General features: G+C 37.1%; 3 protein-coding genes and 1 long non-coding RNA gene across 6 annotated transcripts; 1 reads left to right on the plus strand and 3 right to left on the minus strand.

Annotated features, from left to right (window-relative positions):
* Nucleotides 1-2094: 2094 nt before the first annotated feature.
* Nucleotides 2095-22851, minus strand: LOC121734827. Of its 2 annotated transcripts, none has more exons than XM_042125451.1 (7): nucleotides 22639-22851; nucleotides 10144-10225; nucleotides 8877-8999; nucleotides 6468-6536; nucleotides 3950-4017; nucleotides 3593-3766; nucleotides 2095-2387 (listed from the first exon to the last, which is right to left on the minus strand). In XM_042125451.1, the coding sequence occupies exons 1-7, from the start codon at nucleotides 22771-22773 to the stop codon at nucleotides 2181-2183; spliced, it is 858 nt and encodes a 285-aa protein (XP_041981385.1). In that variant the 5' UTR covers nucleotides 22774-22851; the 3' UTR covers nucleotides 2095-2180. The 2 variants fall into 2 exon arrangements, with proteins under 2 accessions (XP_041981385.1, XP_041981384.1); XM_042125450.1 differs by having other exon boundaries at nucleotides 6423-6536.
* Nucleotides 22852-27025: 4174 nt separating this feature from the next.
* Nucleotides 27026-33077, plus strand: LOC121734683 (tetraspanin-18-like). Its single transcript, XM_042125283.1, has 5 exons — nucleotides 27026-27186; nucleotides 29471-29665; nucleotides 30690-30842; nucleotides 31358-31543; nucleotides 32762-33077. Exons 1-5 carry the CDS (start codon nucleotides 27127-27129, stop codon nucleotides 32831-32833), a joined length of 666 nt encoding a protein of 221 aa, XP_041981217.1. The 5' UTR covers nucleotides 27026-27126; the 3' UTR covers nucleotides 32834-33077.
* A 2802-nt stretch (nucleotides 33078-35879) lies between these two features.
* LOC121734887 lies at nucleotides 35880-58440 on the minus strand. 2 transcript variants are annotated; one of them, XM_042125519.1, is made up of 5 exons: nucleotides 58368-58440; nucleotides 39109-39246; nucleotides 38205-38333; nucleotides 36531-36737; nucleotides 35880-36125 (listed from the first exon to the last, which is right to left on the minus strand). In XM_042125519.1, the coding sequence occupies exons 1-5, from the start codon at nucleotides 58413-58415 to the stop codon at nucleotides 36048-36050; spliced, it is 600 nt and encodes a 199-aa protein (XP_041981453.1). In that variant the 5' UTR covers nucleotides 58416-58440; the 3' UTR covers nucleotides 35880-36047. The 2 variants fall into 2 exon arrangements, with proteins under 2 accessions (XP_041981453.1, XP_041981452.1); XM_042125518.1 differs by lacking the exon at nucleotides 58368-58440 and adding an exon at nucleotides 40819-40948.
* On the minus strand, nucleotides 49618-50187 carry LOC121734888. The gene is made up of 3 exons (XR_006036797.1): nucleotides 50161-50187; nucleotides 49805-49963; nucleotides 49618-49707 (listed from the first exon to the last, which is right to left on the minus strand). It is a non-coding gene; the product is annotated as an uncharacterized LOC121734888 (long non-coding RNA).
* Nucleotides 58441-67157: the final 8717 nt, after the last annotated feature.

The following is a 67157-nucleotide window of genomic DNA, read 5'->3' on the forward strand; positions in this document are numbered from 1 at the left end:
GCTGCTTAATTTATTCATTTATTTATGAAGCACCTACCTACCAAGTAATTTCTTAGTTTTTTGGCATTGTCAGAGACCAGACATGCATTGTTTATTTGTTTCAGCTCCATAGGTCTCTTTCGAGGGACATCTAAGGAGAGGCTGACTACTGGTAGCTATTTGGCCGAGAACTGGGTTGTGACGGCTGAGTACTGGGGAAATGTGCTTTATTTTGAAAAATACTTTATTTTCAATACTTATTAAGAAAAATTATAACTTATATGTTAATTTCATAACAATGGTTAATAAATGATTAAGTGAATAAGTAAAAAAGGTTTTTGATTACTATTTTAAATAATTTTCTATCCACATTTAAACTTGCACTTTCCACTAAAAGGCTGACTACTGGTGCCCACTGCCCGTACCCTATATGAGATCAGTATATTTACAATTAGGAATAAAATTGAGCCCATACAATATTTAAAACTACGCCTTACAACTAGAGATTCAATGTAATATCAAGTGTTGTTGGTTATACCTTATAAGATTCGTATACTGTTTAAACTTTAGACTCAGGAGGTACCGCACTAGTGCGCCTTACTTCCATAGAACTGCTGATTTACGAACGACGCGTCTTTATTCACTAACGACGCGTCTTTATTCACTTTCATAGAACTGACGATTTACAAACGACGGGTCTTTACTTCACTTTCATAGAACTGACGATTTACAAACGACGCGTCTTTATTCACTTTCATAAAATTGACGATTTACAAAGTACGACGCGTCTTTATTCACTTTCATAGAACTGACGATTTACAAATGACGCGTCTTTACTTCACTTTCATAGAACTGACGAATTGCAAACGACGCGTCTTTACTTCACTTTCATAGAACTGACGTTTGGAATAATATTATGTAATGGAAGAGATGGTTATTAGTTATTACGCAATGGAGTCGCGCCGTGTCGTGTGTCGTGTCGCATTAGTGCGGACTGGCCTACGGTCTGGCCTTAAAGATAAATTTCGAGATAATTAAATTCGAAACAGTCATATTACTCATAATTTGTTCTTTAGGTAGAGCTTGTACAACTTAAAATGACTCGAGCCTCTCTCATATTTACAGTAGGTACACTATTTATATCAACTAGTGAATTGGTTGGCGTCATTTTAAGTCAGGAAAGCTCTATCTGACTTCTGAGAATCACAGTAACAAATCGCTCAGTTAAATTGTAGAGGCAAATCTGTTATTCACATTTCATGTACGACTGGCTTCATAGGGAGATTCTTAGATCATCAGATGACATAGTTTTTCTAAGCTAAACAACTCTAGCTTGTCTAAACCAAAGTTTGGTAAGCTACTTAGTATAAACATTTATTAAAAATAATATTACATAATTTCTTTGTTTGAGTGCTGTATTATAAAATGCATGATTATAATAATCATATATTTTATAATACAGCATTAAACACTCAAGACAACTAGCATTAAGTCAACATATCCATTATTTCAACACAAATACTACGCAAAAAGGTGCGCATACACTGCATCGGAATCGGGCCGCAAGGAACGTACAGTTTAGGTATACGTTTTATAAAATTGACATTGCGAAAACTACTTGGCATTTTGTGATACCAACAAGGCCCAATTCTGATATTCAGCGACGGCTAATGAGAAAGGTATCACAATAACAGCACATTCGATTTCATAAGGCAGTAAATAAGCAGTCCAAGCGCCTTATACACAAGAAAACTGCAACTATAAAATTGAGTGTCTTGAATCTTGATAATAGAAAATAGGAGTAAAAACCTTTTGTTTTTAGTATTACACAAATCAAATATATCAAATCGTTTACGTTAGGTACCTAACGACACATATACTACATTTTTTGTTTTTTCTAGAAAGTGTGTAATTTAGCCATAAAATGATTTAATTATGAAAAACAGCGTTATAACAGTCATCTTTGAGATTTTTTTCTATGGAGCAGAATTTTTCAAATTGTGTAGATATACCTTTGCGTACTTATAGGAAATTTTCTCAATTTTAAAACGGTACTTATTTTATACTTAAATAATGACATTTCCTTTACTAAAAACGTGTTTTAAAAAACCCGTTTTACGTAGTTGCAACAACCACAGCGCCTTAAATTGAAGTTTAATCATCGTTAAAATTCTCATAAGTGCGGCCGTTATATGAGGTTTTCACCCAGCCTGCTGTATATTAGACTGTACTACCGAGTTGATGGAGTTGGGTGTGGCGACGCTGAAACTGGTGATGAATACGTTGACGATGGTGATGAGGAAGATACCCAGCACCGTGAGGTTGTTGATCTTGTCCGCCTTGCAGATGTCCTTATCGTCCTTCACGTTGTACTGGCTGTTCATGATGAGCCCGACGCCTACCGCGATCTGCGAATGACAAAAGGTGATGAGAAAATGCACACGAACTGCATTACTGTTGCTAATGTGTGCTGTAAAATGCAAGATGTAATAAAACAAAGTGATAATGCCTTACGGTTTGTATGTGTCCTTTATATAGAGTTCACTGTGTAAGTAACAGCGCTGAAAAGCAATTTTTTATGTGATTTGTATGGGTAAGCGCCAATGCGTCATGATTTTTTACATACAAAGATGGAAAACAAAGTTACTCTTTAAGCGCTGCTACTTTCACAGCGAATTCTATCTCTAGGTATAGAGTTCGCTATAATATGGGACCCATACACACCCTAAAGAAGGGGTTCCCAATCCTTTTCAGCCTGCGGCGGCGCAGTTACACGTCACAATATTTTGTCACTATTTTTTGCTATAAGAAAAATATACATAAATAAACACCTTTAACTAATTATTATAGTTAGGTTAGACAGGTAAATAATAATAATAACAATTATTAATAATCTACCTGCTCTACATGATTATTATACTTACTTACTAATTTTATTTTATAATATTTGTGGTTTTGGATAATGATGGAGGATCGACTCACCGGAGGAGGGGCGCCGCCCTCTTGCCTTTCCACGGCGCACCAGGGCGCCGCGCCGCCGCGACGCATCAGTGGCGGATTTACCAATAGGCTAAGTAGGCTGGAGCCTAGGGCGGCAAATTTAGCTCCATTTTTTATCTTACAGAAATAAAAAATCCCACCAAAACATTTCTTGCAAAATATTGCCGAGACAACCACATAAGGTTTACGGTTTCATCATCATCATCATATCAGCCTATAGTCGTCCACTGCTGGACATACCCTGTGAAAAAGATATGAGATCTCATGTAGAGTCAAGCTTCTGAATATACACGGCCTGACTCTACTGACCCTAACTTAAATTCTACATACCAGTAAATATGTATGCCTTCGCCGTTTCGCTACCGCACAGAGTGAAACCTTGTCGTCTCAGTAAAAAGTTTCAAAAATATTTTTGGTGGGATTTGATTGTGAACTAAACTAACGTATTGAATTTCAAAGGTCAGTTATAGGGGCGGCAAAAATAAGAATAGCCTACAGGCGGCAAATTTGTAAATCCGCCACTGCGACGCACACTTTGGAAACCCCTGCCCTAAAGTATGATCATTTAGTTTTGTTACATCCTATAGCTTGTATACCTAGTCTGTAAACTAACCTGGAATATAATACTGAGCGCGATGAACGTCAAACTGGGGTAGTAGTAGGGGTGCGAGGTGGAAGACTCCAGCACGTAGCGCAGCTGGTTGGCGTTGGCGGAGAGCAGCGCCAGGTCCATCATGCCCTGCGCGAGGTTCTTCTTCTGTTGGTACGTGTTCACGTCAGGGATCGACTGGAATTACGAGAGAGGCCATTAATAACGTTATTTTTTTAAGATTATATATTCCATGACAATGCTGACTAGAACACCCGTGAGTGTAAATGAAATATTTCTAGACGAAATTGTCCTGGTTTTTGTAACATCAAACCTGTTTTTATTTTAGGTTGGCAGCCCTATCTTAGAGCAGATGCTTACCCCTGGAATCATGGGTGAGATGGGTCTGTCGCCCTCACCGAAACGTGGCTCGAATCCGTTGGTTCCATCTGCAATGAAATATGTAAAAACATTGTTATTGTTTGTACATAACTTTAGTTAAATTTCAAGTTCCACTCTGAAGGATTAATTATGTAGAAAAAGAAGTATAATAACTAAATATTATAAATAACCGGCGTGAAACAGCGCTTGCGCTGTGTTTCGCCGAGTGAGTGAGTTTACCGGAGGCCCAATCCCCTACCCTATTCCCTTCCCTACTATCCCCTATTCCCTTTCTTACCCTCCCCTATTACCCTATTCCCTCTTAAAAGGCCGGCAACGCACTTGTAGCTCTACTGATGCTGCGAGTGTCCATGGGCGACGGAAGTTGCTTTCCATCAGGTGACCCGTTTGCTCGTTTGCCCCCTTATTTCATCAAAAAAAATATATATCAGATCCAATAGACATAGGTACGTACGAGTAAGTATTTCTTTATGTCAAGAAACAGTTCTATACGTAATAAAACGAAACAATACTACATACATAATTAAGTACCATCGAGGAAATTGATTCCTAGCTGACAGCCCAACGTCACATGGTCGGATTATGTCGGCTGACGTAACTACGTAGGTCTCCATCTGCCTAGGAATCAACTTCTCTGATAGTACAATATTATAATATTAAATATAATATAAAAATTTTGGGACATAACTCTAAAATTAGTACCTAATCGTAGGTATTAAGTTTCCCTGCCATTATTTTGGTCGATCAAATTTGAAATTCTAATTGTTAATTTATGGATATATGTGGCCGACTGCATAATATAATGTCGGTCTGTGCATCACATATTATTCGCGTGCGTCATACTGTGCACTGTGCATGTTTTACTGACGAGGACGTTGTTGTTCATGACAAATTGATAGTCAATAGTCACAAACCACTATAATAATCGCACTCGCCTTGTATGCGCAAAATGAAAAACGTACCAACTCGTATGATGTCAAAAGGAGGGGGGGAGTGTGGATATACATTACGCCTCCGTGGTCTAGTGGTATAGAGCGCGGCTCTTGACTCGGAGGTAGTGGGTTCGATTCCCGCGTTGGAAACATGTTATTTCCAAGTTTGGTTAGGACAATGCAGGCTGATCACCTGGTTGTGTGACAAGTAAAGATGATCCATGCGTCGGATGGGCATGTAAAAAGCCGGTCCTGCGCCTGATCTCTCGCCGGTCGTGTCGGTCTTCCGTCCCACTGGGTTGTGACTTATGAGAGTAAAGGAATAGAGAGTGTTCTTGTGTAGTGCGCACACACTTGGGCACTATAAAATTATTCCTGCGTAGCTGGCCTGGTTTCAACCGGTGTGGGAGCTATTATTATTATTATACTTACATTTATTGTGATCTTATTAAACGAACTAACCTAAATTTTAAAATTGCGTACCTAAAGCTTTTTTGAAAGTTTCGCTTCAGCTCACTTTATATTGAGAGAGAAGTAAAATATGCAGGCTACCTATCTGATGTATATCGATAGATTGTAAAACTAGCGTATTAGATAATATCATTTATATATAAAGGTATTTCGTAAAGATGGTAGCGTCTTAGCGAAATAATATTGAAATCTTAAGAATATAAGATAATTAAATAAAACATGCAAGCGATTAAAGTAAACATATTCATGCAATTAATTTGATAACAATAAAAAAATAACTGGCGTAATACATATTCATGCAAAAATACATGCAGAGACTGAAATATAATGAATAAAAATATATAGGTATAGTGGGAAGTGAAATCTGAGCAAAAGTAAAAATAATGTTTTCAAAATTCCAAATGTTTCAGTGTCATACGCAAAGCGCAACCAGAGGGAGTTTTGTGTAGGGGAAAAAATATTTTTATTTGTTTCATAAAATATTTACATGAGTAGGTTCTTTTCATATCTACTCAAGTCGTGAGGGTGAAAGAGAGAAAGAGGGAGATGATTGAACGAGACATAAATTAAATCTCTGAAAACTATAGATATTCGCAATTGAATCTTATTTTTTACCATGTAGAAAATATTCTTTATGTAGAGCTCATATATACGTATGTTTATAATATTGTAAGAACTTTTGTAACCTACATTCAAGGCAAATAAATTATTATGAATTATGAGCAATGAATGCATAAGCTATAATATGTCTAGAGATTCCGGATTTCCCTGCAGGGTGGTAATTTGCTCTGCAAGATTATTTATCCGCACAACTTTGTAAGTAGGTACTAATTAACATGTATTCTGTGACACAACGAAAAGTAAACTGTAGCACCTCTGTCGTGGGTATCGCAGACACAATAAATGTTCAATTGTTATGCGGCAGCCGGCTGCCGCTTGGGGTTTGATGGGTTAGTGGAGAATGATATTGCCGAAAGGCAGGGAGTACAACATTTTTGGGGACAAAATCCCTCTGGGTGCGCTGCGCTATTTAACGTGCGGCCATTCACCGTATGCAAAGTCGGGCTCGTCGTATGGTGGCCAAGGCAATTTACCGTCGTCGGTGCCAACCCCCTCGTCCAGCATCGGGTGGGTTCCGTCCGACGAGCCGTCCGGCTTGTCGTCTGAAAACAAAAAATACTTTATGATAAATTTATTCATTTTCTCACAAAAGTACAGCACTGATGAAGTGACAATTCTGCATACAACACAGTATCTGTGCCTAGACTAGGCGTTGCCTGTATTTTTTTTAATGAAATAAAGGGGCAAACGAGCAACCGGGTCACCTGATGGAAAGCAACTTCCGTCTCCCATGGACACATGCAACATCAGAAGAGCTGCAGGTGCGTTGCCGGCCTTTTAAGACGTAATAGGATTACAGGGTAGGGGAGGTAAGGAAGGGAATAGGGGAGGGTAGGGAATTGGGCCTCCGGTAATTGGTAAACTCACTCACTCGGCGAAACACAGCGCAAGCGCTGTTTCACGCCGGTTTTCTGTGAGAACGTGGTATTTATCCGGTCGAGCCATAGGCCATGGCCTATAGTGCCTATGCTTATATCCGGAGCTGAGTAGTAATGTAATGGTCATATTGTCGCCAATGATCTGACGTGCGTGGAAAAGAGACAACAATATTTTTGTACGCATTTGAAAGAGACAATAGTATGATATACTGAATCTCTCCCTACCCCGCGACTAGATTTTAGCAGAATTTGATGAAATAACATCTACATTTGCTAACTAAGATCATGCTCATCATCTCTATTTGATACGCTAGTAGATACGTTGAACTTAATTGTTTGCACCATTATCTGCCACCAATGTACCGACCACTAGCCCCGACCTGGTTAGTGGTTGATATCTGTCGGAAACCGCGGTCAAAGTCGTTCTTATCATATTCCCACGTATCTGCGCATTCATTTCTTTTATTATTGTATGTTAAACATAACATAGCGATCAACGCCCTAAGGATCGTCCCAGATTCTCGCGTTAACAAGAAAAACATGATAAACTGCTGAAATATCAGCATTAAGGGACGAAATTAACCTCAATTTTCTGATGCGCTGTATACATTACGAAGATATAATATTTTAATGATAAATAAAATAACTTTCCTCTACCATAATATACTTGGTGAAAAATAAACAAAATATAGTGGCAAATGTAGCAGGTAACGTTGGAGAGCCATGCTTCGGCACGAATGGGCTGGCTCGACCGGAGAAATACCACGGGCTCACAGAAAACCGGCGTGAAACAGCGCTTGCGCTGTGTTTCGCCGAGTGAGTGAGTTTACCGGAGTCCCAATCCCCTACCCTTTTCCCCCTGCCCTCCTCCATTTCCTTCCCTACGCTCCCCTATTCCCTTCCTTACCCTCCCCTATTACCCTATTCCCTCTAAAAAGGCCGGCAACGCACCTGCAGCTCTTGTGATGCTGCGAGTGTCTATAGGCGACGGAAGTTGCTTTCCATCAGGTGACCCGCTTGCTCGTTTGCCCCCTTATTACATAAAATAAAAAAATAGCAGTTACCTACTCCAAAAATATATTATTACACTAAAGTACTAAACCTATGGTTTTAATAGACAATATTTTGTAAAAAATAAAATACACAGACTTACTCATAGTCACTACCACTTTATGAACCATTGTCACAAACCAGCAAACTAAAATCTACCAACAATATGAGACGCAACTAAAAACTGATTTCAATTAATGTATTTCTGAATCAAATTCAGAATTTATTGATGTATTTTCCAATTTTCACACATTTCACTGTTGAAAAGCGATTTGTTTGTTCAAAGACCTCTTAACTACTACGAGTATAACGCTAAGTGCTTAACCACTTAAGTAGCAAACTTTACCTTAATATGATTCAGGTTTGTTATTGTTAATTTTCTTGCAAGCATTATTGTTTATAATAATTAAGTTTGTGGTCAATACGGCAGTAATAATTAAGCATCGATCACCTTGGAGAAGACGTATTTCGAATGAATAGGCTCTATCAGAGGGGTACTTTGAGCTCATAGAAAACTAGGGTTTAGGTAATAACGATTGCTAGTACTTTTTAACAGAAGTTGAAGAATCAAAGAACTTTGTTAACTTTATTGTATTGTTTTCAGAATTTTAATTTGCAAATTTTATCCTTACTGAACACATAGCTGGGTCGTTACAAAATGGTATCTGAAGGCTCAACTTGGTGTAAGTTGAGTCTTTAGAGACCATTATTTGTCTGAGTTGCGGAATGGAATGGAAGTGACGTTTTGCAACGAAACTATATAGCACAATGAACTTTATGTCAACAGTATAACGCACAAATTATAAATACGAGCGAAAAAAATTGGACGCGCATCTCCTGCGGAATTCTCGAGAATTCTCCGGTGCCAATTCCCATCTCATGAGCCGAAATTAACGCGTCCATTCCGTCCATTTGAGCCTAAGATTTAAGTAATGAAATATAGTTACCACTTACCATCATCATGTCCAGGTTTGTCGTTGTTATTGTTGTTGGGCTCGAGCAGGCCATCGTCGATGCCGGGGTAGGGGTCTGGGGTGGTGGCTCGGGTGGAGTCGCCTAGGTCGTCTATCTCTGGACCTGGAGACACAGCAGTAAGCCAATAAATGATACAAAAAAAATTGTTTCAATTTGAAATTCGAATTAGGAATTTGCAGTGGATAAATATAGAATACTGGAAACCCTGTAATAAAATGATGAGTTCTTGTTGTGTCTTTACTTGTTAAAGACTAAAGAAGATAACGAGGAGGTCATTAACGTTATAGGTTAGGTACCCAGTGCTTAAATTTTGTTTGCAGGTATCAACAGAGAAATCAAGTTAATTGTGATCGAGTTATGTCAAACTCAGTGAGTAGATCACGATGAACATTTTACATACATAACCTAAAAAAATTACATCCCGCCATCTGATCAATTTCTCAGATTCTAATATTTATATACTTATGTAGCTTTCACCTTTTATATAATACAATAACCAATGTGATTTTGATGAATAAGTATAATTACTCAATTGTATTGGGAATTAAATCACCCAAAAAACCAGTCCAACCTTTAGCGGATCTGCAAAACGTCACTCATTTAAATATTTCAAAATTGAATGGCACAGGATTTCCTGTGGACAACAAGGAAAAAGTTTTGTAATTCTAATGTTATTATGTGAAAACAGATGCCAGTTCTATGTAACATGATTCATGTAGATTGTGGAGGGTAGACTTGTAGACTGTCGATTCCATGCATTAGTAGTTGCAACTTTAATGAATTTTTTAAATTAGTTTTTAAATGCCGTCATGATATCTACTCGTATCAGGAATCAGGATGGAAAGATAGATAGAAAGAAATAGACTCTGAATACCCGCTACATCAAAGGTGTTTCCGGCCTTGCTTCTATATTGTATGATTTGAGGTAGGTCGACACTGTGGAAAACTTCGGAGAACGCACGGCGCAGCACGTTAATGTAACTTGGTTTCGGTTGTGTTTGTGTTTAAGACTGGGTTGCACCAACTAACTTTAACTTTAACTACAGTGCAAAGTGTCAAATCTTTGGTTAAAGTTAAATATGGCGTCCTTACCTCCGCTCATACGTGAATTTCTCCGGTTAAAGTTAAGGTTATAGTTAAAGCTAAAGGACGCCATATTTAACTATAAAAATAACTTTAACTTTAACTTTAACCACGCCTCTGGTGCAACCCAACCTTAGTGTTGTTTAATAGTTGAGTGTCTTACCAGCAAGTGGTGGTGTGGGCTTGTCTTTCTCCGGCTCGAGTAGTGGCTGTGACGGTGTGTCGTCTCGACGGCTGTCTTTGGTCTGAAACAATACACCTTATGAGAGATAGAGTCGTGTTTTCTTCTAACTTATTTCAATGGTATTTTACTCAAAAGATTAAAATTCAATCTCTTTTCATTATCTTTTAATTCTTTATTATTAAGTACACATAATAATATACAATAGTTTAAACTACGCATCATGTATAATATTATCTATTAAGTATTTCTGAAGAGTCAACGAAAGACCAAAATACCAGTCACAGTCTTGACTCTACAATCTACATTTAAGTACCTCGGGGCCAATTTGGATAAAACCCATGGTTTTTATGGGAAATGCAGCTATATCCGAGTAGGTTTTAGGTTTTCCCTGTTATGAATGTAATAATATTATATTAACAACCTTTTTCTTAACCATCGCGTAGCCACTGCGCTGAAAGCTTTAGAAAGGTGGAACTTACGAGCTTTGTTTTGTTGTCCACACGTTTTGTTCCTTATATAGTTACCGTAAATACTTTAGTAATGATATAATAAAAAACATTGATATTATCATTCACTGGAATACCTAAATATAATGTTTTGTTTGTAGATAATGGCAACTGGTAAGGCTTCGACGAACGGTACTTGTCGACAGCACGAGTCGACGGCATTCGACAGCAGACGCTGGATTTATTTTTCATTGTTTGCTTTGACAGCAGTTGACGGCTGCCATCGACAAGTGCCGTTCCTCTAAGCGCTTGGCTCTCTTAAATATATTTCTATAAGCTGAACAATGCCGTCTCTAATATTGTTGTTGTATTGCGCACAGATAGACAGGATAATGTGTTATCCTTGATAATATTAATAACTTCATCACACATTTTCCTGTTATTAAATACCATTTAACCTGAACAGCGTACGTAGGTACATAATATTTTATCTAAAACACCATCACAAAATGGCACAGACGTAGGTTATCCAGAACCCACAAGGATAGGTGGTGCCACATAATCTTGCATCATGAATGTAAATGAATTTATTTTAAAATGGGAACATCAAGTTAAGTTAATCCTATCCACAACTTTTACCTACTAAAAAAAATAATTTACTTAGATATTTTTTAAATCACAAACTTACTGCCACACTCAGAAACGAAAAATTTAATTTAATTAAATGAAGAATTTTACTTAAGCTCATTGGCATAAGAATCTATACATAAGCTCCATACATTATCTGTCAAACTCTTCATTAAATTTAATAATCATTAAATGTCTCCGAGTGCGGCAGTTAACGATGTTTTCAGCAATTTATTTAATCAAAAATTTAATTTACTTATCAGCAATAAAGGAAATTAATCCAGTGAAAGTTTAGCACTAAAAACGTTAAGTCGTAGATTTAGAAGAGTACCTGTACTTAGCTTACATTACAGTTTCTGAGAAGCTCTTTGTTTCAAAGCTACATAAGTATTTAATTGGCACAAGCAGTGAAAACCCCCTCTGGGCTCTGACCACGCACTGCGCCTACGCACCGTATCTGTGCCCTATATTTCACAATTCTCATGAACTGTCTGTGTTCTGCGTAATGACTCATGACTGGGATTCCCTAGGGATTCCTTACTTGGTTGAATAAAAATTAAGTTCATTAATAAGGTCCTATAAAAGTTCTTGTTCAAGTGGTAAATGTTCTAAATTTAATGTATGTCTCTTCATAATAATCACTGAGGCTGTTTATACACGGCGCCGCAGCGGCAGCGGCACCGCTGCGGTGGCGGTGCCGCGGCCGCTGTGGCACGTGTGTAAACACCCTTAGAGCTTGAAGCTTGTTGCAACGCAAGCATGAAATCTGAAAATTTTTTGGTTGGGTGTTATAAGTTTGACATCTTTGTGTCTGTTTCTAGGTATATAGCATTGTGGCTCTCTAACAAAAAATACGATCAGGATTTTTCACACTGTCTAGTATTCTTAGCTATAATTCATCATCAACAGCTTAATGCCAACAGCACAATATCAGAAACTAACAGATTGTACAAGAAGGGCAAATTCATTAAATGATTTAATACTCTACTATTTTAGCAATTTATATCTCAATAAAGAACGCGATTATTATGTCCTATACCGTTGAACCAGTGATTCATAATTCACGTCAGCTCAGGGTCGACGTGAATCACGTTAATTACGGGACAGACAGAAGCTGGGTTTTACGTGTTTCACGTGAAAGTACGGGAACTCTACATAGCGTAAGGACTTTTCTGTCGTTGTTAATTGAACCGATATAAACTGGTTTCTTATAGGAGTTTCCCATATTTGGTTTCTCAGAATGCAGTCTTTACCAGTTCATTTGTACCATTTAGTGGAACAAACTTCTTAAAAATTGGAAAGAGTTACCTTCACTGTTTTGACGTCACATTCAAATGTTTGTGAGGTTGCGTTTTGAGCCAGGAGGCTTAGCCACCACGTTTTCTCAGATAATGTAGCTTGAAAAAGGAAAAAGACAAAATCACCAAATAATTCAGTCTTGAGGAGATTTCTCCGAGTTAGTTCATAAACCGGTGACAGATATTGTAGTAGATTAGAGCAAAAAAAATCTTGTACATACATTATCTATAGTCACTTTGCTATCATAGTCTTCTGTTGTTAGTTTTAACAATCCTTTATTATTTAGGTCCACGCTGTAATAATTACTCTGTCTAGTTATCACGGCAAACGAGTTCCGCTTGAATTGCTTGATATTTAAAACTTGAAAATCTTTTATGGCGTCCGTATTGGGGACTTTTCGTTTTCCGCCATTAAAACTGATTAACATTAGATAATCAGTTTTAAGTTTATTGACCTAAAAAAGGTCCTTTTTGTAATTTTGTTCCCATTAAGTACATGTCCGTGTAATTAAAAGTAGATTAAATAATTTAAAAGTCGCATTAGCAATCATTTTAAGTTGTAAAGTATCTGGCACTCTTTGGCCTGGCAGATTTTGTGAACCTTAACAAAAAAAAATCCATACATCTAAGTATACTATAATTTTGTTTTCGTTTTTATACATATAACATAAGTATCTCATGTAAGACTAAATGACAAAGATACAAGCGGTAATTTAGTTTAGCAACATGCAAGTGGTGACAATGAATAATTCCTGGACTTCTGCCAGCTGATTTTAAGAATGAATGCGATCTTATATTTAAAATTGTTTCGAAGAATTCAAACCTTATGGGGCTGGAATAAAAGTCATTTCACAGGTAAAACTATACTTGTATTCTTTTTTGGTACATTGCACGGCATCTCTTATGTTCGTTATTATGACAATTGATAAGCTAATTGACTAAGCTTAAGTGTACCAGTGAATCTATGTGTATGTGTTTAGCCCGGAGACTGAATATGCGAAATTCGGCCATTGGTTTTAATCACTATTCACTACTTGACCCTTGCACTCGCGCTGTATTTAGCTATCTTGTTTCAACGACAAAAGCAAAATTTACGCATATAGTAAGTGACAGAAACACGTATCAACAATCCTTTGGAAAAAATAGATGGTGTATGAAAAACCACAATTGCCGAATACCATTATAACGTTCAATCTACCTTACGATAATCTCATGACTACTTTGCTCATTTGAATAAAATAAATAAATGTAAGCGGAAAATATAATTAAATTTTCATGAATAAATTATACCGTTGAGGAAAATGGAAAATGCTTGATGAAAAACCCCAACGCAGACGTTGCCAAAATATGTAGCTACAAGAAAACGATTGGATTTTGCGCCAAAACTATAATAATTATGTTTATATATATATTTAAATTGACTTGAATTTGTGCTCCTTTTTCCTGGTATCATATTTTATTTTATTTTAGATATCTAATGCGCGTGTTACTTTAATATCTAATAGCGGAAAAACGATTAGTAATATAAATAAACAATCGTCCTACTAAAACAAGAACAGTAGATAACTAAGATAGCTGGTAATTAGTAAGTACATAACACAACATATAATTTTGTATTTTCATCAATAAAATTACCGAAGGTCCTATTTTGTCTCCGGGACTCCAACTTTGAATGTCTTCGGAGTTCGGCAGTTTGAGCGTGAAATTGAGACTAGGAATAGGATTTATATTTTATAATATTAAACTGGAGGGTGTTATACTGTGCACTGACTAAATTAATATAGTAAAGTAATATAATCGATTACAGATGGTTCAATGTCAGAATAAACGTGGGCGCCGTCCGATGACCCGAGCGTATCTCGCACCTTGTTCATGACTTCATAAGCCCCTACCTTCCGCGTTGTTTTTGTGTCATTGCCATCATCATGAGTTTGTTAACTGTCATCGCGATCAGCATTTACAATACTCTAGAACTGTCAGCAGTTCGGCAATCCGCATGAGTTGCGCATCTATTTAGCGTGTGGCAAGTGGCAACCGTCCATCCATGCTATAGGTCTACTAGGATCTGATGGCAAATTTTGATGGCGGATTTTCAAAAAATATCCTTGATCATTGGATAAATATTTATATTATTTTGCATGTTTCACACGCAGAATCAGCCGCTTTAAGAAAAAAAAGGATCAAATGTTTTATTCCAGTTACACCGGTATTGCTAGAGTCAATTTCTTTTCTCACTTTTTGCCATCAGATTCTGGTAGACCTATACATAATTACTTCAAATGTGTGTATATCTTTTTCATTACCTCTTCATACCAATTTAAAAAGATCGGATAAAACTTGAGGATGGATCTGGCAGTACCCATTCAATATACCAAATCCATACTAATATTATAAATGCGAAAGTGTGTCTGTCTGTCTTTTACCGCTGAACCTTTTTGGCCGCTGAAATTTGGCATGGAAATACTTTGAGTCCCGAGAAAGGACATAGATTAGTTAAAAATGTACGGTTCCCGCTCGATAAACGAATTTTGGCGCAACGGAGTTGCGGGTGTAATCTAGTTCATCATGATTCATTTACATATCCATCGAATTATCTTGTAATGTATTGTTAGTGTAATATGAACGCAACCCAATGTTTTGTTTATTGTAACATTTTAATGTACTCGATACTTATGTTGGCAACCCACATCTATAATTTGTACTCTGTGTAAAATGTCTCACTAAAATTATCTATGTTCTGTTCTCTGTGTGGTTCGATCTCTGTTTGTACAACTTACAAGTGCAGAATAAACTGTATGCAATTTTTCAAGTAGTTTCATATATATTTTCACCAAAAACACCAAAATATTAACATGGTAGCAGAGCGTGGTTACTGGAGAACAAATTGAAAATACCGAAACTTGAAAAACCGAGCGGATTTATCTGCTGCACTGAAGTAAGATCGCGCCGACCAAAGCCACAGGTAGCCATTTTTGTGTACCGACGTGCTCATAGAAGACAGAACACGATTACCGGCGTGGCGTGTGCTAACACAAGGAATAATACACAAAGAAGATGTCGATTACAGGTCATAATCCATTTCACATAGACAGACTTGTTGGACGAGACAATTACACAAGTTGGAAGTTCGCCATCCAAGCATATTTCGAACTGGAGAACTTGTGGGATTGCGTCGCCGGAACCAACACCGATAGCGTGAAGGAAACCAAGGCAAAATCTAAGCTTATACTACTGTTAGATCCGATCATCTATGTACACGTGCAGAACGCGACCACGTGTAAAGAAGTTTGGCAGTGCTTAGAAAAAGCTTTCGATGACAGCGGACTATATAGAAGAGTTGCCTTGCTACGAGACCTCATCACGACAACGTTAGAATCATCTCAGAGTGTAGATGCTTACATAAATAAAATCATGTCAACGGCCCACAAGCTTAGAAATATTAATTTTGATATCAATGAAGAATGGCTCGGGACCCTGATGTTGGCTGGCTTACCGGAGACATATAAACCTATGATAATGGGATTAGAGAGCTCGGGAATCAAAATAAATGCTGATTCAATAAAGACAAAGCTCCTACAGGAAGTACAATGCTCAGATAACACAGCATTTTATGTTAAGAAAAAGGGAATTTATGGAAATCCGAACAAAAATAAGTCTAATATGGGACCCAGATGTTTCAACTGTAATAAGCGAGGACATTTTGCCAAGAAATGTCGCACTCAAAAGAAAAAGAAGCCGCAAAATTCAGAAGATACTAAAATAACTAATAGTTTTATTGCAGCATTTTCAGCTTCTTCACAGAAAATGAATCCGGACCTGTGGTATGTGGACTCGGGCGCCTCCATGCATATGACCAACAGAAGCGATTGGATGTATGATGTGACAAGTCCTCCGATACCTGCCATAACTGTTGCCAGTAAGACACCACTTCCTGTGGAAAGTATGGGAAAGGTTAATTTATTAATGAATGGAGATGAAAATTGCAAAATTCAGAGAAGCAGTGGGATGTCTTATATACTTGGCTCATGTCACACGACCTGATATTGCATATGCAGTTAGTAAATTGAGTCAGTTCTGTAACAATTCAGGATATCAACATTGGCTTGGAGTAAAAAGGGTCATGCGATACCTGCAAGAAAGCTTCTATTTCATGGAACTCATGTAAACAGCAGACTGTGGCGCTGTCTACAGCTGAGGCAGAATACATGGCAATGGCTTCAGCCACGCAGGAGGCTCTGTGGATCCAGCAGCTGCAGACTGAACTTGGACGTCCTAGTGAGAGTGCTCTTGTTATTTATTCTGATAACCAAAGTGCTATAAGACTGGCATCGACTGACTGTTATAAACCAAAGACTAAACATATAGATATTCGATTACATTTTCTTAGAGATAATATCGCTGATTGTAAAGTTAAATTTTTATTTGTAAATGGTTGTTATATGGTGGCAGATAATTTAACTAAAGGTACTACATATGAAAAGCATTTGTTTTGTATAAATCGAATGGGTTTGCGTTCAGCAGGGAGTGTTAGTGTAATATGAACGCAACCCAATGTTTTGTTTATTGTAACATTTTAATGTACTCGATACTTATGTTGGCAACCCACATCTATAATTTGTACTCTGTGTAAAATGTCAATTGTCGTTGTCACTAAAATTATCTATGTTCTGTTCTCTGTGTGGTTCGATCTCTGTTTGTACAAGTGCAGAATAAACTGTATGCAATTTTTCAAGTAGTTTCATATATATTTTCACCAAAAACACCAAAATATTAACATGTATATTAAACTGTAACAACTATCGCAAACGACGCTTGTCACAGTGAACACTAGAGGAGCCACAGGAGCGTTGTGACTTGTTAGCTGTAGAATGTATGTATGTATGTTATCTCATAGTTAAAATCGCCTTGTACATCCATATTAGGGGATGCCCACTGTAAATATGATTAAAGTGACCTTGACAATGATTATTCAACTCACAAAAAACCTAGGTTACTAATTATGTGTCACAATAAACACGTACGTACAAACATTACAATTAAAATAGACGTAAAAGACTCCCGGTCAGATTCTGGGAGTCTATCAGATCTATTTAAATTGTTTTTCGTATTTCTATAGAGTTTTGTCGCTATTATTTACCTTGACTAGCTTTTGATTTGTTTTGATTTAATAGAGAAAACTCAGAAATTAGTATCTTTGGGCCAATTTTTATTGACGACTTAAATCGAGATGTGAGCACTGCGCACTGAGCACACAATATAATTCTTTAAAGCAATAGTTTTATAATTTATTTGTGTCGGATGTTAATTAACTTCGATAAAATAAAATTGGGTTAATAATTATATTGGTTTACTTATTGGTTACAGAGCAGGTCAAGGCAACGTGTACATTACACATACCTACTATACAATTTGTAGAGTAGGTACTAGCTCAGAACGAGTAAAAACTATTAACAGATAACTAGGTAGCAGGTAATACAGGTACTTACTAGTATTTTATGTAAAATATATTATGCAGTTAACACACACTAATAGTAACATAAACTATAGTAGCTTATTTTCTATATGAGTCGTGTCTGGCTGGTGGCTGCTTGGAATATTATGACGTAATGAAATCTTTATGTACATTTAATAATATTATTACTTATAACTTAATCAGTTTTTAACAGTTATACTCTCTTACTTTTTTTTTAACCCCCCGTTAAATATTAACAGGGGTGTTATAATTTTGACGTGTCTGTCTCTCTGTTTGTCTGTGTATGTACAAAATCTTGTATATTTGGGTCACTAGCTGCTGCTCCCTTCAAAAAGCAATGGGCTTGACTCTAAATTTTAATGTGCCTATTTAAAGTAAAAAATCCAAATTAATTGAAATAACTTTACAGGTAATAATGGTAGCCGGTAGGTAAGTGCAGTGGACGTTTTTTCCTTATTTTAATTGTTTCTACCGGTCACGGTGGACAAAACCCGTATAATTATGTAGTTAACACAATTATCTCGCACGTAACGACAATGAGACTAATTTGGGGACCCCATTTAAATGTCAGGAAAATGGTATTCTATGTTATATACTTATATATTATTATACTGTGTATTTTAACAAAGCAATATTAAACATACACAACAGCTGTAGTCTGTATTTTTTTTTTTAATAAGGGGGCAAACGAGCAAACGGGTCACCTGATGGATAGCAACTTCCGTCGCCCATGGACACTCGCAGCATCAGAATCATAGCGTTAGAGCTGCAGGTGCGTTGCCGGCATTTTAAGAGGTAATAGGGTAGGGGAGGGTAGGGAAGGGAAGGAAAGGGAATAAGAGAGGTTAGGGAAGGGAAGGGAATAGGAAAGGGTATGGAAGGGAATAGGGTAGGGGATTGGGCCTCCGGTAAACTCACTCACTCGGCGAAACACAGTGCAAGCGCTGTTTCACGCCGGTTTTCTATGAGCCCGCGGTATTTCTCCGGTGGAGCCGGCCCATTCGTGCCGAAGCATGGCTCTCCCACGTGAAATATACCCTTACTCTCGTTAGGGGTGTCTGGCAGTGGGAAGCCACTGTCAAAAGTGTCCGTCAGTGGAAGACGAGATTTATACAGCAGACAGCTATCTCAAAGAAAATAATAAAAACTTTCAGCATTTATGAAGACGATAGTCTGATTGTCGCTGGCTCTTGCTCTATAATATTAATATTAATATTAATTATAGGTCTACCAGAATCTGATGACAAAAAGTGAGAAAATAAATGGACTCTAGCAATACCGGGGTATTTGGAATAAAACATTTTGATCCTTTTTTTTTCTTATAGTGGCTTTGTGTGTTAAACATCAAATATAAAAAAATATCAAATGTTCAAGGATATTTTTTGAAAATCTGCTGTCAAAAATTGCCATCAGATTCTGGTGGACCTATAGTATTCAAAGTTCGATTCGATTAGTAATTACTATACTATACGTGAAATTTTGTGCCACGTATAGTATAGTAATTACTAATTAGTAACATCAGAAGTATTTTGCTAAACATTTAATTTTCTGGACGATATGAAAAAGATAATTATTTAACTCGGCAGACCAAAAAGGTTGCAGATCGCAGACGAGATCAGAAAGTTTTTGTGAACTCGATGCAGAACCAGTTTAACGAAATTGGTCTTATCGTAACCTTGCCGAAAAGCTGGATGTTGAAGTCTGAGAATGGTTGGATTCCTTTCAAGTCATAACTTTCAGCTTGCCGGGTTATTTCCCGAACCGGTGGTAGGCACCATGTAGACTTTTTGAAAACATTAATTTTGTTTCAAATTTATTCAGAAATAAAACAATTTTTACTTACTTTATTTCATCTCAAAAGATAAAATAAAATAAATTTAGTAATATTGCTGTCTACACTAGTGTAGAAAATCACTATTAACGACTTTCTTTAACTATGCAGTGACGAATTGGTAGACAAAAAAAAAATTAAGAATGACGAATAAATAATAATGTAGAAGATTTAGAATACAAGGCACAACATAGTTAGCACTATAGAGTGCAATGGACAGTGCAGTGTGACAAATGAAAAGTATTGTTAGAATTTAGCTAGAATAGACAAAAACCTGTCGAGCAACAAAAACGTAATTATTTACGTTGCCAAACGGCATCGTAACCTTGGCCGAACATAAATTACAATAGAGGTCATCGACACAAACAAATTCAGACAACTTCTATAAATAACACTGAACTCTCTTTTGCCGAAGTCGGATAACACGAAGAAATACGTAAATATATTTAACCTTAAAGGATGATGTTTTAATAAAACGATGACACAAATTTTAGTGTGTTGTTTCACGAAAGTCCAAAGGAGGGACGGAAGGAAAATGGTTTCGAAACTATAAACTACGAAAACCCTAAAAACTTCTACATCGTCCCCGTGCGCCAAGCATTTCAAATCATTTCAAGAAAGAGATAGAGTTTCATTCAAAATTAACTTTCCATTCCAGTGATTCAACTCTACAAAAATAAACTTTTACTTGTATAGACAACAACAAATTGACAATATAGAGTACGAGCTTTTGCCCGCGGCTTCGCTCGCGTTAAGAAGTATTATTATATACAAACTTTCATCCCCTATTTTACCTTCTTAGGAGTAGAATTTTTTAAAATCCTTTCTTAGCGGATGCCTGCGTCATAATATCTACCTGCATGCCAAATTTCAGCCCGATCCATCCAGTGGTTTAGGCTGTGCGTTGATAGATCACTATGTCAATCAGTCAGTCACCTTTGAGTTTTATATATATAGATAGACTCTATATTGTAAATTTGTTAAGAATGTCCGTTGTAATATGATCGCGGGGGTTTTTCCTCGGTACACTTTCATATTCGAATACTCATGAATGTTAATATGAAAATGGCTGCACGCCACGCCGAGAAAAAACTTCATTAAAACAACATTACTACTCCAAGCTAACCAGCTAAAAATGCAACGAAATATTTGGAATTAAATTGGTAATAATATGTAATGTTTTATGGACATAACTTACTGATAACTGACAAACTTAATATATTTGAACTTGCTGTATATATCTGCTGTGCCGAATTTTTTTACCGCGTCTTTATAATTCAGAACTAAAAGGATATACACTCATTAAATGGAGAGGGAATAGATAGACTAACTTTCACATTGATTAATTTTAATATTAACGTTAACATGGGTATTACAGATATCGCGAAATATTTGTACCGATAATTAGTATTTCCAGACACGAAAAAAAATTGAAACTACAATCCGCAAATCGCAAGATACATTATAAATTTAAGATTTGGATACTCAACTTCAGAAATTGAATAGATTCATCAGGACAAAACCAACGACAAAACATATAATTTAAGTGTAAATTTCTGACAAAAATGTAAATGTATACGGTCGAATTGAGAAACCTCCTCCTTTTTAATCTCGGTTAAAACGTAAGCATCGATTACAAAGTATTGTATCAGTGATAAAGACATCACTGAGCATATAGCTGAGACGTGAGTATTGAGATGCTAATTGTGTTAAACACATATTTGGACGGTTTTCGTAACAAACCCTAGTTTTGCGCAACTATAGGCCATTGAACTCAACAAGTCATGCGAGCAACAATAAGGTAGCCTTGTGGACGATTTACTACGGAAGTACTTTGCTACATACCTTAATATTACCAATACTACGGAAACAAGTTCCTATCTGTTGGAGTATTTTATTGAACACTGCGCTAAAAGAATACTTGTATAATGCTAAAATATTACAACACGCAAAATATTGCATGTTGCTACCATAGAGATTCTTAAAAACGAGATGCCTATTCAACTTCGTGTCATAAAAACGTTTTTGATCTAATATTCCCTTAAATATAATTATCAAAATAGATTCGTCTGTTTGCATTATAGCTATAGATACTGAACGGGCACATCAAAATTTTGTCTATGGAGGGTGTATCGGTCGGGGGTTAAAAAGACATCAACGAAATCGCATGCTTAAAAACTTAACTTTTTTAAGTAACTTAACTATTCATGAAACGATCAAGAAAAATTTGTACCATACATGCAAGTAATCGTATAATATTTTGTTTTATTAACAACATGATAAAAAGAAAATAAAAAGTTATCTACCTCAACAGTCAACCTATATGACCTGTGACTACAATAATTTATTACCAGCTCAACAGAACAGTATATTTCATACATAAATGGCTATGTACTCAGTTAATTAAACAAAGAATTGTCTGCTTGATGCTTCAAGGTTTCTCGGAATTTCTTACGAGTTTCTCACAACTTCTCACGGATTTCTTATAATTTTACAATTAAATTATTTTTCTCACTCGGGAAAATACCAGCTTAAAATTCTTTAAGAACATTGCTAAAATAGAGCCAATTTTTTTCGAAACATTTTCACCCATGCCGTACGTTATCACCTTTAAAATTCGAATATTTTTTAATTATTATTTGTTCGAACCAAATTCGACATTTTAATCTAGTTTTAGGCCATAACTTTCAACCTGAGGGCTTGTTTTATAATAATAATATTTCAATAATTACAACGTACTAGGAAAATAAATAGTCCTTAATAGAGTTCCACCAACATAGTTTCTCATAAGATACCTACTGGTTCCGTTCTTGTCCTCTCGTTGGCTATGAGATGTGTATCAAGTCTGTTGACAGGAGATGTAGGGGTCCCGAACACCATCTCGACCGCATTCAAGTCTAACCTCGGTCCGTTACGAGAATTCGGTGAATTCATATTCACAAACACTTTATTGCACTAAATAAAAACTTTTATTTATGAATAATTTTCGGCGAGAAACGCGTGCGCGCGGCTCTGCGGTAAACGCTACTGACTAGTATTTTGTTTGGTTTCATTCACTTGTAATGAGTTGATAGCTATAAATAAGTCATTGTGCGACTAAATTATGATGGCGCAGTTCCCACACTTTTTGGCTACGCACGCATGTTTTGTAATTTGGTAGCATAATGATCTCTACATATTATTAAGCAACTAATTTGGAATGGTGTTGCTATATTGAGAGGTTTACAAATGTAGGGTTTTAATTTTGGTAGCATAATATACACCGCAGATAGTATGTTCAACTCTTAATCATCTGCCCAAGTGTGTACTGCGCACACACTTGGGCACTATAAAATTACTCCTGCGTAACTGCAGGCTTGGTTTAAATGAAACTGGCCACAGTCACCGAAACCGGTGTGAGAGTATTATATTTTAGTATGAATAGATGCAGGTTATCTATTCATGATCTAAGGTGAAGAGTTTTTAGATCCTTTAGATATTCTAATACTTATTATAAATGCAAAAGTGAGTACCTGTCTGTTACATCTATTATCCCGGAGAAATGTACGGTTCTCACGCGATAAATGAATTACTACGCAACGGAGCTGCGGGCCTCAAATAGTTTATAATAATTAATAAGTAATAAGAATACAGTCAAGGGTTCCCACACAAATCTGCGCTTTCGCATCGCATCGCAAATATCTGCAACAAAACTCATAAGTAATAAAAATAACATGGCGATGCGAATTGCGATGCGATGCGAATTCGCCCTAAGAAACAGCGCAGTTCACAGGTTTCCCCTTCATCGCGTCATAAGTTATAACTCATAGCTTATTATGACGCGTCATTAAGTTAAGTAACACATAAAATGGCCCCAAGACCCAAAATAACCTTAAAGTAGATCCTTAAGGTCTGCTTCGTTCAATCTTTAGTTGAAATAATGACCATATAATAAAATCGTAGGAAACTCAATTCTGTACATTGAATATTTTTGAAAAATAATACTTGGAACGTGATCTACAATCGATATGGAAGCCAAAAATATAGTTTTAAGAATTTTTGTCTGTTTGTCTGATTGTCTGTTTGTCTGTTGTCTGTATGTATGTACGGGATAAACTCAGAAAGTATTGGATGGATTTACTTCAAATTTTGCACGAATATTACTTAGAGGTCGGGTCAACACATAGGCTATATGTTATTACGATATCGCCTAGGGTGGGGGGAGGGGCTCAAGTTTCAATATTTTTCGTTTTTTGCTCATATCACTGTGCGTTGTAGAGAAAAAAAGTTCCGTACGTAATGAAAGATCATAAAATTTTCGACAAATTTCTCTTTTACACTTTGTCTCTATCTCCACTCCTTGCCTTGCTATGAGCTTTTATCTATCTTTGCTATACAGATTTCGAGTGTTGTTTGATTTATATGCAGCGAGCTTCGGCACCGGTCGCTTCTTGGGGGGGAGGGGGGGGGGCTCCGCCCCCCCCCAAGAAACGACTAACCTAACCTGGGTTAGGTTAGTCCCCCTTCCAATTTTTTTCTTTCAACAAAACGATGTCGCGGAGACATATTTCTCCTTTTTTAAGAACAAAGTTAAAAACTACACTAAACATACGGTTTTCGAGTGTCATTTGATTTGGGACGAGATCTACTATGCTGACGCGGACGAAGTCGCGGGCACCAGCTAGTGTTATAATAATATTATGTTAATAATTTTTCATCGACAAATAATAATTATCATTTCACAAATTACTCATTAATTAAATAATAATGCTTAGTTAATAGTTACAGATCATTAACACCTTTTATGAGAAAATGAATTTTCGCAATTTAATGGGGTTTTTTACGTAACATTTGTAATATTATGACGTCGAGTTTCCGATGTTGGGTGTTGGCGGGAAAACCAGAATAGGTGAGAATGGGTGTGCCGACTGTTGGCATTTTAGTTAAACTGGTTTGTATAATAATTTATTATAACCGGGGATTCTCACTACGTAGGTATATAACGTAGGCATATTTTGTGTGTCACGAATAACTGTATAATATTATTGTTATGTCTACATACTACATAGTAGTAATCGTGACGTGCATTTTCACGTTACGTTGACGTAAAGTTTCACATCACGTCAACGTACCCTGCCAGTTGCCCCGTTACCGCACCGTTCCACGTTGACGACGTCTTATAATAATAATATAACTCTTTATTGCACACCAAAATACAGTACATAATACGAAAGATACAATAATAAATATTACTAATTGATGTACAAAAGGCGAACTTATTGCTACTAAGCAATCTCTACCAGTCAACCTTTTGTAGCTACGATAGAAAATTGGGAATGATATAAAAATCGTGTAGGTGCGCAAACTAAACTAATACTAGTGCTTATATTACTAAAACTAAGACAAATTCTAAAACTATTACTAATAGATCTGCATATCATCGGCATATAAATGGTAAAGAGACGACAAGCGATCACTAATAGTATTACGGCCGTTCCCAATATTTGATCTATCTCTGGTTTTGCCCTACTACAGATAGGAATAGCTCACATTAGACATTAGAGACATATATTTTATGTCAATTGTGAGCTATTTCTATCTCTAGTAGGGCAAAACCAGAGTTAGATCAAATATTGGGAACGGCCGTTAATGAACAGAGCAAATAGTAAAGGAGATAGTACGCCTCCTTGTGGGACCCCCGCTAAGAGGTCATGCCATACGGAGTAATGGTTGTCACTACGAATACGCTGTCTTCGACCTCTAAGGTAGCCTTCAAACCATCTCAAGACGCTAGGAGCGGCGTTAATTGATTTTAATGAAGCAAGCAATAAGTCAAAATCAATCGTTCCAAACACAGGGCGCAAAAAAGGCTATATATCGGCCTGTCCACATCTCGACGTCTTGACGTGGAGATGTGGACAGGCCGATATATAGCCTTTTTTGCGCCCTGTGCGAGCTTCTATATAACTGCACCTTTGTTTTTTAACCGACTTCCAAAAAGGAAGAGGTTATATGTTCGGCTGTGGATATTTTTTTACTACATTGGGTAACATCTCTGGGGCGCAGCGGGAACTTATCTGGAGCAATTCGAAAAATAAGGATCTGCCTGGGGGCTTAGTGCGAGTTTTATTCGATCCGACGCATCGAGAACGTTTACGCGAATTTATATGGGATCAAAGCAGTATCCACGTTAGCCAGTAGATGGCGCTGCTTTGATTCCATATAAATTCGCATTAACGTGCTCGATGCGTATGATCGAATAAAACTCGCACTAAGCCCTCTGGTCTGCCCATTCTTGCGCCCCCCAGAGTTTACGCCCTGTGCCTGGGCACCGGTGGCACCGCCCTATTTACGGCACTGCCAGGGGCGAGAGAAATCGAAAATAGGTATTTGAAAATGTATTGCTGTCTCACCAATCTCAAGTCTCCCACCGCAGAGCGCGATAGAGACAACACGACAAAAGTTCTAATAATAGAACAGAAAATCTTCGATTCGTTGTCCGCTGATTCCTTCTCCAAAACTTAACCGATTTAAGTACTTTTTTCATTAAAAGTTAAAGCAAAGCTTAAGCTGTGTTCCTATGTTTTACTTTTTTTGTATATTCTAGCCAGTTTTGTTTTCTGGATGTTTGAACACAGAGGAAAATCTGGCCATTTTTTTGGGTTTTTGGACGTTCTTATCTTTTTAATAATAAAATTATGAAAAAAAAAAGAAAACATAGGGACATGCTAATAATGGCCATAGATATTCACGAAAAAAATCATAACTCTACCGGCATTATCCAGGGAGGAAACAGGGGACAGCGTTTGTATGGAAAAACGGCAGTGTGGACTCCTCTTAATTCATGAATCTTTGCATTTTACGTTTAATTTTTTAAATTAATTTTCAAATAAGCATGACAAGTTTGAGTTGACATTTTATAAAATTAATTAATGTGTTTATGCTATCGAGAGTTTTGAGTGTAAAATAAAGTAGAAAATAGAAATATAATGTTATTAGATATACAAAGAAAGAGTGTACACAGTACATGTAATATGAGTAATTGAGTAGCTGATCTCAGCGCCTGATGAAAAACATTGGCCATAGTTAAATAAAAATCATTGCCGACAAAAATTCAAAGTGATCATTATGTCGAGGACAAGGTGCTAAAGTGTGCAGCGAAACCGCACTTCTTATCAGTATTATCTATGTACCCTCCACAATAGGCAGATAAGAAATACTGTAAGGATAATTCACAAGTTACAAGAACGCCGTGCTAAACAAACGTGTTTTATTTTTATTTTTCCGAAGTACACAAAAAAAATCAAAATGGGGTGCGGTGAATTTTTGGTGAAATACATACTTTTCTTCGCGAATTTGTTCTTTGCGGTGAGTAAAATTATATTTTTGTTTCAGATAAGAGTTTTAGTTATCGATTCTTGATATTGTATTTAGGACGAATGTGTTTTTTAATGATTTTTATTGGATCATAAACCTTAGATAGATTATAGAAATGAATCTGGGGCCACATATTTTGTGCCCCAGCCAAGTCAAGCGAAAATTAATATCATGTCCAACGATGGTAGGCATCATGTAGGACATTCTGAAAATATTTATTTTAAATTTATTTAGAAATAAAACAATTTTGATTTGATTGATTTGATTGGATTTATCCATATCTATGAAGGCAAAACTGTGTGACCTCTTCACGCCCAAACCACTTGTATCGGTTTTGCTGATATTTGGTATGTAGATACTTTGAGTCCCGGGAAAGGACATAGGATACCTACTTTTATCACACAAATATCTAACTTTGACGCAACATAGTTGCTTACCTAAGTTGTTTATATAATTACTACTTACTACAATCATGGTAATAGATCTAGAATCCGAGTTGCGCGAAACTTGTTGCCTAGAGAAAAATAATGTTTTATATTGGTTTGATAGCATTTCCCGCCATCATGTCTCCATTCGAAAACATACAAATCGGTATACCGTGCTGCGGTTGAATCGAAAGTAGTTTGCAGATGTAAAACACAGACTGACATATTATTTTAGATACTTTCGTATAAGTACAACATTTTTGTTTAACACCGGATATTGCATACCTAATAATATCTCATGTTGTTTACCTCATTCGAATTGGTACGGCTTGTTTGCATTGAAACAAACTATAAGATAACTAGATGACAACCGCAACTCGGTTGCCCCAAATTCGTTATCGCGCAAAAGTATCCTGGCACTCCAAGTATCTCCATACCGCAGCAAAATCGGTTCAGCGGTTTGGGCGTGAAGAGGTAATAGACAGACGCACTTTCGCAGTTATATTAGTATGAACTATGAATGTACTGGGTGTTCATTGTAGGTATTAAGGGTGAAGCGTTTGGCTTTACCCACGCACGCCAAACGAGCGTAATTTTGTGAATTGCGAGTCGTTAGTCGCAGAATTTCTGCCGCGTAAATATCTTTTCATACAAATCATGACTCACAAAATTACGCTCGTGTGAATCAAACAGGACTTTTGTATGAAACTGAATGCAGCAGAATTTCTGCCAGCCGAAATTCTGCGACACATAACTCACAAATTACGCTCGTTTAGTTTCACCCTAACAGTCGACGCGACGGTTAAATGCTACGTTTGTCTGTCTGTGTCAACTATTCACTACGTTGTAGTCTTTATGTTGTTGTAGCCCTTATGTTGTCAACATAAAGATTCTTTTACAGGAAATATATTAAAGATAGTTGTTACTCTAATAACATTAGCACAGCATTGCGGTCGTTATCATATATTATCTAATCAGTTATCGAAGTAGGTGCGTTGGATACACAGAATATATGTATGAACGAATACTTTTACCGGCAAGTCCGGATGTTAAAATAAACTATGACACATTGTCACTAAATACATCCCAATGAATCCTAAATGGCTGTGGCCTATACTCTTACTTGGGAAGTACTAATATCCTTAATTTTTGAAGTCTTTTTAGTAGTGGGTCAAAAACAATGGGATCAGAAATTAAATAACTTTACTTAAAAAAAGAAGAAGCTTCTTCTTTTTCTTAGGTCTTTCCCACTTTACGTACTTTAATAGGGAAGATATACAAAGAATGGATTAGAATTTATAAAAACCGGTCGTGTATTTCGTTGAAAATTAATTCACTAAATATAGTGGAATAAGTGCAAGTTGATTGTATTTTATTAGTGCCAAAAATTTTACCAAATCTTAGACTATAAGGTTACACGATCAGTCTGGCATCAGTTCAGTTGATCAGTCTCGGACTGACGCCAGAATGATGGCCGAAAATTACATAATAAAATATAAAGATCAGTCCGTCAATAACACGATTACACGATCATTGCCATGCCAGACTGATCGTGTAACTTTAGACTGGCTTCTCACGGCGCGGCGGGTGCGTAACGACGAGTAACGTCACTAACGGCACGAGCCGCCCGAGCCGCCCCGTAACGCAGCATTGAATTTACCGGAACATTGACTTGAATCGGATCAGAGTGCGTTTGCTCGAGCCAGCCTTCGTAACCTCGAGCCACCTCTTCACACGGCGTGGCGCGTGGCTCGAGCTGGCGCGGCGCGGCTCATGATATCACGCGCCGTGAGAAGCCAGCATTAGACGTACAAAAGAGAAGATCTTGAGCGTGACTCTTGGTGTTTCAGCTAGCGGGTCTGGCGCTGCTGGGCATCGGCATCGCGGTGGAGCTGAAGGTGGCCGCGGTGGTTAACTTCATGGAGCAGAACCAGATGCTGCAGATGACGTCGATCAGCGCCATCGTGCTGGGTTCCGTCGTCTTCGTTATCGCGTTCTTCGGCTGCTGCGGCGCGGTGCGGGAGAGCAACTGCATGCTTGTCACGGTCAGTAGCTTGTTCAGTTCAGATTCTGATAAATTATCTAACAATAATACTTGTGGACCCGATAGATGTCCGGCACATCTTAAATATAAACTTAATCTTTAATATAGTAGGTATTGTATTGTATGGTCCAGATTGTATATTAATTAAAATCTATAATATACACTCTGGACCATACCAGAAAATGAATAATGAAGCCGTTTTGAATTGTGAGTACCTTCAAGAAAAGAGCGTATAAAGCCGGCAACACACCTGCATACTGCAGCTCTTCTTATGTTGCGAGTGTCCATATATTTAAATATTAAAGTAAATAACAAAAAATGTTATTTTGTGAGATATCCATAAGAGATAGACATAACATTATACCATCGCGAAGTTTTCTGTAGACCTTTTCGTTGCGTATTATACTTAGTAGGTAGGTACATTATTTTGATAAATCTCGTAGGGTTCAGCGTTTGCAATGTAAGCGGAAAAAAATATAATTATTTATGACATCAGATTAGAAACCTCAAAAATAACAGTATTTCTCCACTATTTAATTATTGTTATTATACTTACAAACCTTCCTCTTTAATTACTCTATCTATTAAAGAAAACTGCATCAAAATCCGTTGCGTAGTTTTAAAGATTAAAGGGAACAATGGGACATGAGGACAGAAAAAGCGACTTTGTTTTATATATGTTATTGAATGTACCGTAACTTCTTGGTGGAAATTCATGTTTCATAGTAATAACATACACTTTTCATGCACTTTTTCCACTTTATTAATTTATTATTAAATTATGTTTCACACGACCGGTTTCGATAAAATCATCATAAGGTGTGATGATGATTTTATCGAAACCGGTCGTGTGAAACATAATTGTAATAAAATAAATTAATAAAGTGGAAAAAGTGCATGAAAAGTGTATGTTATTACTGTGCGACTTTGTTTTATTTATACTATGTAGTAATAATGTTGGATGAAATTGTAGAATTAAAATATGCCTTGTTATAGTTTGTAAACTTCATCAAATCCAATTCCAGTACTCAATCTTCATGTTGGTGCTGATGGTGCTGAAGATAACCCTGGCGGTGCTGATCTTCGTGAACCTGGACAGCTTCCTGGCGGAGGTGCCCAAGTGGCTCAACGAGGCCTTCGCCAAGGACCAGCAAGCATTCCACGAGTTGGAACAATCGGTAATAACATTGTTGAGAGAGAAGTAACATAGGCACAGTAGCGCGAAAAGTTTTCGTGGATCACTGATCAGGGAAAAACTCTTACATACGTATGGCACCCGGCGACTGCCGCGGTAAAGCTATTGCAGTTAGCAACTAGTCTACACGCATCGTATCATCGCACGCACACAAATACCGAGCCGAAGTCTGCCTAGCTGAAACGACTTTAGACGAATGTTAGATGTTTTTCGTTACGGAATTTCTTAATGCCGTCGCTCGCGCTCGCTCGTCGCTCAAAGCCCGCCATAAAAGCTATGCAATAGCTTATAAATTATAATTCCACCGTAGCGCAAAGCTCGAATTAGTATCATGTGTACTGTATATTTTAGATTGTATTTTAGTGCTTAGATTTGTATCATGTTACCCCTTTCATTTTTCATATGAATGAAAGAGAAGACATGACATTTTAATAAGCTGTTAAATTGGGCTTTGTTTGTTGGTGAAATTGGGCTTTAAACGCACATGTTCACTTCCAGCTGAAGTGCTGCGGCCCGACCGGCGCCAGCTCGTACCAGAACCTGGTTCTGCCGCAGAGCTGCTGCGCCTCCACCCCGTGCACCATCGTCAACGCCTACACCTCCTGCAACGACGTCATCCAGTCCTTCTTCAGCACCTTCGGCCTGGTGACCGGAGCCGTCGCCATCGGCATTGTCGCTGTCGAGGTGCGTTCATAAGTGTATAGTTGCAGAACCACAGATTACTAACGTAAGCTGAACGTAGGCCAACGTCCCCCAACACTTTATAATATATACTATCAGAGAAGTTGATTCGCCTATGAATCAATCAAGGCAGATGGCGGACCTACGTAATTTAGTTGCGTTATGTCAAACCCAGCCGTCAGATTAAGAGTATAATTGAACTGACATAACCCGACAAAATGACGTAGATCCGTAATCCGCCTATGAATCAATTTGTTCGATGGTACATTGATGCTGTTAGTCAATTATATCTAGTCATTATATTTTATACTAGACGATACCCGCAACTCCGTTGCGCCAAAATTAGTTTGTCGCGCGGGAACCGTACACTTTTCCGAGATGAAAAGTATACTATGTCCTTTCTCGGGACTGAAAGTATCTCCATACCGCAGCAAAATCGGTCCAGCGGTTTGGGCGTAAAGAGGTAACAGACAGACCGACACATTTTCGAATTTATAATATTAGTAAAGTATGGATACTAGTTATTCTCTATGTGTAGACTTTTTAGGGTTCCGTACCCAAAGGGTAAAAACGGGACCCTATTACTAAGACTTCGTTGTCTGTCCGTCTGTCTGTCTCCAGGCTGTAACTCAAGAACCGCTATAGCTAGATTTCTGAAATTTTCACAGATTTTGTATATCTGTTGCCGCTATAACAACAAATACTAAGAATAAATTAAATATTTATGGGGGCTCCCCATATAATTTAACAATTAATAATAAAATTTGAAAAAAAAAAAAATAATTAACCATTCAATAAGCTCACCGGTGAGCGAGATACAATAGAATAACAAAAGATTTCCAAGAATCCACAATCGAAGGTTTAAAGGGGGCTCCCATACAAAAACACAATTATTAGCCTATTTTTGCTCTGTAGTGGTACGGAACCCTTTGTGCGCGAGTCGAACTCGCACTTGGCCGATTTTTATATTTAGTATGTTTTTGTTAATGAACTACTAACCTTTCAAGTTTCAAGCCTATGTATGTTTGCAACAGGCATAATATTGTAGCAAAAAATTACTGTATAGTCAAAAACTCCTTGAGATTGGCGGAAAATAGTATTTTGTATCAAAAATAGTCACGTGACTTAAATCCAAGCGAACATCCAAGATGGTGGATTGCCTTATTGCGTGCTGAAAGTGTGTTTTTTAGTTTTTTAAACTATTCATTATTTTTATTTCAGCTGGTGGCAGTCGTTTTCGGCCTGTGCCTGGCAAATCACGTCCGCAACAGGGACAGAAGAGCGTACTACTAAATTTAAAAAAGTCCAAGAGAGGAATTAAATTTTATATCTTTTGGTAAATTTTCTACACTATGTACTTAAAACCACGTTCTTAATGTCGGGAATAAAAAGTTTAGTTTTGGAACGAATTTTATTCGCGACATTAAGAAGTAGTTGTACAGGTGTTATTCCTTATATTTTTAAGAAAACCCAAACATAATATGTGAAATTGACGATTCATGTCCAATACTGTAAATACATAGGTATCGATATTTTCTATAAGTTGTTTTTATTTTTGCCTTGCCTAATCAGTTCATGCGTCACTTGTGACATGAAACATAACACAAGTTATGCATGAAATTTTGTATTAAGTACCCAAATAGAAACTTCTGGTGAATTTAAATAGAAGGCGATTGGCAACTTAATATTATAATATTTTCTTAAGGTTACGTAAAAAGAATCATAGGTACAGGATGTGTACCTATATTGTATCCCTAGTATACTGTGAAATGTGTATTATATGTTCACTGTGAAAGTAGCAGCACTGAAAAACTTCAATTTCTGTGTTACTCTGAGAAATGCACCAATGTCATTGATTTGTCCATACATAAAAAAGTAATTCTTTCAGCGCAGCTACTTTTACAGCTCGCAATTCGCAGCTCGCAGCAGCTAAAGGTCGCTTCATCAGTTCATCGGTTTGCTTGTTGGGAGCAAGTTACTTGTATACTGTACTTGTACTTGTGTATTATTTTGTACTACTATAATGTAATAAGTATGTAATAAGTAATAACTATTAAAGGGGAAACGAAACACAACCCTTATGGTACGGGAAGCCTCAGAACATTTTTTTTTTATTACTAACAAGCTAATTTTTTGTGAGTAGCTACATTTTGATAAGACGAATAATATTTTTATTTTCGAAAAATCTTGAAAGTGGTTTTTTTTTTAATGAAATAAGGGGGCAAACGAGCAAACGGGTCACCTGATAGAAAGCAACTTCCGCCGCCCATGGACACTCGCAGCATCAGAAGAGCTGCATGTGCGTTGCCGGCCTTTTAAGAGGGAATAGGGGAGGGTAGGGAAGGGAAGGGAATAGGGGAGGGTAGGAAAGGGGATTGGGCCTCCGGTAAACTCACTCACTCGGCGAAACACAGCGCAAGCGCTGTTTCACGCCGGTTTTCTGTGAGAACGTGGTATTTATCCGGTCGAGCCGGCCCATTCGTGCCGAAGCATGGCTCTCCCACGTATAAAATGGTAGCTAACAGAGATAGAAAGGATTTCATACTTAGACTTGATGGTCCTAAAATATGGATTATTTTATTTGTAGGACAATGTTACTCTTAAATAATGTGCCTATTTACCTATCAATATACAAAAAATCTGCTTTTTAGGGTTCCGTTTTAGGGTTCAGTAGTCAACCAAGTTTTGTTGATAACAGAACCCTATATGTATAGTTGATTTTTAATTAACCCAGGTAGGTATAGGTCTATCAGAATCTGATGGCAAGTGAGAAAATAAATTGACTCTTTCAATACCGGGGTAATAGGAATAAATAATTTTGATCCTTTTTTCCCTTTAGCGGCTTATTCTGTGTGTATGCAAATATAAAAATTTATCCAATGATCAAGGATACATTTTTTGAAAATCTGCTGTCAAAAATTGCCATCAGAGTCTGGTAGACCTATACCTATTAATATTTTATGTGTTGTTAGGCGCTAAAATAAACAATATCATATGTGAAAATTTTTATTACAGTTCATGAGATAAGAACACCATGGTGGTAGACAGTAGAATGTTAAAAGGTCCTCCATGCGTAAATACTACCTCTATTTAAAATATAGTTTATAGTTCCCATAGAGCAGGTAATCGTAATTCGTAACGTTTTTGGGAATTATTTTTATACAATTTTTGACAGGCAAAATATAATTCTAGTTGTCGCTCGCGGCTACACCAGTGCAAATATAGCATCCCGCGATAATCGTACATTTTTACGCGATGGAAACTATCCTATCCTATGTCCTTCTGCGTAATCTCCTTACGATTGGGGCAGCGAACCCGGGTTTTTCCCGGTACTCGTTTTGTGGATCGCAAAAAACAACCTGCACTTAAAAATATATACTTGGGTTTTCGAGCTTTTTGTTTTTTATTAATACTAGCTGTCCCGGCCAACATTGTTTTGCCATAAAATGATTTTCCCTGTTTTCCTGCTTCTCTCTTGAAGTTTTTTCTGATTTTTTTTTTCTATAGACCTCACGGAGCCCGAGACCTTTCCAAGTTCCAACGAATGCAAAACCGTGGAAATCGGTTCGAGCGTTCTGGAGTTATAGCGTCAGGAAGGAAAACCCTACTTATTTTTAAATATTAGATTAAAAGCCAAGAATTGATTTTACCAAAAAACTACACCGCAATTTGAGTATTAGAGGTAAAAGATAGATCATAGAATTGACTGCCAATCGCTTCGAGAAGTATGGTACGGCTGTGTCTGTTTACTCGAGACTTGGCTGGGACACTACCAGCAGGTGCGATGTAGCCAAGTAATTAAATAGTCTATCGTATCAAATAGACTTAATTATCGTCAAATGACAGCTATATCGTGAGTCGTGACATATGACAGCAGTTTGACACGATAGACCCTATTAGGCTACATCGCGATTCGCGACACCCATGGGCGTACCCAGGTTCTGGGCCAGGGGGGGGGCAAATTACCCAGGTTCTGGTTTCGGCAAATCAGATTTTTCATAAGCTAGATGTTTATAAAGAATAAAAAATTAATAATTTTTAGTTGTAAAAATATTGTATTGCAAACAAAAGGCAAAAATTAGTTTTCTTAATTTTTCATTTTTATAGATTAAAGTACTAAATTATATACTTAGTAGGGACGTCAACATGATCCAGGGGGGGGGGGGGGGCAGCTGCCCCCCTTGCCCCCCCTCGGTTCGCTCATGGCGACACCAGAGAATTTCAACAACCCTCATTCTGTCCGAAGCGGTCATTGAAGTGCCAGATGTTTCTAGTCTAAGGGCGATATAGCAGTTAGAGATTATCATATTAAGAGCTGCCAAGAGGTTTTCGGATGAATCTATAATAGCCTGTGTCAGATAAGAGTACAATATTAATAGAATACAGAGCGAGCATTTTTCACATAACTCCTAGACTAGAAAGGTCAATGACCGCTGTTGCCAACTTAAATTATTTTGACTATATATAGTTACGATTACGTAGCTGTCTACATGAAATCCAGGTCCCATTACCATGTTGGTGATGCGTCTCGCCTGCGTTTGAGGACTATACGCACTTCATACCAGGTATTTACACCGGATGTAAACTGAAAAAAAAAATAATAGTGACTCTCCAGGCGTTTTTTTTTTATTTTAAAAGAAAAATATTTACAATACTTTGTTAAAAGTTTTTTTTTAGTTTTTTTTAAAACTATTACTATTTATTTTTAATCCAGTGGGTCGTCGTCTCGTCAAAATCGTCAAAAAATCCGTCGTCATAACTCATAAGTCATAACTCATAACCATACAAATTGCCGATCCGGGCAATTTGTATGGGTCCTTTGTATTTGTATGAAGATGGCATTTTTTGAGTTCCCAGCATTGTTTTCATAGAAAAAGTTTTTCATTTTGACGGGCTCATTTGATGGTTTTAAGAATAACGGTGTTAACCCTAACAACCTGTGTACTTTAATAATTAATACTTAGTAATATTTAAATTTGGATGATCTCACCATCAGGACCGCGGCGGCAAGCGCTAGAGGAGTTCCGTAGGTGTCGAGGATGAGGTCAACGAAATCCTTGCAGGTGAGGACTCCAACCAGCTTGGTGCCGGCGCACAAGAGCTCGTTGCCCGCACCCATCACCTTGCTAACCACCAACGACTCCCAATCCCTGGGGCGCTCCAGTGGGATCTTCGGGCAGCAGGGCAGATCCTCCAACTGAGAAACAACATAGGTACAGGAATTTGACAGTATACAAGTAATCGTCCCTCGCCGGTTTCGGTGTCGGTGGTTTAATTGAGACCAGAGCCCCTAGCTAAGTCGTTTTCTTTATTGTTTATAGAATCGCCGATCAAAACGTACGGAATTGACATGAAACGAGTCGAATGTCGACCTTATTTTGTCGAATGCTTGCGTCAATTCCATATAGACCGGGAGATGGTGACACAAATTTCTTGGTCATTTGTACCAGTATGGTGATTTAATTCACTTTACGTAATTAGACCCCTATAGAGTCTAATTACGTAAAGTGAATTAAATTAAATTAAGAAATTAAAAAAGACCCCGCCAAAAAACTTTAAAAAGTAATGAAATAATATGTACTGACTTTCAGTTGAAATAATTCCTAAGAGTAAAGTAATATTTTAGTCCATAAATGTTGTCACGGTGTGTCGAGGGACCGCCAAGTAAACTACGACAACAGCAACTTTTGCATTTTGTATCGCCATAATAGTCGCTGATTCTCTCGATTCGGGTCGCTGTGAACTGACCCTTAAACTATAATGTTATGTGAAATCAAACATCTACATTAGCGGTCCCCCGATACACCTTGACAACATTTATGAACTAAAACATTACTCTTAGGAATTATTTAAACTTAAAGTCAGTAAATATTATTTCAATTATTTTTAAAGTTTTTTGGCGGTTTTTTTTTTTAAATATCTTAATTTAATTTAAGCTTTTTGACTTGTGCAGAATAATTCCTATCAACAGGATCATATCCCAATGAATACCATCTATAAAAATGTCTTCTTGGATGAGGCCGTCAATATGAGCCCAAGCATGAAACCTCCAATTTGGGTTCATACTTCAAACGGAGTTCGGCTCCTATAGAATCCAGGTTATGCTGCAGCAGCAGCATGCAAATATATACTGTTTATCTACGTCTAACTGGTTGTCGCAATTAAAATGAGCCCAAACACGAAATCTCTGCTCTAAGTTTGTGAGGAGTCTGGTATCCTATTGATTACCAGGTGATGCTGCAGCACCAGGTCAACTTTCCAATAATGTATATATATTCATAAGTGTCACGAACCAGAATGCAAAATATAAAATCCATCAAACGACTACAAGTTGCAGTGATATTTCAGCAATGAGCAGGCTAATTAATGATGATGAACTAAGTACTAACAGCTAAGAACACTCGCGATCATGTCAGCTTTCGAACAAAAAAAAAAAAACTAGATCAAAATCGGTCCACCCGTTTGGATGCCATAATTCCACAGACAGACAGACACGTCAAACTTATAACACCCCTCTTTTTGGTCGGGGGTTAAAAAGGAAAATGATGGTCATAGTGTTCGCACTGGCGGCACAAACGCGTGGGCGTTAATCGAACGCGTCGGATAAGTAACCCCGCGACCCCCGGCTTGAGGCCACAGAGGTCGTCTTTCTAGTGAATCTTACCGTTCCGCTCTTCATGTAAACAGCTAGGATGAATTGTTCCAGCGGCTCGCCGACCACCGACTTCCCTGTCTGCGGGCTTATGATGAAGCACAGGCACATCACCGTCAGCGTGAACATACACCACGTGTACTGGAATTGCAGAAAACGATAATTTAAATAACCATATACAAGTTGTAACAAAACTAAGTGATGGCTGTACTTTATGCTGCGTTTCCATGCTCGCCAAGGCTTTGCAAGCATTTACAAGGCATAAGGGCCAAAAATCTCGCTTGGCATTTGAAAGTCGTTTACACGCTTGTGAATGCGTCAGTTTATTACGTACGTATTATTGCTTGGATGTACATGCAAGCAAGCGCCCTTTGATCTGTGTCCAAAAACCGACACTACAACGGATCGGATACAATCGTCCACAAGCTCACGCAAGCCAAGCCAGATACTCTGTTTACACGCTTGTGCTTGTGGACGCTGGTCAAGCCTTGGCAAGCATGGAAACGCAGCATAAGGTACATATAGTTTACTACGAAAGTAGCAGCGCTGAAAGAACAAATTTTTTGTAATTTGTATGGGCAAGCGCCCGAGCGTCATGAATTTTCGCATACGAATGTAAAAAAAGTTACTCTTTTAGCGCTGCCGCTATCGCAGCGAACTCTATATAGAGTACCCATGCACACCCTGAAGTATTATCACTTAGTTTTGTTACACTCTGCATGACTCTGACACATGTGTCAGAGTAAACACGAATCTAGCGACACATCTCAAGCTAGAATCTATCAAGAAGTTCAGGCTGCAGAAAGGCATATACCTACTACTATTGGCATGTACCATTAGATGTTTGTAACTTTTCTTTTACGAATATTTTATGATCTCTAAAAATACGTCTCCGGTAACGAAATAGTTCCCGTACCGAGAGGAGCATGCAGCGATTGCCCGTGCAGAGTCCGCCCCAACACAGGAGGCCAATGATGAGGCCACCGCAGGCTACGTACGTGAGGAGGGTCAATCCAGTGCTCAGGCCCAGACCAAGAAGTCCCAGACACAGCCCCTGGAAAAGTCAGTTGCATTCGATAATTTTGACAAGCGAAGTACATAATATTATCTGTATGGGAGTGGCGAACAGGGCAATCGCCCGGGACCTCGCAAGTCGCAAGGTATTTTTTCGTAAGACAAAGGGCCTCGCATAGACCTGCCGCCCAGGGCCTCGCAAAGACCTTCCGCCCGGGGCCTGGCAACGGGCAAGGCCGCCACTGCATACCATAATAATATATGTATTGAATGTACGTGAGGTGGCCACCGACGTCAACCTAGCCGCTGCCACCGCGGTGTCATGTGAAGACTGCTTGGCACGGCGCTTACGACACCTTTTAGCTTTACAAGATTCAATATCGTTGTACTACTTGCTTGCTTGCTTACTTAATACCACATTTTGTCAATTGCTACTCACATACATACATACACAGTACACACACTTGTGACTGTTGCTTGTTTAAACAACTACCGGATGACGATAAGGCATTACTCAGATTCAGTTTCATAACAATGTATAACCTTGTACTAGCTAATAAGTATGTATTCTGTATGACTTTCTGTTCGAAATTATTTGTTCATGAATACCACTCTCTGTTACATCTTATCATTGCTCCACAGTTCGAGGGGTCAGTCATACGACTCATACGGTCGATTAAATAGGAGTAATATTATAGCTGCTCATTTAACTTCAGCCTCAAGTCAATACAAACCCAACTCGAGACAATTCGAACTCAGCATAAGCTCTATTTGACACGTCTCAGAACAAATGCTTGACAATGCAGCCATCACACCTGATTGTCTTTCAGAAAAGATGACCCATGTGTGATGTGTCGGATGTTTCAATTATTCGTAGGAAACATCTTCTTTCATTAATCATTATACTCATTTCGGATTAAAAGCCTTACGATTGTGGGAATAGAGGAACAAATTATTTATGTATATTATGTATTACGGACAATTGGGCATTATGGCTTCAATGAAATCTGCCTCTGACATAAAAGTCGGTGTAGGTGCTAATAAAAATATGTCTGCAGTTTCAGATTTCGCCGACCACGCCTAGTTGAAACTTGAAACAACTAACTTGAAACTTCTCAAGACGCTGATAACTGCGAATGGCCTTGAGGATTTGCATTTCTCGCATCACTCTCGCTCTCGCATCACTGTCGATTTTCATGCGAGAGAGAGAGAGAGAGAGAGAGATGTGAAATGTTCACGCGGTAACGTGGATATATTTTTCGTTTGTTAGGCAAAAATGAATATTATGGGAAATCTCAAATCTAGATGTCAGAACCAAAAATTAAATCTTACAAGCTTTGGATTTTTGTAAAGGGTATCAAATAAACAAAATTTGAAAGCATACCTTGTATAGATATAGGTACTTAGCTTAGTTAGAACTGTTTAAAGTTCCTGGAAGATGTGACTTTGGTATTGTTTTTCATCTAGTATTATTTTATTGTGATCTCGCAGTGTACTTTGTAGCGGTCAAAACTCGTGTTCGCGCCGCCGCATATTATATCCAGCCTAAGTTAAAAGTGCTAACTCTGCTAAGTCTGACTTTCTTGTTGTTATAATATTCAATTAAACTTACCACTTCTAATGTATTTATAATATACAGTAAGCATTTTCCACAGCTCATCTTGATGTCTCAACTCTATAACTCGGTAGGTGTAATCACCAATCAGGCCCTAGGTAGTAGTCGGGCGTACCGCGCCCGTTGGTATCCCTACCGCAACTGATCAGCATAGTAACTTATAACTACTACTGGAACATGACGTGTTTAGTGTTGATACCAGACGCCATAGTGTGTGTAAGTACCATAAAATTTTTGTGCTCTGGAGTCTGGACTCTTACGTTTTAGAAATAAGGATCACTTTTGCACTTAAAGTAGAATTTGACCACAGCTTTGGTGCGCGTTTCAGCGGTATTCCCCGGTAGCGACGAATGCCCGAGAAAAAAATTAAGCATTTTTAATATAAGCATACTTGAAGACGTGTGCTTACATTAAAAATTGTATTCCATGTAACTATGTTGTGAAATGTATATTGTGTATGTTCACCATAAAATTAGAAGCACTAAAAAACTTATCGCAACACCTCCATCGCGGGTATCGCAGACACAATAGATTTTCAATTGTTATGCGGCAGCCGGCTGCCGCTTGGGGATGGATTGGTTAAGCCGAGTTTTCACTAGGGGACATTTGTCTCGCGACCTAGTCGCGCGACACGTAATGTAGGTAGTAGACCGTACGTGTCCCGCGACATGTCGCCCGACATCACAGCGACATTACGGGTTGCGGGACTTGTCGCTGGCGACATACTGTTCACTACTGACTAGTGTGAACAAGCGAGTCGAGGGACATGACATCGAGGGACAATTAGTTGCAGGGGACTAAACTACGTATTGCAAGGACAAACTACGTAAATGTCGGACGACTTGTCTGCACGACATGTCCCCTAGTAAAAACGCGGCTTTAATTTCTGAGTTACTATGAAAAATGCACGTCATGAATTTGCCCATACAATATTAAAAAAGTAACTATTTCAGGGCTGCTACTTTTACAGCGAAAGTGTACAATAATATACTCAAACACAAATAAAAAATAAAATAAAATTTATTAGACACTACAGTCTATATAAAAATCAAGTGAGGTAGGTTAGGAAACCTGTAGCTAGGGCTAGCAGTCTCTTTTCCCATTGCTTTTCCCCTAAACATAGAGCATACAATTTTTATTAGCATAGTTCCTTAATTTTACAATTTGTTTTTTGTGTTATATACTTTAAATGTATTCTATATAGCACAGATTTTGACATGGTATAATTATGATTTTATCTATTTAAGGTGAGGTGGGGTAAGTCAAACATAGTTTACTGTTGGACAGCATAAATCGAATTTTCTGACTAAACTATTTGACCTATCTTTGAGTTGACAATGGCGTACATACGACAAATTCTTATGTTTTTATAAAATAATAAATAAATTCCAGTTGACGTGTTTTAGGCTCGTATAATTTAAAAAAATGTAAGTACATAGTTAAAACTGCTAGTCTTCCCCCAGGAAATGGGTTAAGACTAACAGTAGCAAAATTTTGTATAAGATAAAGACTTTATGCACTTTCCAAAACAAAATAATACTTCTTCAAATAGTTTAAATAAAATTTTAATTCTATTAACTTGGAATAACGTTTAGTTTTGGAGTATTTTTATAATATAACAATTTGGGGTAAGACTAACATACTATCGAAAACAGAGGTTTTGCTTTGTTTTAGAACAAATCTTTAAATACAACGTGTTAATGGAATAACCGAAACTGAAAAAAACCGTTTTATATGTAATGAAACTGATCAACTTTGCCAAAGAATCTTTTTTCAAAACAAAAAAATACTTCTCCTTAAAAAATTTAAAGTTCGATTAGACAATTTGTATTGAGAAGTAATTTTTTTTAAGAGGATTTGGGAAAGTTGTTCAGTTTTACTAACTAAACAAATGCTTTTCGCAATTTCAGTTATTCCATTAACTTGTTGTACTTATATAAAAAAAAAAATACCTTGGTCCAAATATAAACACAACGGCTGAACCGTTGTGTTTATATGGACTTTATCTATCCTAAATTTTATTTCAGCCAATTAAAAAAAAATAATTTGATCGGAGCAAAATATACACTAGCAGTTTTTCATCAAAATTGGTTCAGTGGTTTTGGCGTGAAAGAGTAACAGACAGACAGACAGACATACATACTTTCATTAAAACTGTAAAGAAATATATAAATCAAGTGGAAAAAGTGCATGAAAACTGTATATTTATTACTGTGAAACAGACTTTCACATTCACTTTTGTGATCTTAACCTTAAAAAAATGTATGTACCCAAAAAGGAAAACAAAACCTTAACTGAATGGTTAATTACATCTGATTTCGGGAAAGACTAACGTACGTTAGTCTTACCCCTGGGAAACTGATAGTCTTACCCCACTTGAATGCATTTAAGTTATGTTTTTGTTTCGTTGAAAATTCAAGTTATTCGTTTGTTTTACTGAAAATCCATCTAATCTTATAAAAGCGAATATTAATATTATGGTACTTAACATCGGAACACTTCAATTTATTCACTTTTTATTGGCAAAATGTACACACATGTAGGCACCCAACAGCTTACCGAAAAGTTTAAAACGTCTGACAAATTTCATTTTGTTATATTGGCAATATGGTCGAGTATCGGCGACATATATGAGTTGAGCTGAGACCTCTTTCGACTTAACTGTTTTACCGACATCCTGGCATTGGAAATAACGCTACACATATCGAGATAATTGCAAGTGTTATTCTTGCCGCGGTGATAGTCTTACCCCACCTCACCTTACGTTTAATAAGTATGCAATACAATTAAATTAAATACAACCCCAAGTTATCAATTTATTTAATTACACTCTGTATAAGGTTTACAAAAATCAACTAAGTAGAGATGTTTTGTGTAAAATAATAATAATATGATCTATAAGACTGTTACATATTATATTATATGTTACGGCTAATAGCCGAAGTGCGGCTACACCTAGTTTTACCCGGCTACAACTAGGTGTAGCCGGCCACATGCGGTTAAACTTAGGTGTATCCTACTTATCTTCGGTTACAACTAGGCTTAGCCTTCATTATAGCGGCTAGAACTAGGTGCAGCCACACACCGGTGGTTAAACTTAGGTGTATCCTATTTATCATCGGCTAGAACTAGGTTTTCAGTTTGTTTTGAGATTCTAATTTTGCGTATCCCGATTGATTCGATTACATGGAATAAATATGACACAGGGATGTTTAAGTGACATTTATTATTTATTATTTGACAGGCAAATATCTTTTAACAAAAAAGGGCGTTATTATGCCCGGCCGCACATTGTCCGAAATTTCTGATCAGAAACAGTTGAACATCCGCGCTGTCTCTTACATTTTGTAGTGAGCCGAGTGAGCTCGAATTCGCCGGAAGGATATTTCGGATAGTGTGCGGGGTGGCGGTCCGGCGAAATTCAACTGTTTCTGATCAGAATTCGGACAATGTGCGGCCGGGCTATAAGTATTTAAACCACAAAATATTATAAACTAGATGTCCCGCGTGGCTTAGGAATTTTACGGAAACCGTACATTTTCCCATAAAAAATTGCGAATGTCCCTACCCCCTTCACGTGGTCACTCTATATCTGTGCCAAATATTGCCATAAAAAATTGCTCCAGTAGTTCGTGAGATAAACCCTTTCTAATATTTCCCCCGTGAATTATCACGCTAAGACTAATACGACCGAAGAAACTAGGCTATAGGCTATATATTAATATAGCCTAGCTATAGCCTTACTCGATAAATGAGCTATCTAACACTGAAATCGTGTGAATCCTTAAGAGAAAAGTTTAAGGAAATAAATATTCTGACCGTCGCATCTCAAATCTCAATATGTCTTGGATAACGTACTGTATGTAAGAAAGAACTTAAATAATTTCAAAAAGAAAAGCGACAATCATTGTTTTAACACTAGGATTAAGAACAAATTAGAAATACCAGTGATCAGACTTAGCAAAGTCAGCAAATCTTTTAAAGGCCAGTGTATACGCCTGTACAATAGAATCCCAGAAAACGTTCAAAATCTCTCTATCAATAAATTTAAAAATGTAGTAAAAGAACGTTTGTGTACTAAAGCTTATTATAAAATCAATGATTTCATCGACGACAACACACCTTGGGAATAGGGTGGTTCTTACAGGCTACTTGAATATTTTTTATAATTCCTATTGTAAATAGCTCTTAGTGATAATATTGTTATATAACACAGTCAAATTAACTAGACGCATGGTGATGACGTCATTACGAAGCTTGCATATACATTCCAGTGGTGCGTCAGGTTAATGTGACCGTGTTGTACTGTATATGTTTTAAATTGTAATTTTCCATCTTTTTAGTAAAAGATGGCCCCGTGCGAGTTTCTTACGCCGGTTCTTCTCGCCGGGTTAGTTCCCGAACCGGTGGTAGGCACCGTAGTATCGACGTTCGGTAAAGTTTTTGTAAAAAAATTACTCCGAATAAAAATATTTTTGATTTTGATTTGATTTAAATAAGTTTTTAAATCGGACCTGTAGTTCCTGAGATTAGCGCGTTCAAGCAAACATACTCTTCAGGTTTATAATATTAGGTATAGATTTTTTAAAATTATCACTTGACAAACTCAAGTCTCGATCTAAAAGAATATGAAAAGTACCAATAACAGGGTCATAATAGGCTCATAATCATGGGACGATGCATGGTATAATATGGTAGTAATGATAATGATGATGAATATCATTTGCATAGTAGCATATGCTTTCCATTCTTAAAACAACGCCGAAACTCTGAAACGTGTATCTATAAAGAATCAGAAGTTCTCTCAGCACCTTCCGAACCACGGTATACCAGGTATATCTCGGTGCAAATCTTAGTTGTTGGTAGCATATGCTTAGAATACTTCTCACGAAACCGAAGTCACCACAATATGTTTCCCTATAAATTTTGAGGAGTTCCCTCGATTACTTATGGATTCTTCATCAGATCACCACTTTTGTGAAAATAATACCAAATAGGGATGATACCCTATATAACAAAAGAAAAATTTTGAAAATCGGTTAACAAACAAAAAAAAAGATCCGACTAATTACCGGCCTATTTCGATTTTACCGACTCTTAGTAAAATATTTGAAAAAATAATTTTACAGCAATTACTGTTACATTTTAATTTAAATAATTTATTACACAATAACCAATACGGTTTTACTAAGGGTCGTTCCACAACGGATGCTGGTATAGGTCTTCTTTGTAGCATATTTGAAGCCTGGGAGGAGTCACAGGATGCCTTAGGTATTTTTTGTGACCTCTCTAAGGCATTTAATTGTGTCGAGCATGCTACTTTAGTCAAAAAATTACACCACTATGGCATAAGGGACTCAGCACTCAGCCTTTTGACTTCTTACCTCAAAAATAGGACTCAAAGGGTTGAAGTTAATAGTAAAAGATCCAATGGGACCAAAATAGAATTAGGTGTACCACAGGGATCCATTTTAGGACCATTTCTTTTTCTCATCTACATTAATGACTTACCTTATCTAGTTAAGGACAATGAGATAGTACTTTTTGCTGATGACACTTCACTTATTTTTAAAGTGAAGCGACGGCAGTCAAATTACGACGAGGTAAATAGTGCTCTCTCAAAAATAGTACATTGGTTTAATGTTAATAACTTACTTTTAAACTCTAAGAAAACCAAATGTTTAAAATTTACTTTGCCCAATGTTAGGCAAGTTCAAACCAATTTACTATTAAATGATGAGAAAATGAATTTGGTGGACTCCACTATATTCTTAGGCATTACATTAGATAGTAAATTACAGTGGGGTCCTCATATTGCTAATCTTGCAGGTAAGCTCAGTTCTGCAGCATATGCAGTCAGAAAAATTAGGGAAATTTCTGATGAAGACACGGCAAGACTAGTTTATTTTAGTTATTTTCACAGTAGAATGTCTTATGGTATCCTTTTATGGGGAAACGCTGCCGACATCAATACAATTTTTGTGCTGCAGAAGCGAGCTATACGCTCAATTTATAAAATGTCAGCATTTGAATCTCTGAGAGAAAAGTTTAAAGAAATTGGTTTTCTAACTGTTGCTTCTCAATACATTTTGGATAATGTATTGTATGTTAGAAAGAATTTAACTAAATTTAAAACTAAAAGTGATAGTCACGGTAGAAACACTAGAAATAGGCACAAGCTGGAAATACCAGTGATCAGACTTAGCAAAATAAGTAAATCTTTTAAAGGTCAATGTATACGCCTTTACAATAAAATCCCGGAAAACGTTCAAAATCTATCAATTAATAAATTTAAAAAAGTAATTAAAGAACGTTTGTGTGCCAAAGCCTACTATACGGTCAAAGATTTCCTAAACGATAACACATCTTGGGAGTAGGATGGCTGCTTGCAAGGCTGCTTCTACATTTATTATATGTGACTTACAATTGTGTATTCATATTGTATAGATTAAGTTATTTACATTGTAAATTTTATTTTTTTAAAAGACAAATTTTCCACTTTTTTACTAAAAAGTGGCCCCGTGCGAGTTTCTTACGCCGGTTCTTCTCGCCGGGTTAGTTCCCGAACCGGTGGTAGGCAACATGTAGTTCAACGTTCTGAAAATATTTGATTCAAATTTATTCAGAAATAAAACAATTTTTTTTTTTATTTTTTTTTTAAACGGCGGAGTAATCGTTGAACATAAAAAAAATGAACATAAAACCTCCTCCATTTTGAAAGTCGGTTAAACTTGTAGCCTTTTTGTTATTCTGATGCATAAGCTATATTATTGTAAAGTTTCATAAAAATCCGTTCAGTAGTTTTTGCGTGAAAGAGTAACAAACATCCATACATCCATACATCTAAACAAACTTTCGCCTTTATTATATTAGTAGGAGTAGGATCTTCTCTTTATAAACTAACAGAACTAGACATCTTTGGCGCAAAGATAAAAAAATAAACATAAAAAATAAAGTTTTACTTCTATAACTATGAAAAAAATCAACTAAGTTTTTGTTCTCTTCTCTCATATTTTTAAAACAAAATCTCAAAATAAAACCAAAATCCTTAACTGAACTGAAAACCTAGTTCTAGCCGATGATAAAAAGGATACACCTAAGTTTAACCACCGGTGTGGCTGCACCTAGTTCTAGCCGCTATAATGAAGGCTAAACCTAGTTGTAACCGAAGATAAGTAGGATACACCTAAGTTTAACCGCATGTGGCCGGCTACACCTAGTTGTAGCCGGGTAAAACTAGGTGTAGCCGCACTTCGGCTATTAGCCGTAACATATATAAATAATTGCATTTAACGCTAGATTCGGCACCAGCGTCCAGCAGACAGTAAACAAAAAGTTTCGTTTGATGTTTCACAACGTTTCTGTCAATATTCTGATAAAATGCTACATATTATGTCAAATTATTTACCTACTGTATGTGCTAGTAGCGCCCTCTGTTCTGACTTTTGCGTTATATTCCCTAAATTGCATTTCTACCTAAAATATGTACTTATTATGTACTATCAGAGAAGTTGATTCCTAGGCAGATGGGGTACCTAGATAACATAGTTTGGTCGCGTTACGACTTACGTCAAACCCAGCCAGAGCAGGCAGGACAGATCACAATGGGGTTGGCAACTGTCAAAGTGGCGCTATAGTAGCTTTCACCTTGTAGTTGTCAAAGTGTATGGAATTAAAAGGGAATTTTCGATTTTTTTAAATAAATAACATGCCTCAGATGTGTGAAGTCCCGTTTTGTAAATAAATAGGTGCCCACTATAATTCCCAAAAGACCCTAATATGGCTAAGATGTGGCTGAAAGCTATAATAAGGAAAAACTTTAGGCCCGAAGTTAGGCCCCATAAAAATGTAAACATATCCATGATTCCGACTTCCAAAACATAAGTATTTATCAGGTATGTTATTATTTTAACTATATTTTGTAAGTAAATCATAATATATAAGTAGACATAGTTTGTTTCCATACATGTTTTTATAATAGGTAAGTATAAAATTATTATTTTAGGTCTCAAGAATCAACACATATACACAGATACAGATACTACAGATACCCCGCCCAAAGAGCTACTCAATCATACTAGCTCATACAAAAATAAAAATACTATTAAATTTTTAGTAGGTCCAACCCCAGGTGGATAATTGTTCTCAAGGGTACAGCGGAGCAATAAGTGACCGTCAAAATATGATACAGTGAAGTCCTTTAATAGATAATTAGTGTCAAGAAGGAGACTGTATTATAATGGCAGACAGGGGTTTTAATGTTCAATCAAATCAAATAGGTCTTGAATCTTTGCAATAAAAAACATAATATTTACTATTAACATACCTACTTTTTTAAAAGGCAAGTCACAAATAGCAGGGGTTTTGCTAAAACATGACCAGAAGCTTGCCAGGCAATGTGTGCACATTGAGAGATTGATAGGTTTAACAAAAACATACAAAATTTTACAAACTCTTTTTATGTGCCTTTAGCATCAGAAATATTTTTTATTTGTTTTATGTTATAAGTATAAGTTTAGGGAATGTATTGTTGATAATAAAAAGTACAAAATCAATGTATGTTTTATTTATATGATCTTATATTATAACAATGCTTTAATCCAGTTTCATCACATTAATGCTTTATAATTAATATATTACAGATATAAAACTAAACTTGGTTTAAGTAGTTATAAGAAACAAAAACTTGTTTACAGTTAGATTCCTGTGCTATTCCACTTTTGTGAAGCTTTAAATTTACTTCATATTGCAGCTGCTTCATAGTTTTTTGCAATATCCTTTTATAAAGGTATTTTCCCCCATATTTGAATCCAAATCCTCTTGCTAAAACAAGGTAGGTATCGGGACTCACACAATGCCTTAGCTTCACTTATTTTCTTGTCATCACTAAAAATAGTAATAAAATATTATAGGTGATTATAGGTATTTGATTTAATTGTAATGAAAATATTTGTACTTACGTACGTGGGTTATGTATACTTACCAGCAAAATTACTGTCGTATGTAAGTTTGGGTTACATGAGGTAACAATGAACTAGCATTTATGTCCCGATATGTCCTAACATGAGGAACTTCCATCACATCGTCAACGGACTGATTCTCTGCACTTCCAAAATTGGAATTCCGGTCGTAAAGTTCCAATCTACAAGGTGAAAAAGTTAAGAATAAATAACAACAATAGAAGTTATACTTAATTCAAGCTCCAAATTGAATATTTACTTAATATTGTTACGTAACTTAAAAATATTTGTAAAAAGGTACACATTTTTTCCATTTTTTGGCTATGAGTGCCTAATTTTATTGGAAAAAAATGCAAATCAAATATTTTTGAGGTTATACCTTTCGACTAATTCTGCCCGTCTTCCGCTAAGCGATGCGCCTCTTTTCATTAGTTCAGCTTTTAGCTCACTTACACGCCAAGACGAATACATAATGATTTCAATATAATTAATACAGAAATTATGCAAAACTACTAAATAAAATTGTTGTTGTTGTTTGACAAAATCATTGACAGGTAAAAGCTAAGGTGGCGGCATCTACGAAAAGTTTCGACCGGCCTTCCCCATTACAGAGCGACAAATGGGAAGTTTTGCCGGGAATGTGAAAGAGATAGGGAGTTTGCGGCGCCCATATTACAGTCGGCATGCATGGCGCGGCCACGCCGACTGTATGTGCGCCACTGACACAAAAAGTGTGTCGTCTGCGATCTCCTATAATATGTTGTATTTTTATATTATTTTCATGATCCGACCAAGTGACGCTGGTCTGTCATCTGTCTAGGAATCAATTTTCTCGATGGTATGTATATTTATGTGAGCAATTGATCAGATGCTCAAAATACTCGTATCTGATAGGTAAGTAGTTGATTTTTAAATAACCTGTATTAAATTAATTAATGTGTTGTTAGGCGATAAAAAAAATTCAACATCATCTGTGAAAGTTTTTATTACAGATCATAATATGTATTGATTTGAGATACATGGTGTTGGATCACTTGGAGTGGATGGAGTGAATTGGCACCTTTTTAACATTCTAAATTCTAATGTCATGAGAATGTTAAAATGAATGGAAAGATAAAAGGAATCGTAATTCGTAACGTTTTTGAAAATAATTATTTGTATGAAATTTTTGATAGCCATATACAGTGTGTAACAAAAATAAGTGATAATACTTTAGGGTGTGTACGTGTTCCTTGTAGAGAGCTCACTGTGAAAGTAGCAGCACTGAAAGACGAAATTTTTTTTTCACTTTTGTATGGGCAAGGGCCCGAGCGTCACGAGTTTCCCCATACAAAAGTGAAAAAAAAATTTGGTCTTTCAGCGCTGCTACTTTCACAGTGAACTCTCTACAAGGAACACGTACACACCCTAAAGTATTATCACTTATTTTTGTTACACCCTGTATAATACTAGATGTTGCGCGCGGCTACACTAGTACAAATATACACCAGTATCCCGAGATAATCGGGACAAAATGTATCCTATGTTCTTTTCCGGGACTCAAAGTATCACTATACCAAGTTTCAGCAAAATTGGTCCAGCCGTTTACGCGTGATATATGGATTCATTTTTAACCGACTTCCAAAAAGGAGGAGGTTTTAACGTTGTTCGTGGCGGCCGAAAAGGAAGATCTTCCGACCGAGCGAGATAGCATGCTCGGTCAGGCCGAAGCCCCCTGACGTCATTTCAGACGTTGTATATATCTTGCCGTTCTCCGAAACTTCGATAGCGCGATGCAGGAATGTTAGGCGAATTGTGGGTACCGCCACATCACTCCCCCCCGAAGACCTGTGGTATTCTTCGATGCGCTTGTGTTGTCAGGTGTGGGCCGAAGCTACGCGTGCAATGACCAGGAGAGGGACCCCGTGCTCTGCTTGTTGACCGGTCGTTGTAGCCTATGGCTGCCCCGTTCAAGCCAGACACGGGTTCGACCGGCGCGGACGCCCAACGCGGCTTATGGTCGAGGCGACCCGATTATGCTTGATGACTGCTGACGTGGTGCGGAGGGGCGGGGAGTGTTGATGATGATTGATGTCCAGAAGGATGCGTGTTCTTGTCGGTGGTCACCAATTTAACGTTGTTAGTGGCGGCCGAAAAGGAAGATCTTCCGACCGAGCGAGATAGCATACTCGGTCAGGCCGAAGCCCACGTGATACATCTCAGCTGTCGTATATATACCGACGCGCTCAGAAAACTTCGATAGCGCGATGCAGGAATGTTAGGCGAATTGTGGGTACCGCCACAAGGTTATAATATGTTCGTCTATTTATTATTTCGTTTATTTTTTTGTATGTTTAACGATCACTTCGCCGTTTGTGGACCGATTTTCAAGATTTTTTCGCTATTATATCGGGTTTAATCCGAATTTGGTACCATGTTCATAAAAAAGGTGACTTGATGATGGGACCCATAAGTAATCGAGGAAATCGGAAGTATTTCAATTGGAAACTTATAGTGATTTTGGATAAATAATGAAGTATTCCAAGTAAATCTTACCAAAAAGTCAGATTTTGCACCAAGATATACCATGGTTCGAAGGTGGTGAACAGAACTCCGGCCTCCTTTATAGATACATGTTTAGGGGTTTCGACGTTGTTTTAAGAATTGAAGGCATAATATGGTAATGGTAAATAAGATTAATCATCATCATCGTCTCTACCATTCAAAGTTGAGATTGTAGTGTTTGTTCTTGCCCGTACTTAACTCTAGATTAAATTGTTCTGTATAAATTTATAAAAGTATATATTAAGTGCATGTCTTAGGTACGTTGTAATGATGTAATACGCAACAATGTATTCCTTGTGCATCACTGAATGTGTATATAAACTCCCGTCTCCCCCACAGGACAGGCTTCGCCTAGCGTGGGGGCCAGAACTGTTGGTTACTGTAAACTGTTATCTATGGAAATAAAATTTTATTATTATTTTTATTTTATTATTATTCTACCCTCACATCTTGCAACATCACATTATGACTCTACTAGCTGTGCCCCGCGGTGTTACCCGCGGTTTAAGTGATATATCATAAAAGACTATGAAAAGTACCAATAATAGGGATAAAACGGGACGACATATTATTCTATAACGATTTATGGTAGTGATGATGATTAAGATGAAGGTAATTTGCATAGTAGCATATGCTTTCCGCTCTTAAAACAACGTCGAAACTCCCAAACTTGTGCCTATCTATAAAGAATCAGGAGTTCGCTCAGCACCTTCCGAACCATGGTATACCTTGGTGTAAAATCTTACTTGTTGGTAGCATATGCTTAGAATACTGCTCACGAAACCGAAGCCACTACATATTTCCATATAAATTTTGAGGAGTCCCCTCGATTTCTTATGGATCTCTTCATCAGGTCACCATTTTTATGAATATGGTACCAAATTGGAATGATAACCTATACAATAAAAGAAATATTTTGAAAATCGGTTCACAAACGGCGGAGTAATCGTTGAAGAAAAAAAACGAACATAACTCCTCCTCCATTTCAAATGTCGGTTAAAATTGTAGCCTATGTGTTATTCTGATGTATAAGCTATATTATTGTAAAGTTTCATTAAAATCCGTTCAGTACTTTTTGCGTGAAAGAGTTACAAACATCCATACATCCACATATCCAAACAAACTTTCACCTTTATAATATTAGTATGATTATTAGTATTAACTCAAGCATATTATTATGTTACAAATATTTTAAGTGAAATTTCATACGAAGGTGTCTCTGGATCCAAAGGCACTGAACAGAACTCCTGAACCTTTAAACATTTAAAAAGCTTGGTTTAAGCATCGCTTAGATAACTGCAAGCATTTACACAATTTCTTTTACAGTAGTTTATACACATTTCGTAGTGGTTATCTACGCATAAAGCCTTGTGATCGTGTAGATAACTAAAAAGAGTAAAATTATTATTTTTTAACAAAAAGTTGAACCCGACTACATTTCGACAATTCGACTAAACCTCAACTTATTCTGTACTCAATTTTCATTCGTTTGAAGTCGGTACCAGCCTAGAATGAGATACTTGACATAGAACTTAGCTGGTACCGACTTCAAAAGAATAAAAATTGAGTACAGAATAAGTTGAGACTTAGTCGAATTTTGAAAGAGGCACTAATGAAGAATAAGAATTATTTCATACTTTTTAGATCATTTCAAGAATATTGTTTTTACCTTGGAATTCGGGTTCAATTTTTTGTTAAAAAATAATTATTTATAGTATAGATACACGGGTTTTTAAAATTGTGTCCGGGTTTCGATGCCCTAGTTACGATTACGTAGCTATCTACATGAACTCCAGTTAATATCCCCCATTACCATGTTGATTATGCGCTTCGGCTGCGTTTGAGGAGTTTACGCGCTTCATACCCGGCACATAGAGCAGACAAACACTGGAAAAAAAAACATTCAAATAGTGACTCTTCAGACTAGGATCTAATGACATTGCAATAATTTGATTAATTATTTTGAAAAAAAAGCGTTTTTTTTACTAAGGTTGGGTTGCACCAACTAACTTTAACTATAACTTTAACTACAATGTAAAATGTAAAATCTTTGGTTAAAGTTAAAAATGGACGCCATACTTAACCATAACCATAGAGCTCGAAAAGGTTTTAAATGCACGTGGCGAAAAAAGGAACTAACGCTGTAATCATACAAAAACGCCATTTTTGACAGTTCTCCTTTACCAGCAGCGCCCCTGTCCACGTTCATTTATAACCTTGTTGGACCAGCTGTCATCTGTCAATTTCTCCGGTCAAAATTAAGGTTAAAGTTAAAGCTAAATTTAGCCTTAACTATAACCATAACTTTAACCTTAACTTTAACCACGCCTCTGGTGCAACCCACCCTTAGTATTTAATTCCAGTCCTGTGGTGTAGGCTTCAAGGAGGCCCCGGGCTCCCAAGCTCTGATGTACCATCAAAGAAATTGTTTAATAGGCAGTTGACGATGTCAATACTCAACTGTAATCGGTCGGATGGGTTTGAACTTTGACGTTACGCGACCAAACTACGTAGGTCCGCCATCTGTCTATGAATCAACTTCTATAATAGTACAATGTAAATATAAAATAACTAAACTGTAGATGTTTTGTAATTGCTACTTTTATCAAAGATATCTTTCAGATAGTAACATGATTAGATCTTAACTCGCCAGAGACTGACTGACTTCCTAAATATACCTCTGCAGAGGCCTAGCCTTCATACACTGTTATTTTTTTTTTGTCTGGCTGTGTTTGTTGCCTGTGTATTCAATAAATATATTTTTCTTGTTTATTGGATTATCTCACCGCCAGGAACATGGTGCAAACCGCTACACGAGATCCGTAGGCGGATATGAGGAGGCTTATGAGTTCCTTGCAGGTGAGGAATCCCATCAGTTTGGTTCCGGCGCACAGGAGCTGGTTGCCCGCACCCGCCAACTTGCTGATCACCGACGACTCCCAATCCCTGGGGCGCTCCAGCGGAATCTTCGGGCAGCAGGGCAGATCCTCCAACTGAAAAAGAACTTATGGAATTCGACAGTACCTATTCAATATCATCCCTCACCAGAGCCCCTAGCTAAGTCGTTTACTTTATTGTTTATAGAATCGCCGATCAAAATGTACGCAGAATTGACATAAAACGAGTCGAATGTCAGGTTATTTTGAACTCTTACGTCAATTCCATACATTTTCGGCAATTCTATGCTCGGCGATTCTATAATAATTAAACGATAAAGAAAACGTCTTGCTAAGGGGCCAGTATGTATTTGGAAGTTGACATAACCCGATCGAATATCAATCATCCAGTCCGTTCATCATCTGCTTATGATTCAATTTCTCAAGTGGTACAAATAAACTACCAAGAAATTTTCATTTCCAATTTTTCATTCCAGGCTCCTCAGCGACAGTACATTCTAGTGAACCTTACTGATCCCCTCTTCAAATATACAGCTAGCAGGAGCTGTTCCAGGGGCTCGGCGACCATCAGCTTCACTGACTCCGGGTTTATGAAGTAAAACAGGCACATCACCGTCAGCGCCGACATACAGGCTGCGTACTGGAATTGCAAAAGACGCTGGTTTAATTGAGTACATAATAATATATACCCAGTATCACAGTAAACACAAATCTCTAAGCTAGAATCTATCGAGTAGTTCAGGCTGCAGAAAGGCCGGTCTACTAATATTGGCATGTGTCATTAGATGTTTGTACCTTTCCTGTACGAATATTTTATGATCTGTAAAATATGCGTCTCTGGAGCCGTACCACGAAACCGTTTTGAGAATCAATCAATCAATCAAAGAGAAAAATCAATAGAAACAAACGAGAAATGACATCGTTAGAGCAGAACGTGGCATTCTGATTCGATTGAGTCTCAAAACGGTTCCGTTGTAGGCCTCCTGGTTACGAAATATTTAGTTCTCGTACCGAGAAAAGCATGTAGATGTTGTCCATGCAGAGTCCGCACCAACCCAGAAGGCAGACGGCGAGGCCGCCGCAGGCCACGTACTTGAGGAGGGTGAACCCAGTGCTCACGCCCAGACCGAGAAGTCCCAGACACAGCCCCTGGAAAAGGCAGTTGCATACGATATTATGTGATAACTAGCTGTCCCGGCAAACGTTGTTTTGCCATCAAATGATTTTCCCTGCTTTTCTCTTGAAGTGTTTTCTCATTTTTTTTCTACAGACCTCACGGAGCCCGAGACTTTTCTAACGAACGCAAAACCGTGGAAATCGGTTCGTGCGTTCTGGAGTTATAGCGTCAGGAAGGAAAACCCGACTTATTTTTATATTTATGTGATATTAATATGACGTAACGCATCCGTATTTCGTAATGGCCGCTGTTGCCACCGGCCACAGTCACAAAACGCTACATATTTACTACAGTTTTCCTACATATTTACCATATTATATTAAACAAGCTGACCCGGCAAACGATGTTTTGCCCTATAAATTATTTCTAGTATCGATATAAAAAATAGATAAAAATATATTCTCAGGCCAAACAAATGAACATACTAAACTTCATTAAAATCGGTTGAGCCGAGGAGTTTTTTTTATATAGTAGATATCTATCTGCAGTATAAAGTATTTCGCCCATATAATATTATTTCGTCACCGTCAATCTCGAGTTTTAATAATTTACTATTATTTATTCAAGAAATGCACTTCATCTATCTATCTACTACTATCAATATACTACTATCAATATAAAAAATAGTAGCCCAGTAGCCGATTCTCAGACCTACTGAATATGCATATAATTTTTTTTTTTAACTAAGTATATTTAATAAAATTTGGTTAAAATCAGTAAAGCCGTTTCGGAGGAGTACGGTAACTAACATCGTGACACGAGAATTTTATATATCAAAGCGCACGGAGTGCGCGGCCAAGTTCCAGCAGGCCGCGCGCATGCCGTGCACTATTTACACGAACCGTTTCGACGCACTTTTGACCCCCGGTAGCTCAGTGCCTATTGCGAGTGCAAAGATAAAATTATACCTACGTAATTATGTGCTAGTACTTAAGCAGTATACCAAATTTAATAGATACAGCTTCGGTAGATCCTGAAATATCTCCCTGTGAAAATAGCTAATTTTGGCACTCACTCACTGACCGGTAATCAAAACCTCTAGGCCACTTCCAATTATTGTCCTAGCGTTATGAAATTTGGCACACAGGTCGTGTGTTATATGTAGATTATCAAAAAATTGAGAAATTTAAGAAATCGGTCAAGCGTGAGTCGGTTCACCTACAAACCTTAGAGGCCACTTCCGATTGTCCTAGCGTTATGAAATTTGGCACGCAGGTCATGTGTTATAAGTAGATTAAAAAAAATTGAGAAATTTGAGAAATCGGTCAAGCGTGAGTCGGTTCATCTACGAACTTTAGAAATCGGTCAAGCGTGTGCCACGTTCAAATTAGCAATATTATGGATCAGGCTGTTGATGAAAATGATAACGATCAATGAAGTGCATCTAAGCTTGGCATTGGATTGGATTTCAACTCTTTTTTTAGACCAAAAATTTGCCGATAGGAACTTGGCCCCATTTTAACAGGTATGTTTTTGGTGGGATAAGATGTACGTGAGTAGCCACCGACGTCAACCTAGCCGCTGCCGCCGCGGTGTCATGTGAAGACTGCTTGGCCCTTTAGCTATTTACCATTATTGATATCGAGCAAAAAAGGCCAAAATATGACTATTGTTGTATGGGATTAAATTTTAATTATATTTTGTTTTTAATATTTGTTGTTATAGCGGCAACAGAAATACACAATCTGTGAAAATTTCAGAAGTCTAGCTATAGCGGTTCTTGAGATACAGCTTGGAGACAGACAGACGTACAGACGGACAGACATCGACGTCTCAGTAAATAGTAATAGAGTCCCTTTTTTACCCTTTGAGTACGGAACCCTAAAAATGGATTATAAAATCGACAATCGGTGTAGCGGTCAAGCCGCGCGATCGCGCCGCCGCGCCGCATTATAATACATATATCCAGCCTAAGTAAAAAGTGCTAAGTCTGACTTTCTTGTTGTTATAATATTAAATTAAACTTACCACTGCTAATGTATTTATAATAGACAGGAAGCATTTTCCACTGCTCATCTTGATGTCTCTACTCTACTCGGTAGGTGTAATCAGGCCCCAGGAGTAGGCACTAGGCGGGCCTACCGCGCCCGTTGGTATCCCTACCTCAACTGATCAGCATAGGCCGTACCGCCATAGTAACTTGAAACTACTACTGGAATTAACCGCCGTACTCAGAGACATTTAATTACGATTAAGCTTCAATTTAATGAAGATTTTGACAGATAATGTATGGGACTTATGTCAAAATTTTGAATAATAATAATAATAATCTTTATTAACTCAAACATTTTTACAAGATCCTATGAAGACTCTGACTCCCAAACTAGGCAATGCCTGTATCTTAGGAGTCAGTGGCTTCTCCGAAATCCCAATATTGTGTGTTTAGCAATAGAAAAAAATAGTTTATTTTTTTCTATTGCTAAACATTTAATTTAATTGTACAGTGCACTTTAATCCTAAATGTACGTGTATAAATATTATGTTTAACTGGATAAATTATAAAATTATGAAATACGGTAAAACAAAGTTTTGTCGATTAGAACTTGTTTTAAAATTACAACTAAAATAAATAATACAAATTACTAAAATCCTATTAAGAAAAATTTAAGCTAACATTCTTCACTATAATCCCTAAACTGTAGTGCTTATTATAAACTTACTTGTATATAATATATATATTAAATCGAATATAGTAAATATATATACATTATACATGCAATAATATAATACAAAGAAGACGGATTACGGCCCATAGAAAATTACCCCACGTCCTACAGCAAAGTGATGTACCTAAAAAATAATGAAATAATAATATAAAAATATGACATACTTCCGAACGCCATCCTTACTGTCTGACATACGAAAAAAATGCTATGAAAATTCTTTCAGGCGCAATATAATATACTTAAATACTAATAAAACTAATAATTAATAATAACAATATAAAAAATAATGACATTAAAAAAAGAAATAAAATACATTAACCTATAGAAATTACCCTACAATCTACATCCTAAAGCAAAGAACCTCACATAATAAAAAGAAAAATGCTATGAATATTGTTTCAGGTGCAATATTTCAGGTTCATACGTGGGAGAGCCATGCTTCGGCACGAATGGGCCGGCTCGACCGGAGAAATACCATGTTCTCACAGAAAACCGGCGTGAAACAGCGCTTGCGCTGTGTTTCGCCGAGTGAGTGAGTTTACCGGAGGCCTAATCCCTACCCTATTCCCTTCCCTGCCCTCCCCTACCTTCCCCTATTCCCTTCCCTTTCCTACCCTCCCCTATTACCCTATTCCCTCTTAAAAGGCCGGCAACGCACTTGCAGCTCTTCTGATGCTGTGAGTGTCCATGGGCGACGGATGTTGCTTTCCATCAGGTGACCCGTTTGCTCGTTTACCCCCTTATTTCATATAAAAAAAAATAAAAATATATATATATATATATATATATATATATATATATATATATATATATATATTCATTTATTCGATGATCGAGTACCATAATCCAAGTCGGGTCAATAGCCGGGCGTTACTCCTTATTGTGGTATATTTTAGTATAATATTCATTATACTGCGCCTGAAAGAATATTTATAGAATTTTTTCATATTTTATACTGTCCGCCACATTTATTAGTATTTTCATGTACTTTAGTACAGATATTCTATATCACGAAGTCCGTTTGGCTTTGGTTGTAGTAGTAACGAGCGGATAAGGGCCAATTCACACCGGATCGGCAGCGGCCGGCAGCGGCGCGGCGAGGCGCGGCGAGGCGCGGCGAGGCGAGGCGAGGCGCGGCGAGGCGCGGCGAGGCGAGGCGAGGCCGGCAGAGGCAGCTCGCGTCGCCGCGGGCGGCCGCTTGTGGACGCTCGCGGTCGCTTGCGGACGCTCGCGGCCGCTGGCGGCCGCGCGCTACCTTCAGAGCGCCGCACAGTGGATCGAAAATCGAGTTTCATAGACATAGGAACTTGAATTTCCAGATGTCATTTTTTTGGGCTGAAATATGTTTTCCTAGTTGTTATTACATAATAAAATGTAAAAAGACTCATCTACGTGTAATAATAAGGGAGTAACAATATTTTAAAGAAATTTTAGGATGGAGCCGACATGAAAAATGAGCATAATATCTCTGGGACCGCATGGTTGGCCGATATATCCTCACACACTATTATAGTACTAATTATTACTCACATTTTGGCATATTTTGTATTACGGCACCATTTGTACTTCATTTTGGTTAATTGAAAACTGTCCATTGGTACTTTATTTTGGTTAATTAAAAACTTAATTCAAATATAAAGAAAAAAGAAATTATTATGGTAATATAATGTATCAACCCTCTCTTTTTCCAGTGTCCCCAGTAACAATTTAAAACTTCCAACTGAATTAAATTAAATTGTCTGGAACTACTTGACATATTATTCTATTGTTTTTTTGTTAAATGATCCGTGTTCTTTACTTTCATAAAAAAATTGTAACTCCCTTATTATTACACGTAGCTGCGTCTTTTTACATTTTATTATGTAATAACAACTAAACTTCAAAAAGGGCTCGAGGCGCCTCGAGCCCTTTTTGAAGTTTTCAAGCGATACTAGTAGTTATAAGTATGTAAATAAAGTTTAAAATTATTTCACACTAAAAGTGCTCTTCGCGCCGCTGCCGGCCGCTGCCGATCCTGTGTGAATCGGCCCTAAGGGCTCTTGTGTATGTAATCTGTAAGTGTACGTAGGAAGCGTATTTACGCACACTAAAACAATGTGCATGTACACTAGGGTGGAGCGAAAAATGTTTTTTTTTTTTGATATTCGTTTCGGCATACCTATAAAAAGTTGCTATTACTGTTCACAAATATACATACAAAATTTTATTTAGATCATAATAAATTATGAGGTGCCCCCAACGTCATGAACTTTAGAGAAATTCGAAAAACTTTGTCAAAAACCACCAACTTCTAATATTGTCAAATTAACGCTGAATTATTTTATGTGTATTCCGTTACATTCGTAACTGTTTAAGCTTGAATATTACTCAGATAGATGGGGAGATTGAGGCAGGAGAGGTAATTTCATTGAACTTTTCAATCGTTGTCTGAACGCCATAAAGTGCGCGCTATTATTGTAATTCTGCTTGTGAGAAACAGTGATTTTAAGCACTACCCACAAGAAAATAAACTCCTGTAAGTAATATTTTTAAATTCCTGTTCACTTATTGTTGATAAAATACTATTTTATACCTAGTATAGATATAATTTATACCTAGTATTTCTCTTTATTACAGTCATAATATGTCGTCAAAACACGAAAAGAGACATGTTATCCCGTTTTTGGTTTATCGGAGAAGTTACCAGTTTCTCAACTACCAACTCATATTTCTGTTATAAAAATTACATAATTATTAATTAATATGAATCAAAGCTGGACAAAACAACAAAAGAGCCGACAGTTCATGATGTATCCCAAAGACTGGCTACGGAAATTTTACATATCTGGCGAAAAGCGTCGCTTCCCAAAAAAGAAGTATATTAGGTATTTACTTGATTAAAGAACTGCAAGAAAAATTATAATAGGCCGTTTAGATATAAATGCGACTAAAAAATATGAAGAAAATAAAAATACAAGACAAAGAATGACTTCGTAACAAAGAGATAATGGATCCTAACCAGACGTCTTGTTCTCGTTCTTTGCATGATGACTTAACAACCGAAAGAACGAGTTCCAGCGATTGTAGCTTCTTCTTGTAGCTTCTACAAGCTAATCAATCGCCAAAATAAGTAGCTGCTCAGCCACCCAAGAAAAAGAGATTCAATTTTCCATCATTAGCTCTCGTATGCGATCGTACCTGAGTCTCTGACAGAGCAGCTGCTATTATAGCTTTATCTGCTTCTTTATCTGTGTTAAAAGATGTTGATTGTTGGTATTATTATATCAAAGGATTCTACTGCTATCAGTGATCGTTAAAAATGCGATGAGAAATAATGAAAAACAGATCAGCACACACGATGCAGATCGCAAATATAAAAGTATACGCAGAATTTATTTTGATGGCAGAAAAGGTGGCTGTGATGGTACAGTTGTGAATATAGTTTTCAAAGGAAATGTTATTCGTTTTATGGAAGCAGTAATTAACAAACTATTATAGTAGTTTTTTGTTTGAAATGCCTAATTGTGAAATAAAAAAAAACAATTTAATACCAAACAATCTCCTTTTTTCTGATGATCATTCCTTGATAATATATCATAAATATTTAAATTTTCTCGTTAAAAACATAGATACCACTAACCAGAGCCTGTAGTCAAGACCTTTTCTTTATCGATTCTTTATAGAATCGTCGATCAAAATGTATAGAATTGACATTAGACGAGTCGAACGTCAACGTCATAATCGCGAATTTTTAGTCAATTCCATACATTTTGATCGGCGATTCTATAGAAAAGCGATAAAGAAAAGGTCTTGGCTAAGGCATCAGGCTTTTATTTAATGTATTACAATGTAGTTTTTTTTACAAGGAACAGCAAATATAGAAAAATACTATTTGTCAAAACTTATACCAATGTTTTCAAAAAATTCGTATTTTTCGAATTTTCAATTAGGTTGGGGCACCTCATAACATCAAGACAAGTAAACTATATTTTGTCTGCAGAATTTACTCGTCAAAGAGCAACTTTCTATTGCTATGCCATTAAAAAAATTAAAAAAAAAATTTCTTCATACATTATCGCTCCACCCTAATGTACACACCTGACAACATCCATAGTCAAACGGACTTCATGAAATAGAATATCTGTAAAGGTGCGCTTATACGGGCAACTAAAATTGCTCAACTCCAGTCAATTCTCGTCAACTTTGACGTCACGACTACATCAAGCAATTTGCGGCAACAAGCAGCAATATTGCGCAATACAATATTGAGTGATGTGGCCATCGAATATTTGAGCAATATGACATTGAGCGATATGAAATAAATCGCTCCATATTGCTCCACTAATTGCTCTAGATCGCTCCATTTGTGTCGCCGAGCAATTATTGCCGCAATTATTGCCCGTGTAAGCGCTTCTTAAGTGTCTATTCACACTATGCCGAATTTCCGCGGTGGAAGTTCGGCATGGTTCCGCCTGCAATGTATTTTAAATTACCGAAGACACACTATACCGAAATTCCGTCGCGTTATATTGTATGCGTTTGACATTGCTGACGTAATCATGCGGTATTTCCGCCTCGGAAATTCGGCATAGTGTGCTAAGATACTAAATTAATTATAATATTGCGCCTGAAAGAATATTCATAGCATTTTTTTTTCGTATGTCAGACAGTAAGGATGGCGTTCGGAAGTATGCCATATTTTTATATTATTAGGGTTCCGTACCTCAAAAGGAAAAAACGGAACCCTTATAGGATCACTTTGTTGTCCGTCTGTCCGTCCGTCCGTCTGTCAAGACCCTTTTTCTCAGGAACGCGTGGAGGTATGAAGCTGAAATTTATATCAATTACTCAAGTCTACTGTCCCTTGAAGCTGTGAAAAAATCAAACTTCTAAGCCAACGCAATCAAAAGATACAGCCGTTTATGCCGCAAATTTTCGACACTTGCAAGGGAATCAAAACCTACAGGGTGCTTCCCGTGAACTCAGAATCTTGAAATTTGGTACGAAGCAACGTCTTATAGCATAGATAAAGGAAAAATTACGAAAACCATAAATTTTTAGTTACATCACATAATATATATTTTTTTAATAATTTTAAACTTACTACCCATTTCCTCATAAACGCGTAGAGGTATTAAATTGAAATTCATACCAAATACTCAGGTCTATAATACCTTTAGGCTGTAACAAAATCAAACTTCTATGTCAACGCAATCAAAAGAAACAGCAATTTAAGCTGCATATTTTGAAACTCGCAAGTACTCGCAAGGGAATCAAAACCTAAAGGGTACTTCCAGTCGACCTAGAATCTTGAAATTTGGCATGAAGCAACGTTTTATAGCACACATAAAGGAAAAATTCCGAAAACCTTAAATTTTTAGTTACATTACAAAATATATATTTTTTAATAAATATAAACTTATTACTTTTTTCCTCATGAACGCGTAGAGCTATCAAGTTGAAATTCATATCAAATACTTAGATCTAATTGCCTTTAACCCGTGAAAAAAAAAATCTAAGTCAACGCAAAAACGCAAAACGCAAAAGTACAACCATTGATACCGCATATTTTGAAACTCGCAACTACACGCAAGGGAATTAAAACCTAAAGACCACTTCCCGTTGACATAGAATCTCGAAATTTGGTAAGAAGCAATAGCTTACAGCACAGGTAACAGAAAAATTCCGAAAAGCTTAAAATTTTAAGTAGAACTTATACCACCAAAAAAATTGTGATTGTAAACATAATTGTAGTTACAGCAATGACCGCGAGTTATTATACTACGAGTATGTATGGGGAGGGCAACATTTTTCAAACGGCAAAGACGACCTCACTCATCGTCATTCAATCCCGATGTTTTGGTGAATGTAGCTGTATAATCTAAATGCGTCCTAACTGCTTAAAGTGTTATACTTATAATTAAATTCAATGACATATGTGTTAATATAAAATAAAGGATTACTTAAACGATAAAGAGATCTTTGTCTTAAATTTATGCTCCTCCATCTTTCCCCATTGTAATGTTATGAATTTCATTTTGCAATAAAAATACCATAGTTATGACTCGATTGTCGTAATGAACGAACTTTTTAAACCTTGCAGGTTTGTACGGAACCCTCGGTGCGCGAGTCCGACTCGCACTTGGCCGGTTTTTTTTTTGAGGTACATAACTTTTCTGTAGGACGTGGGCGGTGGGGCAATTTTGATCCTTCTTCTTTATGATGTTTTGTGATTTTGACAATGAGAGCTGGGGGGTGAGCTAAAATCTTTCCGTTTTCGCTTCGTTATAGAATCGCCGATCAAAATGTATGGAATTGACATTAGACGAGTCGAACGTCAACGTCATATTAACGAACGCATAAGTCAATTGCGTTGTTTGGCAGGTATGTAATTCATTGATTCTAAACTTTTGTCAACTATTGTTTCAGTAGATCTTCTGTTTCCTTGTAGTTTAAAGATAAGAGCCAAGTTCTTAGAATTGATTTGCACTCATGAAGTGGAAGGGGGTAGAAATTTAACTTTTTATTTATTTTATTATAGAGATAGGCGGAGAGGTAAGCGCGTTGTCGTCTTGCTAATGTTGTACGGAAATCCACTACGGGAAGTAAACGTACTTCCCGCAGTGGATTTACCTAACGTACCTCCCGTAGAGGTATGCGACGTTTGTTTCTGCATATTTCTGGGTTATAAGAGGTGTGGACGTGCTGTTGGACTATAATGTTGTAGACAAATAATTGTCTGATTGTGAGCAGTTGACATTGCTTGTATGTGCAGTCGAAAACCTATAGGGCTTAAAGGTCATAACTTTTAATAAAGAACTTTAGGCTCTTTCAAGTTGTATCAGATGTGTCTTACATGCTCCACCCCACACGCTCACACAGTATCCGATAATCGATTGACCTAGGGCGTAGTAAACAACGGAGTAATTCGAACTCACCAACATATCATCTTTTAAAGGTCCAAATTAATTTTCGCGTGCGAGCTATTAGGAGCTCAATGTGAGGAAGCCAACTCAGTCTACTATCTAACTCGACATCAAGGTACATAAACTCACGGATTTATTTATGCTACTACAACAGCAAGTAGACTCCTGGCCACATGTGTGTATTTTTAGGTCAATGTCTAAATTTTGAGTATTTTGAGTCTGAAACTGAATAAATGATGTTTTAGAAATATTTAAGGTAAGTAAGTTCTGTTTGAGCCAGTTTGCTACTTTTCGTAATCCATTTTCAGCAACATTTTTAGCTTCCGGCCAAGTATCGCCATAAAATACCAAGGACTTATCATCTGCGTATGTAAACAACCTGCAATTTGGTAATACCATATTACATAAGTCATTTACATATATAAGAAACAAACTTGGGCCAACAATACTGCCCTGTGGAACTTAACTGGTTACATTATTAGTGAGATGTGCCGACATGGGCGTACTGGGCCAGGGGGGGGGGGGGGAAATCAGATTTTTTATAAGCTAGGTGTTTATAAAGAATAAAAAATTAATAATTTTTTGTTCGTTAAAAAAAAAGCGCCGACTATCCGGCTTATTACTTTTTAGGGTTCCGTAGCCAAATGGCAAAATGGAACCCTTATAGATTCGTCATGTCTGTCTGTCTGTCCGTCCGTATGTCACAGCCACTTTTCTCCGAAACTATAAGAGCTATACTATTGAAACTTGGTAAGTAGATGTAGTCTGTGAACCGCATTAAGATTTTGATACAAAAATGGAAAAATTATTAAAAATTTTAGGGGTCCCCATGGGTACAACTAAATCAAAAAAAAATTTTTTCATCTAACCTATGCGTGCGGGGTATCTATGAATAGGTCTTCAAAAATCATATTGAGGTTTCTAATATCATTTTTTTTAACCTGAATAGTTTGCGAGAGAGACTCTTCCAAAGTGGTAAAATGTGTGTCCCCCCCCCCCTCTAACTTCTAAAGTAGGGGCATGATAATTCTAAAAAAATATATGATTTACATTACTATAAAAACTACCAACGAAAATTGGTTTGAACGAGATCTAGCAAGTAGTTTTTTTTATACGTCATAAATGGTAAACCTTAATTTAACTTTCATTAAATCAACTGAAATATAAAAATAAATCAAAAATCTTTT

Source organism: Aricia agestis, chromosome 16, assembly GCF_905147365.1.
Source record: "Aricia agestis chromosome 16, ilAriAges1.1, whole genome shotgun sequence".
Classification (NCBI taxonomy): domain Eukaryota; kingdom Metazoa; phylum Arthropoda; class Insecta; order Lepidoptera; family Lycaenidae; genus Aricia; species Aricia agestis.

Coding starts and splice junctions, on each gene's coding strand:
- LOC121734827 (XM_042125450.1), bottom strand. CDS start 22,773: ATGAATTCACCGAATTCTCGTAACGGACCGAGGTTAGACTTGAATGCG. Junction 9,000..10,143: donor GCCCACACCACCACTTGCTG/GTAAGACACTCA, acceptor CTGTGTCTCCAG/GTCCAGAGATAGACGACCTA. Junction 6,537..8,876: donor CAAACCTGGACATGATGATG/GTAAGTGGTAAC, acceptor TTTTGTTTTCAG/ACGACAAGCCGGACGGCTCG.
- LOC121734683 (XM_042125283.1), top strand. CDS start 27,127: ATGGGGTGCGGTGAATTTTTGGTGAAATACATACTTTTCTTCGCGAAT. Junction 27,187..29,470: donor TCGCGAATTTGTTCTTTGCG/GTGAGTAAAATT, acceptor TTGGTGTTTCAG/CTAGCGGGTCTGGCGCTGCT. Junction 29,666..30,689: donor GCAACTGCATGCTTGTCACG/GTCAGTAGCTTG, acceptor ATCCAATTCCAG/TACTCAATCTTCATGTTGGT.
- LOC121734887 (XM_042125519.1), bottom strand. CDS start 58,415: ATGAGCAGTGGAAAATGCTTCCTGTCTATTATAAATACATTAGCAGTG. Junction 38,334..39,108: donor ATCGCTGCATGCTCCTCTCG/GTACGGGAACTA, acceptor CTGCAATTCCAG/TACACGTGGTGTATGTTCAC. Junction 36,738..38,204: donor TTTACATGAAGAGCGGAACG/GTAAGATTCACT, acceptor GTTGTTTCTCAG/TTGGAGGATCTGCCCTGCTG.